General features: G+C 40.7%; 1 pseudogene; it reads right to left on the reverse strand.

Annotated features, from left to right (window-relative positions):
- Nucleotides 1–1,559: 1,559 nt before the first annotated feature.
- On the reverse strand, nt 1,560–47,055 carry LOC121466799 (annotated as a pseudogene).
- Between the last annotated feature and the right edge of the window lie 25,034 nt (nt 47,056–72,089).

A 72,089-nucleotide genomic window follows, 5' to 3' on the forward strand; every position in this document is an offset into this window, starting at 1 on the left:
AAGCTCGATTCAAGTTACAAGCAGATAAGTCTGAGTTCCTCAAAATGGAGATAGAGTACCTGGGTCATGTAGAAACCCAGAAGTGGCTTAGGCCAAACCCAAGGAAGGTCGAAGCCATAAAACACTTTCCATTAACAAAAACAGGCAAGGAAATACAATCATTTTTGGTATTGATTACATATTTCAAGAAATTTATAAGGAATTTTGCTAGGGTTACAAAACCCTTGACAAAAAGAATAAAAGGGAAGCGAGAAATTGTTCTCGATAACGAATATATTCGGGCATTTGAACACTGCAAGACCCTATAATGTAATGACCCCCTCTTAAGATACCCAGATTTTGCAAAGCCATTTATATTGACCACGGATGCAAGCAATTTCGGCATCGGTGCAGTGTTGTCACAAGGGGCAATGGGGAGTGACAGATCTATAGCATTTGGCGGCAGAACCTTAAACCACGCAGAAGTCAAATATTCCACGGTGGAGAAAGAAATGTTGGCTACAGTTTGGGGTATAAAACTCATCCGACCATGCATGTTCGGTCATAAATTCACAATAGTCACTGTTCACCGTCCACTAAACTGATTAATGGGCTTTAAGAAGCCCAATTCCAAGTTGGTTAGGTGGAAACTGCATCTATTGGAATATGATTATGAAGTGGTTTAATGGAAGGGTTCGCAGTTGAATTCTAATCAGGCTACGTGTGCTGATGCTGACAATACAGAAGTAGGTTTCCAAGAGAGAATTCAAGTGTCAGAAAAGCCACTGAATGATTTCAATATTCAACTAATATTCGAGATTGGCTCGAAAGCAAATAAGTCGGTTATATCACCCTTAACAAACCAGACTAGAAAATTTCTAAGGAGAACAAATTGTAAAAATTTTGAAGGAACTATTAAAGCCACATAGAATGTTTGCGATTTATGCCCCTTATGGAATCTTTAAAGAAATAGAAAAATCTTTTGAAGCATATTTTATGAAGAGTGGATTATAGAAACTAGTGAGGCTCCTAACGTTCATGCAGGAAATCACAGACATTGACGAGCAGAGGAAGGAAATAAAGAAGTGTCATATTTCAAGAATTCACAGAGGAATAGATGGGACATTTTGGGAAATGAGGGGTGTAATCTATTTTCCTTATATGAAAATCAAGATTACCAAGAAACAAATGCGAGTCATGTCAGACAATAAAGTATGACAGGCACCCACCTAAAGTAGTATTTCAAAAGATAGAGACACCCATGAAATCGTTGAATTTTGTACAAACTGACTTATACACTGAGTACTTGGGGGGGCGGCGGAATTCTGCCCGTAGAATTTGCTGGTATAAAATGGCGACTCGCTCGTTTTTTTTATCTTCCCCTTTTATTTCATATCACGATCACAATAATGAACTTCACTTTTAGCCTTCGTAATTAGGACTAACTAACTCTACATAAATCTAAAGCGGAGGTGGAGACTGTTAACAGACCGAGAGCGAGATGAGAATTCATCTGGACATAACTAATCTCGACTGTATTAAGTCACGCTTCAACTTTGTCAAGAAGAGTGGAGAGCTCATCAAACGTATATTTCCAACTTGACGTCGACTTGTAGAAAAATGAAGTGAAGCTTTTCACTCCACGCTCCCACAATCCTCCCATATGTGGAGCTCCGGGTGGAATGAAACGCCACAAAAGTCCTTGATGGCTATAGGCATCAGTCACAGACACCTTGATCGCTTGCATAAAATCAAGAGAAAGTAGAGTCACTGCCCCCACAAAGGTTTTGCCATTATCCGAATGAACCCGTTGAGGACAACCTCTTCTCGCTACGAATCGGGCAAATGCCGCGAGGAACTTCTCGGTTGTGAGGTCGGAAGTGGGCTTTAAATGGATCGCCTTTGTAGAGAAACACACAAACACGCAAACATATCCCTTGGTAATGAGGCATGCTCTGCCTGTATAGTTTTTTGATTTCAAATGGGCCTGCATAATCAATGCCAGTATATGTAAATGGCCTGGAAAAGGAAAATCGATCGGTCGGAAGATCTCCCATTAATTGCGTCTGAATTCTCTTCTTGTACATGAGCACGGTTTTTACCAGATTCTTGATTTTAGGAATCCAATACTTCGATCGAATGAGGCGTACCACTAGTTGGTTGCCGCTATGCAGGGAAATCTGGTGTGAAAAAAGGACGAGCAGACGAGAAAGCCTACAGTTATATGGCAGTATAATAGGATGGCGCTCGTCATACTGAAGAGCTTTTGAAGCAGTAATGCGACCACATGCCCTAAACAGGCCGTGCTGGTCTAGGATTGGAGACAAGTTGGCTATCGGGCTGGACACTGGAATTGGAATTTAAGCTCTTGGGTATATTCCTCACGCTGAGCATATAGAATAAGGGCTCTTTCAGCTTCTCGGACCTCCGTCTTTGTAGGCCGGTCAGCTGGGCCCCTCGGCATCTTCCGGCAGCGTTGACTGAACCATAACAAGTACGCAAGGACCCGCAGAGACTTGTCCAACTTGGAAAGTCGTTCCAGAAAATCGTCGGATAGGGCCTTTTCGAAATTGATCTTCACAGCACGTTTCTCTAAGTCTGTAACTGGAGTCACAAGTCCCTGTGTTGGCCATTTGCCATTTGGCTGTTATAACCAGTCCGGTCCTTGCCACCAGAGTTGGCTATGAACCAGCTCCCAAGACCAATGCTCAACGCTCGACACCTGAGTAACCTTGGTCACTTGGTCGGCTACAAACGTGGTCCAGTGTCATGCCGGTTTGTTCAACCATCCGAGGACGATGGTGAAATCAGGCAAGCAGGAAATGTCGGAATTGGAAATTGGCATATTCGGAATCGATCATTTCTGACAACAACAATGCCCTACACAGCTCGAGCAGTTGAAGGGACACCGTTTTAACATGTGCGACTCGGGTTCTGGCGGTAAGCAGATGTGTCATAATATTATGTCCTATTTCAATCCACAAGTATATTACGACCCCATATGCCTTCTGCGACGCATCACCAAGCCCATGATGCTCTACCTTCACCTCGGGCTGGAAACCAACCGACCTAGGAATACGGATTTGCTTGAGCTCGGAAAAGCTGCGCAAAAACTCTTGCCATCTTTGATTCATTTCTGTGGGGATATTTTCATCCCAGCCTAACTCTTGCAACCAAATTTCTTGCATAAAGATTTTTGAGCGCACAATAAACGGGGACAGCCATCCCGCTGGGTCAAACAGTTTCGCGATTTGGGAAAGAACCTCTCTCTTCGTATAAGTAGATTCAATCGAAACTAGTGGTGGAACAAAATAGAACTCGTCCCAGGTCGCATTCCACCGAACACCAAATGCTTTGGCAGTGCTTTCGGAATTGATATCGCGAAAGTCGTAGTGGAGTAGGTGCTCGTTAGGGATATGTTATTCTGATTAGCTGTCCACTTTCTCAACGGGAGCCCGGCGAGGTTAAAAAAGTGGCAAAACTTGCTGATAGCAAGTCGAGCCTCTTGTATGCTATTGGCCCCTGCAAGTACGTCGGGTACGTACACATAATATGCCGTACATAATAATGCCGAATAATATTGGTCGCTTTAGGGAAATCCGTTTCTCCGTCTGCCAACTGTTGGAGTACGTGTAGTGCAGGAAACGGTGCACAGTTGACACCAAAGGTGACGGTTTTTAGCACGAAATCGCTTACTTCTACTTCTATATTCCGGAATAAAATTCTTTGGAACGGCCTATGCTTGGGATCGACCCAGATTTGAAGGTACATTTTTGTAATGTCTGCACTGAACACGTACTGCAAATAACGTCACTTCAAGATCTAAATGGTTAAATCAGATTCTACAATCCTGGACCAGCATGGACTGGACCAGCATGAAGAATATCGTTTAAGCTTGTCACATTTGCTGAAGTGCTAGAAGTATTGAATACCTCGCGAAGTTAGTGGTGGTGCTCTCGGGTTTGATCACAGCGTGGTGTGGAAGATAATAGATTGGAGTATCGTAAGACGGGGGAACTTCTCTCTCTCCCAGATCCAAATACTCTTGAATGACTGTGTCATATTGATCTTTTAGTGGCTAGGCAATGGATCGCGAGTGCCCCAATTTGAATCCCAAATTTTCGGGTTCGCGAAACGGTAAAGTTACCACGCATCTCCCGCTTGCGTCCCTAATGGTGGTTTGGAGAAAATTGCTCTCGCAATAGGAATCGGATCATTTACCCTCTTTGTTGGTATATCCTCCACCTCCCAAAACTTAGTGAGAAGTTTTTCTAAGACCCTGTAACTCGTTTCGGTTATCTGGGTCGTGAAAGCTGCTACCCGCTTTTGGCATGATGCGTTGGACACCGGGCCGGCAAGCACCCTGCCGAAAATAGTTTCCTGACCTAGAAGAGAGCCACAAATTTTTGTGCGCATGCCGCTCAGCAACATGGACGGTAAAGTGTCGGCTCCGATCCGAACATCTAAAAATGTTGGATCTGTCAGGGGAATGGCCGGTAAATCAACCAGCGCATCTCGTAGAATAGGGTACGATAGAAGCATTCCAGCCAGTTCAGGCAAAACGTAAGCTGTGGTTTCTAGCTGAAGGCCTGGCTTATTGGGGGCTCGAATAGAAAAATGGCAGAGCCTGGTCGCCTGAGCGGAAACGGTCTGATTTAAGCCCGAAACTGGAGCTTGGATAAGGCGGATTGGCAGCTTAATCAGATTGAACAGGCGTTCCGAAATAAACGTTGCCTCAGAACCCGAGTCTATTAGAGCACGTTCCCAAGTGGCATATCTCAATAATGGCCGTGCCTATCATAACCGCTCTAGCACCGGTTGCGAAATAGTTCTGCACACTGGGCGGATTTTCTAGACCGTGGTGGCCCCCTGTACCGCTGAAATTTTTTGGGCTTGCAGAAGAACTAATTGCGAAAGTTGACCCACGGGAAATGGGTTTGCTGCTTTTTTTTATGTAGATTGTTCGCGCATACACAGGTATCTGGAGAAAACGCTGGCATAAGCGCACTGGATGACTTTCTTTTGAGCACAGATCGTAATTCTTTGGTTTAGTGACCACCTTGGTTTCGAAGGAGTTGAGCTTCCTAGGAACGGGTTGACTCTTAGCGTTAGAGTGTTTACTGTGGCTGGGTTTCAATCACCTCAATCGCCTCTAGCTTTCGGTATCGTTCGCTAAGAAACGTGTTCATTTTATCCCAGGTCGGAGTGTCGGACTTGGATGAAAGGGACTGCTCCCATAAGAAGAGGGTCAGGTTTGGCAATCTACTGGTGCTCAAGAATACCAGGAGACAGTCCCAGTTCTCTGTGGAAATGTTGGAATGAGCCACCGCTATCAAATACCCTTGGATTGTGCTCTGTAGGGGTTTCAGAGCCTGGCCAGATTCGAGATTTACGGAACCCAAATTAAAAAGAAGTTTGAGTTAGCTATTTACTAGCAGTCTCTTATCTTCGAAACGGTCTCGAAGCGCTTTCCATGCTGAATCGAAAACCTCATTTGTAAGAAGAGATTTGGCTACGATTGCCTTAGCCTCATCGCTAGTTTTAGCGTTGAGATGGAATAGTTTTTCCACCGATGTCAACCTAGGATTGTTGACATAAACTGCTGTAAAAAGATCCCTAAATGTTGGCCATTTCAAATAGTCTACTCGGAATAATATGTCATCTGGAATTCTATTTGTCGCATTGTGTTTCGTTTTATGATTATAAATATTAAGAATTAATTCAAACTTAGTATACCTATTTTTGATGTCTGTATCACTTCCTATTATTCTTAGTTTTTCGTTTGCTGTTTTATGAAACTTTTCTATATCTGATATACCGTTTTTACTTGTAGTAACTTGAATTTGGACTCCTTCTGAATTTAACACATTGGTGCAAGAATTGCTGAATTCCTGGCATATAAAAATCTATAACAAAAGTTTCTATTATATTTTGTATTTCTGAAGTAGTTTCGAAAGATAAGCTTGTGTTCCTATGTTCTGTTCTTGCAACGTTACAAATTTCACATTCGTTAACTATGTTCTGTATTAATATTTGATAGTCTAGGAAATACTATTCTTCTCTGAACCAATTAGCATTTTTTTTTTAATTTCTGGGTGTAAAAGATATTTATGCCATTTAAATATATTTTCTTTAAGTACCGCATATGTAAGGAAATCTTCTAACTTCTTGGTGCATCTTACTACTTTTGTTAAAGGGTTTGGATAGATTATTTCTACATAAGCTTGTTGGAAAACAAAAAAATTCGAAATCATCGTGAAAGTATATTGCGCTCTTTTTTGTGAATAGATATTCTTTTATGATATCCTTTGCGAAGGTATGTAACATTTCTTCGTAAGTGATTTTGATTTTTAAATTATGAAACTAATGTTTTACATCCCTGATCTCTTCGTTTTCCTTTAAAAATTCAATTTGCCGAGAAAGAAACTAATGGTCTTTTTGTTACTGAAATTTAATTTTAAATATCTTCATGTCCACTATGTACTGTTGCATCTACCCTGTTAGCAGTTTCTCCTAACATGTTTTCCTCGAAAATATCTTCAAACATATTTTGTTCTATTTTAACCCTTGATCATCTGCTACATAATTTTTTTTGCTGTTAAATATTTTATTTGATAATCTAATTCATTTAATTTAATTTTTCATCTTTGTAATTTCATGTTTGGTTCTTAAATGTTACTCAGCCAAACTAAGGGTTTGTGATCACTTAAGATTTGGAAAGGTCTGGCAAACAATTATGATCTGAAATGTTTTGTAGTCCATACGATAGCTAAAAGTTCTTTTTCTATTGTAAAGTAATTTACTTCGTGTTTGTTCAATGTTCTTATTTGGACGTTGATGCACTGTGGTCAGTACAAACAAGTGTAAGCAGTGCTTGTTACGCAACAAATTAAATCACCAAAATGATTTAAATTATTTAACACAAATTAATCACAATGCACTGAATTCACATTTGTCCCAATGTAATTTTAAATTCTCGTCGGGTAGCTTTTCAAAAGCTTTCCTTAGTGATAAGATATATTCCTCCAATGACGTGAAAAAAAGAACTATATCATCTAAATAAACTAAACAATCTTTATAAATTAGTTCCTTTAATAACTTGTTCATGCATCTTTGGAAAGTAGAGGGAGAATTTTTGAGTTGGCATTCGTGTATATTCGTAATGGCCATTTTTTGTTGAGAATACTGTTTTAGCGTTTGATTCGGGATCCATTTAAATTTTATGGAATCCTTTTGCTAAATCATTTGTTGTGAAATACTGACACCTTCCCAATTTGCCTTATATTTCGTCCATCCTGGGTATTGAAAATGTATCTTTAATGGATATCTCATTCAAACTTTGGTAGTCTATTACTCTCTATATATCATTTTTCGCGAGGCATCAGCTTTCTTAGGAACCCTCCAGATGGGTAAACAGTAAGGAGATTTCGATTTACGAATTATTCCCTGTTCCATCATTTCATTCATTTGTTTGTTTTTTTTGTCGAATGTGTGGGGATATTTATAAGGTTTCTTATAATATATATAGCTGTTTGCGTAGTTTAGTTAAAAAATTTCCTTTGGCTCCGAAGAAACCGATGGCCACTTATTTTGTCCGCTTTACAGTATTTCAGGCTCGAAAAGCCATATGTCCAGCCGATTGTTTCCCATCACTTTTGTGGCTCCATAGGCATCTTTAAGTTTTGAAGGGATCCATCGCCATTGATCAGCACGAATGTTGTCCAGGGCTTCTTTGATTCTGTGCATCACAAATTGTTGAAAGTTGCGAGGATTCATAACCAGCCATGGTAGCACAGTCCTTGACTGTGGTCTGACGCTGCATGCGAGGGACCGAAAGTGAATTTAAAGGTGTCACTTTGCTTTTGGCAGCCACGAGCATTACGTCCAGCCTGTTCTCTTGGGATACTCGCCGATAGCATACAGCAGAACAAGCGTATTCGCTAGCGTCGACGAAGATGTCGAGATCGACTTAGCTCACTTCGGACAACGCTGGGGAATAACATCCTGTAATATTTATTCCTGCAACTTGATGCAGCAACAGCTTTCACTGGTGCCAATCTTCCAATAATGATTCTGGTAGCTCTTGATCAAAGTTGATATTTGCTGATATTTTCTGCTAACGGCAACAGATTTGCGCTCCTAGCTGAAATTCAACTAGAACTGGTTCAAGAGACCCAACTCCCCACCAGCTTACATTAGGGAGAAAAGCTCGAACGCCCTGGTCAACAATATTGTTGCGCTGGTCGGGGTCGGACATTTTCATGTTATGTCCAAATACGTTTAGGTATTTTCACGTACCAGCTAAGGCAGCAACGTATTGCAGGTTGTATTAAAATGAATCGAGCCCGATATAATCCCTTATGAAGTTATCGATGCCCTTAAAAAAAACGGATTTTCTGCAAAGAACCTTAGTAAGATCATTAACAAGAACAAAAAGCCACAACCACTCTTCAAGGTAGAGCTGGAACCAGGCAGAAATCTTGAAGAAAAATGAAGTTCATCCTATCTATAACCTGCAATACCCATTGCACCGAAGAATTACGGTGGAAGAGCCACATTAAGGGAATGGCCCAGTGCACAAACTGTCAGGAGTATGGACACACCAGGACATACTGCACTCTCCGATCAGTCTGTGTAGTTTGTGGAGGCTTTCACAATTCCGCAAGCTGCCCTGCCAACAAGGAAGACCCCCAAAAGAAGAAATGTGGTAACTGCGGAGGAAATCAGAGGGCTAACTACAGAGGCTGTGTGCTCTGCAAGGAGTTGAACAACCACGCGTAATCAAAATCCTCAAAACTTTTACACGTACTCAAAAACGACGCCGTATGTTTTTTTCGGCACGACTGCAAGATCCACATTTGGTCAGCTTAATACCCAGAAGGGCTTCTCATACGGCGATGACCTTCGATCAGGAACAGAAAACCCACTCCAGTTTAATCTAGGAAACTTTCTGCAGGTCCCAGGACAGTCACAAAGCACAAAGCACAGTGGAATCATTGATGGTTACCATGCAATTTTTATGTCCTCCATGAAAACGACCATGCAAACACTGGTTCAAAATCAGAACATGGTGTTACAGTTACTTGCAGCTAAGCAGTCCAAATAACTGATGGCAAACCTAGGAATAACCATGTGGAACGCCAATGGCGTCTCCCGGCACAAAATTGAAAGAAAACACAGGTCATATAAATCATATCGACATTATGTTACTGGTAGAGACGCACCTCACAAGCAAATACAACTTCTAAATAAGAAGTTACACCTTCTCCCTCACAGATCACCCAGATGGTAAAGCCCACGGCGTGCAACAAACTACTTGCAGGCCACGTCTATCATAGTGCAGCCTGGTAAATCTTTCTATAGCCGCCGTATACCGCCCGCCTCGCTTTACAATCTCTGAAGGACAATTCATGGATTTTACAACTTACTTGGAGATCGCTTCATAGCTGCACGAGACTATAATGCTAAACATACGCACTGGGGATCACGACTCGTGACTCCCAAAAGAAGGCTATTGTATAACGCAATCATAAAACTAAGCAACAAATTGGACTCACCTAAACAGACGACTAACCTGGACACATCGAATGCAAGAAACTACATTTAAAACTAAAAGCCAAAAGCTTCCACTCGATCGCCCCTGCTTCTGGACTACAAAGTCCTGCTGTACAATTCCACTCTCAAGCCCATCTGGACATATGGCTCCCAGCTATTCCAGCAGCAATATAGACATCATACAGCGCGCACAATCAAAAATCCTGAGAACTATCACTGGGGCACCATGGTGTTTTCGCAACCAAAACATCCACAGAGACCTTGGCATTCTTATTTATTTATTTATTCGCCAATGGATTAATCCTTATCTGGGCTATCAGCTAACTTAACTCTACAACTAAATATTAATTAAAAAATATTCCCTAAGCAATTGCCTAAGTACATCTTTCTTGGGTCCCCACCCCAGTCAAATACTGGCTGGCAAGAAGTTAAACAGTCTTAAAGCTCTTAAAATTGGCTCATTCCGCGCATAATTGGTCATCGCAGCGCTTTCGTTAAGTGGGACGACGGTACGGAGACTCTTGGCTGGGGCGTTAAATTTAATTGAGTTTAATAGGAAGGGACTATCAAGAAAGATCAGGCAAGGTTTCCAAATAAAGGAAGCATATTCCACCCTTGAACGCAAAAATGCTGAGAAGACTGTCAGTCTTGAGTATGGGACCCTAAATAGTAGAGTGTTTCTTTTGACAAATCCGAACATTGCATATGCCTTTGGCAGAATACGGTTTATATGACTGTCAAAGCGGACCCCAAGATCCATAATCTCGGTAAGTGCAGAGAGTGAGTGGTTATTAATAACATATGGCGAAAGAATATTAAAGATACATTTACTATAGCGAGCAACGTAACATTTATTTAGGTTGAGAGGCAAATTGTTCTGAATACACCATAAGCTGATTTTGTTCAAGTCAGGTTGTAAAAAATTACTGTAATTTATGGAATTCACTGGCATGTTAATTTTAAGGTCATCCGCATTAAGAAGATACTTGGCAGATTAAATGCAGAATTTAATATCATTAATGAAAATAATAAAAATTAGAGGACCAAGAGATCTACCTTGAGGAAGACCAGAAGTTGCTTCATAGGACTTAGAAACAAACCCGCAGACTTCAACATGATAAAGCCGGATTGCTATATCCGATGAGATCCAATTTAGAAAAGAACAATGAATACCAAGCTTTAAAAGTTTTGCATGCAAGGCAGAGTGAGGAACCTTGTCAAACGCATTGGCGAAATCAGTATAAACTGTGTCCAGTTGCGAATGGAACTCAAAGGTTTTTATGCAATATTTCGAGAAAATAGCTAAATTCGAGATCGTTGAACGACCAGGTATGAACCGGTGCTGATTAGGGTCAATATAAGTTATTCTCTCGAATAGCTTTGCAAATTTGCTTATTTGCAATAGACCTCAGACATGCTTCCGCCCTTATGAACCGGTAAAATTTTCCATCTAGAAATAAATTTACCTTGAGATAGCAAAGAAGAGAAGATCATCTTAATGGTGTTAAAAAAGACAATGGTAGCATTTTTTAAAATGGAGGAACTTCATCAATGTCCGGCTTAGTGGAGTCGTCAAAATGAGATATACATAGCTTCGGAAAGGTCCTCATCATTTATTTCAAGGGAACCAATAATAAAAATTCCTGGAAAACATTTAGAATTTGCTGGTCGTTCCAGTCACAAGCAGGCTTAAAATTAGCCGAGAAAAAGGAAGCAAATAAGTATGCAATATTCGTCCCAGAGTAAGCGGTAGCATTGTCATATGACATAGTTGAGGGCATGGAAGAAGAAGATTTCTTTGAATTAATAAAGCGCCAGAACACTTTAAGCTATTTTCAATATCGGAAATGTATTGATTATATCGAAATTTATTAAGAAACTCCCGCTTATAATGTCTATATCAATCACCATCTACTGAATTACCCCATCTAACGAATTTTTTGTAGAACTTGTTTTTTAAGTTTTTATATTTCTGGAGACCTTTAGTATACCAAGGAAGCCTATAGGAACCCTGTACCTGTCAAGAGTATTTTTTAAAGCGACAAGGAAGTTAGTATAGTTGGACTCAATGCAAGCATTTGATAGCAAAGAATACAATACATAAACATCACAAATAGAATTAATAAATTCAGCAAAGCTTACCGAGGAATGAACAATAGAATTGATGAATATTAATTCATTAAAAATATAATTTATTTGTGTGAGGCCCACACTATAACAATCATCAATGACAATAATTTGATATGACTAGTGTACATTGCCAGGCACCATAGCATGGAATTGCGGATCACATGACCATACAACAGATCCCAAATTGAAATCTCCGGTCACAACGAGACCAACAGAGTCATATATGCTAGCATGCAAGATGATAAAGCGTAAAGTCACTTCCAGGGAGAGTATAAGAAGCAACTATTACAGTCTTCCCAGACGATCCAGGTATCTCGACAGCCGACTGGTCCAGAAGAGAGTCCTCGTTTAAAAGTACAACTGTCCAGCAGCAGAAAATACGGCGGACAGCTACGATGACACCTCCACCTCTATCGCACTGCATTCTGCTACATACCTCTTCCTTGCGATAGACAGGAATGTGGTTGGATGTGCTTATGAGACGGACTGAGTTTTGGTTCTCATTCCAGATATGTTTTAAAAGTACATTTTAATTCTTTTGTCTGATGAATTCTCTGAAACCGTTACCATAGCTTCATAACGGAAGCCATGAAGTGGTATACTGAAATCCACAGGCACCCTTTGCGTCGCAGTTCCTAAAAAGCCTTTCAGAGCCGTACGCCATTCAGTTCAAATACATATTGGAAGGGGGAAATTACCATTACAAAGGTTATAGTTACAATCCATTCGCATAATCGTAGACGACCTACTTGCAGATACTGTCAGAGTCGGTGAGTGCCCTTGGGAGCGCGATGCAGAAAGCTCATCATCAAAGAGAGGCAATACGAGAGAAACTTGTGGAGAGAGCAATCGTCCGTAATAAAGTAAGATTTTACAATCTCCCGTTGGCAACCATGAGGAAGTGAGCGAAAGTCCAACAACACCGCTAAGCCATCCAAGCGTCGACCGACGAGCCGTTGCAGCGCTAATGACGTAAGTGCCAATGACGTCGATTATTGGGTTTTTTTTATGGAAGATTGGCAGGAGTAGATGTACGTAATGGTTCTCCTCCCAATATGTCCACAATGGTAGACTCCAAGTGCTCTCTATTCAAGTCAATGAATCGGCTCAACTTCACTGATTATGGTCAGCTTGAGCGGTGAATGGAGGCAGTCTGATAATACTGCTCCGGGAGTCCAAGCTTAAAGCTGATGAATTTCAGAAAGCTTAGATCTACATCTGTTTTTGTTAATGAATGACATGATGTGCTGTCAGATTTTTTTTTAACTTGTCAGAAGCAAACTTGCACAGCGCCTCTGGCTTTGTGTTCAAAAATGTGCAAAAATCATTTGCTGGGCAATATTTCAAGATGATCACAAGCGAACGCCGAACCAATAACACACTTCTTGTTATTACAATTCTTCTTGTTCTTCTTGGAGACAACCTTAGAGCTTTCTAGGGGAGGGTTATGGTCTGACACGACGGGATTGATATGATGGGAAGTTGATGAAGCCGAAGGTTTGTTGGCAACTTTTTCCTTCTTTAGCTTTTTGGTGTTAACATTAGTCGGGACCTCCACAAATTCGGGAAAAGCGATTTGAAACTTTGTATTTAAATACAAGTTTAGGCTTTTAGGTTCACGCGGTTCCTCCATGATCCCGTCTGTTTTTGAGTGCGAATTATTGCCCACTACGCAGCTATCACATTACCATAATAGATTCGGCATGTTGGTTAGCAATTGTTTTGCATCTTCAGGCAAATCAATACACGAAGTGTGGAAAGTGCGATGACAAACCGATGAACATCGAACCGCCTCAAAACCGCGAAGCTGCACAGTCGTAACGGCAACACTGCGCTGAGTCATAACGAAATAAAAAAACGCGTCTGTTTGAAACGAATGCTGATCATAGACTATTCTTAGTTATTTCAGTAAAAGATGAAACAGACAAACAAAAAGCGACCACAAAAATCATCTCGCAAAAGGCTAGACTCGGGTTTCCAGCAGAACCCGCCTACAACGCAACGACCTGCCAACCCAGCAATAATTTTCAGGGCCCCATAAGAAAGTCATACGACTCTTAGTAAGTTTATTTCCATAAAATTTGATACACTTATTGTTTGTATCCGAAAAGAAAATATTCAACAAAGCAATTAAAAAAAATATATTTATATATGTTTGGCAGAATATTTTTAAGCCGATTGTATGGAAAGACAGTAGGGTCGAAAAATCGACTTGACACCTGAACTGCAGTATCGGCTAGGACATCTCTTTTAAGTTTGGCGAATCTGCAAACAAACTTAAATAATTCGTTTTGGGGATCCCAATACATACCCAAAACCTTTCTGAAGCGCCGAACTGGACTGGCTTTTGGTTTTCGGCGATTCCATCTTTGTTCAGCTACATAAAGAAGGCTGCTGAATTTGACGCCCAGTTTCAAATCTGAATTCCACCTCATACTTGGCTGGATAAGTTGATTTCCATTTGCTCGTCCCTCAAGCTGTCGATAAAGTCAATAAAGCCAATGGGAATTGACGCTGATTGATTTCGGCATTCTTGTCGCGCACATAGTGGGCTACGAATGGTGCACAGCTGATACCGAAGCTCATAGCACGCATACCGTAAATGTTTAACTTATTTCGGATTACATCATACCACAGAAACCACTAGGCATGCATGACCTCTAGGATGTCTTTTATTTTTCATGTTCGATATATTTTTCAGCATACCTTCCTAAAACTTTCATAATAACCCAATATTTTCTAGAAAAAATTTCATTCGTAAGTTTTGGTGTTATTGGTGCACTATTGTGAGTAAAAATGTCAGTGACATTACGAAGTGATAAATAAAATATTTTCATTATCGGGCTACCTAGTCTTCGAATCACTATAGCAAAGTTACCCTCAAGTCGGAGGGAACCGTTTTATTTTATAATATTTGGCAAGTCAAGCGAACTCTCAGTGAAAGTGCAAATGTGTAGGGAGTGCTTAATATTTTGGGAAAAAGCAAGATTCCCACAAGGGCATTTCCTAACTGCGTGAAGGAACTTATTAGAGAGCTGAAAAAATAATTTAAAAAGAAAATGTCCTCATTACGAATGTTGATCCTGTGAAACATATCGGCGCTATCGCTACTTACTGCGACTTTACCGACTCTGAACGCTAATAGCACGTTGATAAGTGGTAAGCTATGAATATCAGTACCTGGTTCGATTTTCATCCCTTTTAGCCTACTCGTCATACAGTTGAATAGCGTATCAGTTAGCAAGAAAATTTTGGATTTGATCATCGATTTTCCTGTATAAATCTGGTTCATTGTTATTTTCTTTTTTTTCTTTCTCATGCATTCTAGGCGGCAGCTGTGCGACTGTCGGGATGGTCTTGTATCCCATTGCGCCGGATTTGTTTTGGCATGTCTGGCCTAGGATTTGAACGGCTCGCTAGTCTTCGCTCGGCAGAAGTTTAATCGATGTTGAATTGCGCTTTCAATGCATCGTATCTGCCATTTGCAATCGCAAAGGTGCAAAGATACCTGGCATTTTGAGTTTGCCGATCCCTGGATGCTCCATCCTAACAAGCATTTGAAAGCTATAGGCTCATTCCACTTCCCTTCGCGGATCTTGCGAGGGACATCAATTCTCCAGTTGTTTGTTCCAAAAAACAACATTGGCTGCGAGGACTACAAATTCAAGGTCAAACCGTTTAGATAGTTAAATTTACTGCGCAACTCGTCTGCGTCGACAGTTTGTCTTAGGCAATGCGATGTTCGCAACTGTTTGAACGTTATGAGCCAGTAGAATTCATTTGCACCGGCGCCAGAGGATGTGCTTTCCAATCTTGTGGTCTCTCCAGTCCACTGCAATCAAATCGGTGATGGTGTGCCTTAAATCCCAAGCTCGTCGATTTTAGTCACAGATAACCGTTCATCCAAGAAGGCGAAAATGTCTATCCTTTTGCCTGCGGGATGAAGCGTTACGAATACGACGCGAAAGAACTGGTTGCCTTCGACATCGCCTTGATAGCTGATTTCGTGTCATTGATTTCCCGTAGCGTTGGCTGCATCGGGGACATTGTCAGAGTGAAGTGGTGCTTTCACGTACACCCGATCACTCCTTAATTCTTTGGTCGATAATTATTTCGATGATTTCTCAGGCATAAAAAAAAGACTTACAGGCTTTAATGACTTGCCACCTCTGCTCCATATCGCTGAATCTAAATTGATCGCATTGTGTTACTCAGTGATTATTCGCTTCGCATGATGATTCGCGTTTGATGATTGATTATAGTTAGCATCTGTTGCAAAGCTACTGTGGGTGTTAACAGCAAAATTGAGCCACGACTGTTGATGCTGCCTGTGCTATTTAGTAAAGCCAGTCACTTAATGCCTTGATAGAAGGTACTAACTCGTCGCGAGAGTGAAAGACCCAGTTAAGCTTATGATTATTTGGGAGTTTAGCTTGTAACGAACCTGTTTTTTTTTTCTTCGCTCGCTACGAATGTCGTGCGGCTAGCTCAGATTTAAGTGTTCGTCCCACCAAATTTATATAAACGCGACCGCATTTTTCATCAGTGATAACGCACAGAAAGATTGGGAACATACAATGATCTTTTATTCGTCGTCTTGACCCTCGGCCGGGGTTTTGTATTGACAATGTGGAAATATTCTCCGCCGTCGGCTCCTTCCCACGTTGAACGTCTCGCTGGGTTGTGATGTGATGAGTGGTGTCTCCCTCGATGATTTCGCTCGCTATGCTTTCTGTTGCCTTTGGCTCGGCGGGATTAAAGGCTTACGGATGCGTCACCGTTCCCAGACTAGGGTGAACAGGCACTGTGCTCTCAAGGCGTACGCCTTTCGCAGCCGCAGCCTCCTGTCCCTTGCTCTATTCGGCCGGTCGCACCGGACGTCGGCTCAGTTTCTACCTGGCGGCTCAGGCGTACGCCGGAAGCTGCCAACGCAATCCCTGGGTCAAACGCAAGGTTCTAGACGAACGCCTCCACCCTACCCTCTCTACAGACTTCAGAATTCGAGGTTTTTGTATTCTTCGTCCTGGGTGTCCTCGTTGTCCTTGCTCTGCCTCCGGATGTCTCGATTGGCTCCGCTCTTTGTTGGCGTAGCGCTCACAATTCGGTAAGCTGCCGTTCTGGGACTCTAGCGGTGAACTGCTGTGCGAGACACTAGCTGAACAAACGCGCGTCCTTCCGGGCTAGTCGCACCTGGACCTTGTACAATTCATGCAGTACTATCAGGCGTACGCCCGAGTTCGTCAATGCAGTCCTCTTAGGCAGGCAGCTAGTTCAAGACCACTTTCCTTCTGAGCCCACAGTTCTTCGTCGAAGAACTCTATTTGTTCAACTCTGTCGGACACGCCGGGTGGGATGCCAAGCTCAAATCGCGACAGAAGTTGTGACAAAGCGCCTGGACTTAGCCGTGTGATGCCGTTAGGACCTCAGCCACCAGTGTGTCAATTCGGAGACTAAGTCCCGAACGTCTCGACGTAGCGATCTTAATTCCTTGATGACTCCGCACGGCTTTACTTGGTTCTTCACGTTGTATCACTGGTTACTGGTTCACTTGATGACTGTTACTTGTTGATTTGGTAGAAATCGACTCTTCCTGCGCAAGGCCGGCTTATATAGGCCTCTATTTGCCGCTAGTTATCGGCGTCTCCCTGCCTCTTGGTCCAAAGTCCACGGTTTTACCGGTCGATCAGGGTCCGAAGTCCGGTGCCGTCCCGTTACTTCCTTCTGAACACGCTTACTCTGCTTGCTTTTTAACTTGTGGGGAGTTATTCAACTCCTCACATTCTCCCGCCCCAGACGTTTCCCCCGTAGACTTTGAGTTCCCGCCCAGACGTTTCCCCATAGACTTTTGAATTACCTCCAAGATGTTTCCTCCGTAGACTTTTGAATTCCCGCCCCAGATGTTTCCCCCGTTGACTTTCTCGTTTTCCGTGCTTTGTTCTCTTCGTTGGATGGACACTCCACGTCGTGCCGATCGGTCTCCACCTGTTATCGGTGTTATCGCAGTGTGACTCTCCGTTGTATGGTTACTCCCCGCCAAGCCGATCGGTCTTCAGTTGCTATCGGTTCCGTGACCTAGCGTGGTGTTGCCTCCCGATGATATCGATGTTCCACAGTGTAGCTCCATATGCCGATATATCCAGTATTTTCTGCCCACCGATCGACACTATCGTACAGTGCCAATCGGCCGCTTTAAATCGAAGTGCCCCCATCCCTTGTTTATAATGACTTCGCACAATGATATGGTAAGCGCAATTTCCTATCGATTTATTGTTTACTTATTGTCTCTTTCCTTCAAAGCTTGGCCCAGGATTGCAGAGTTGACCTTTCCTGCCCTTGGGGCCGGGGTCAATGACCCTGCTAGGTTCATCACTCTCTTGCATCGTTCTGCATTAATTGACAAGTGGTTTGTTTCCCTGCGAACCCGGTTTTCATGTATATCTCTCATTTAAGATTGCCGGATCTGCTGTAGTGCATTTTAGGTGTCTGTGTTTTTTTTTTTTTTTTTTTTTTAATTGTGGCCGTTTATGTGTGTTCGCGTCATTTTCGTGTTTTTCCGGCTTGGCATGCTACCTCACCTCTTTCACCACTGGTCGTGGTCTTCCGCGATTCCTACAGATTTTGGCGACGCTACGGATTGCTGTTGGCCTGCGGTCTTTTCGGTTTCTTGTCCTGTGGATCACCTTAATCTACGCGGCGTATCAACGGACGACTCTGGCTTTATGCACGACGCAAAATCTGTTTGCTTTGTTATCTGGGTCACTGTGCATCCTTATGTCCTGCGTTCTATAAAGACGCTGGTACCTGCCCGACGCTATAGTCCGCTCTTCTTGTCGTTGCATGCTCGTGTTATCCTGCGGTCTATATAGACTCTGCCATTGCCAAACGCTATAGTCCGCACCGAGGCTCTCGAGCCTACGTGAGAAAACACGGGAAGCACCCTGTTGACGTACTTGAGTTTACCGCTAACATAATCTCCGTCCACTTCTCGTCCCAAACTCTGTTTCTGTCCAGCAAACTGAGCTATCATGGTTTTAACAGTTCGGTTTGCTCTCTCCGTCGGATTTTCCTGCGGTGTATATGGCGCTGTGAATTATTGCTAATGCCCATATCGCTGAGGAATTTCTTGGCAAACTGTACTCCATTGTCTGTTATTACCACCTTTGGGGCTCCGAACCTAGCGATGATTCTTTCTCGGAACGCCTTTTGAAGTGTTTCTGTCGTTGCTTTTCGCAGTGGCATCAACTCTGTCCACTTCGAAAATCTATCTATCAGCACTAGCAGCATCTGGTTCCCATGCTTTGATCTTGGCAATGGTCCGACTAAGTCTGCGCATACTGTTGCCCATGGTTCTTCGGGTATCTGCGTCAGCATCTTCCCAGCTGCCTGCATCTGGTTAGGTCTGAGCTAATCTGGTTTGAGCTTCCGGATCGCCCACACGATTGCCAGGCATTCTTTTTCGCTGGTCGAATAGTTCTTTTCCGCGCCATTCAGGGTCCGGCTTGAATATGAAAGGACCTTCTCGTCGCTTTCTGTTTCCTGCGTCAGAACTGCCCCTATACCATAATCGCTTGCGTCTGTCTGTAGAACGAATGGTTTATCGAAATCCGGGCATGCCAGCACAGGATCGGCCACTAGCCTTGCCTTTACCTCATCGAATGCCTGCTAGTGATCTGTAGTCCATGTCCATTTCGTGCCTTTCCACAAGAAATCATTTAATGGTTTCACTATTCGAGCAAAATCGGGCACGAACCGCCTGTACCAGGATGCTATGCCTAAGTATTGGCGCAGTTCCCGGATGGTTGTATGTGGTTCCAACTCGGCTATGGCTGCTACCTTTTATCAGTGCCGATTCCATGATTTGTAACGCGGTGTCCCTTGTAAACCAGTTCGCTTCTAAAGAAATAATATTCTTCCGGATTTATCCTGAGGTTTGCCTGCTTTAGGCGTCGGAAAACTTCATCTTTCAAATCTAGACTGCTTATTTATCTCGCCTTCCTCAACTGGTCCAATATGTTATTTATCCTTGGCATTGGATAAGCATCTTTGATGGATTTGGCATTGATCTGTCTAAAGTCGACACAAAGCCTCCACTGACCTGTCTTTTTCTACACCATGACAATCGGGGAGCTGTACGGACTTCTCGAGTGTTCTAGGCATCCCTTCGCCAGTAACTCGTCGACTTTCGCATTGATTTCCCCTTGAACCCTTGAATTTTTCGGGCAAACAGAGATAGTTTGATTGGTTTGTCGACCTTCATGGTGATTCGGTGCTCGGCAATGTTGGATGTTCCACTCATTGTTCGAAATTCCGCGAGCTCCTGCTCTAGGAATTTTTCAACATCGCATTCCTCAGAGGTGGTTTGCACAATTTTTCCTCTAACCACCCGTTGTGCCTTCTCCTTTCTGAGATCACCATTGTATGTCCGGCACACCTTATTTCGGCGCCGACTCCTGTGAGGAAATTCCATCCTAGCACCAGCGAGTCTACCATTTCTCGTACGATCAGCAGGCTCATGGGCAATCGCTTATTGTCAAATTCGATCTCCACCTCGAGCTGTGTTCTTATCCCGCTGTATCTGCCATCTGCCAACCAAACTTGCCATCTCGTCCTTGTAATCCATTTATCTCGCTGTTGCTTCGGTGTCGATTGTGACTTTGTGTGCGTTGCGGATAACTGCTGCTCTTTTTCGATTAATTTGCCAGTTAGTTTGGAGAGACAACACCTTGCGACCCCTGCTCGCCTCTCTGCGGCTGGGATCGCTGGCCATATCCCGATCTCTGGCAGCACTCTACACTTATAACGGCAACCTTGCCGCAATTCCAGCAGAAAAGTAGCCGCTGGTTTTGGCATCTTCGTGCCCAATGTCAGTGAACGCCACACCCTCTTCATGCTTCGTGTGGGTTCACGACGTGTGTCTGTGACCTGTGGCCTACATAACGTGCTCTGGTGGTTATATTTGTTTGGAGTCCATTGGATTGGTCCGTCGATGGTCGCTTGGTGTCCGACTTTTTCTTCGCACCTTCTACACGTAACCTGTTGTGGTGCTGTTGCTTTGCTTCGCGAGAATTTGTTTTCTTGTATGAATGCCTCTCGCTATTTCTCGAGTTCTTATACTCATCCGCAAGGACCATTAGAGATTCTAGATCGTCTATCTTGTACGTTCTCAGGGAAATCTTCAGATCAGGCGTGCAGTTTTCTTTTATTAGCTCGCCAGTTTCATTTGGAGAGTCTCATCAAGGTCCGCATTTGGACCATATAATCCTTGAATGACTCTCCGAAACCCTGTTTCCTTTGTTTGACCTGATCTGCGAACTTTGAGAAAAATCCCCTTGGCAGGAAATAATTTTGGAAACTGTCGCTGAACTCTCCCAATGTCCTCCAGTGTTGATTGCTCGAAATAAACCACTTAAGGGCCTTGCCTTGCAGCAATTCTGGCATGGCTCGGGGAATGAGGTTCAGGTTCAAACCGTATGTATTTGCTGACCGCCGTCGGCTCCTTCCCACGTTGAACAGTTTCTACCTGACGGTTCAGGCGTACGCCGGAAGCCGCCAACGCAGTCCCTGGGTCAAACGTCAGGTTCTAGACGAACGCTTCCACCCTACCCTCTCTGCAGACTTCAGAATTCGAGGTTTTTGTATTCTTCGTCCTGGGTGTCCTCGTTGTCCTTGCTCTGCCTCCGGATGTCTCGATTGGCTCCGCTCTTTGTTGGCGTAGCGTTCACAATTCGATAAACTGCCGTTCTAGCACTCTAGCGGTGAACTGCTGTGCTCTTAACGCATACGCATTTCGAGACACTAGCTGAACAAACGCGCGTCCTTCCGGGCTAGTCGCACCAGGACCTTGTACAATTCCTGCAGGACGATCAGGCGTACGCCGGAGTTCGTCAATGCAGTCCTTGTAGGCAGACAGCTAGTTCAAGACCACTTTCCTTCTGAGTCCACGGTTCTTCGTCGAAGGACTCTATTTGTTCAACTCTGTCGGACACGCCGAGTGGGATGCCAAGCTCAAATCGCGACAGAAGTTGTGACAAAGCGCCTGGACTTAGCCGTGTGATGCCGTTAGGACCTAAGCCACCAGTGTGTCAATTCGGAGACTTTAGCTCTAGGTCCCGAACGTCTCGACGTAGCGATCTTAATTCCTTGATGACTCCGCACGGCTTTACTTGGTTCTTCACGTTGTATCACTGGTTACTGGTTCACTTGATGACTGTTACTTGTTGACTTGGTAGAAATCAACTGATCCTTCTTCCTGCGTTCGGCCGGCTTATATAGGCCTCTGTATACCGCTAGTTAACGGCGTCTCCTTGCCTCTTGGTCCAAAGTCCACGGTTTAACCGTTCGACCTTTCGCCCTCTGCGCACGGCATTAATATCAGGGTCCGAAGTCCGGTGCCCTCCCGTTACTTCCTTCTGCACACGGCCCTTCGCTGATCTCTTTTATTGCTGCCCCTTTTGGACTTTCCCTGCCCTTGTCTGGTGCTCAGGGCACCAATCTCTCTCGCCGCACTACCGTTACTACGGGCGAATTCGCCGCGTAACTGGTAACTGGTTGGCCACTGGTTGCATGCGCTTGCTCTGCTTGCTTTTTAACTGGTGGGGAGTTATTCAACTCCTCACAATCTATCAACTCTTTAACCAACGTAGGGCTGTTCAGATGTGCGTTAAGCTTGCATGCTTACATAGTGGCAGCACAAACTCTATAATGGCTTCCAAGTTTTTCTTAGGTGGCGGTAACTTCCTTGCTCTTTCGATCGATATTTTCAGCGTGCTCATCACTTCTGGGACTAGGTCAGGCAACTTAAGCTTATCCCTTACCATCTCGCGTCCCTTTTCCTTCAGGCTTTTTTGCAGGTGAAGCATGTTTTCAACATTGGAGAATCGTGCCGCTGAGGTGCTGTGCTCAAACGTACTGATTAACTTTGGCCACTCCTCAGGTTCACCGCTGATTATGGGTATATCTTGTTTTGCAGCGATCTGAGAACTTGAAAGTGACGATCAGTAAGGCATGCGATCCCAATTTCACAATTGTATGTGTAATTAAAATTCCGACGATTTTAAGAATGATGCCGTCGAAACTTAATATTGAGGTTTAAGAGCAGCCCAACCACAAAATTTAACCACGGCCAGATCGCAGGAAACTAGACTCTTCAATTTTATGTATATTTAACTTAAATACTGCCTCCGAATCAATGAGATTGCCTTGCCAATTGTAATATCGCGTCGCTTCTTGCGATGGCCTTCTATAAAAAATTTGTATCGATTTAAGTCAATGACTTCATACGATATAACATAAAAACAAAGGTAATATTTGTCAAATATATTTTCTGTTAGAATGGTATTATTATCAATTGGCTGTATTCAGCCAAGTGGAAGTTTTAGTGTTCAACAGTTTCTCAGAACTTATTTAAGTTAAATTATAGTGTTTTAATAATTTTGGGTTAAATATAAGCGATATCATACAGCCATACGAACTTTCAAATAATTGAGCTGTAATCATCATAGCTCCAATGTTTTTAGACATATACGCAAATCAATCATAATTTTAATGTTTTAAAGAATATTTCATTTTTGCAACATCTGCAAGGCTATATTAACTTCGGCTTGCCAAAGTTTGCTTCCTTTCTTATATTTTATATACTAACATAAAATTTAATTTATGTTGCGCGCAGTTTATAAGCTAATGTCATACATTTATCCAAGTCTTATTTATTTTCGCAAACCTTGATCAGCTTCCATAGTAAAAATTGTTCAGAGCTTTGAAAATATCCCTTATTTTCTATTTAACTATCAAAATCTAATATCTTTATGTATACCTTTGCTCAAGTATTCAGACAACTATATACTGCAGCTGACATTTAAAAGTTAAATAGGTTACATATAATTAATCTTTTTGTTGTTATATAATTACATAATATTTAATTTATATTTCGCGCGGTGTATAAGCTATTGACAACAATTTTTCCAAGTTTTATTTACTTACGCATAGTTACGCTTACGCTCCATAGCTGTGAAAATATGCCTTTTTTATGCAAATCTAAATTATTTATGTATACTTTCCTTATGGTAATAGTTCTCAACAATCATACAACTGTATACTACAGCTGTCATTTAAAAATTAAATTGGTTACATATATGTGGGGTGTGTCTGCTTTAAGGAGCAAGCATGATATACGTTTCGCTAGACAACAACCATGAAGCTGTACGAGAACTACGAAATTGGGAGAAAGACGAAAGACTACAAATGAAGATTAAAGACGAACGAGCAAAAAGTTGTCTTTATGCAGATGACGAGAAGACAGGGAGTTCAATTCGAGACTTTGACGAGGGGGTTCTAAGACGAGAAGACGAGAGATCTAACTCAAATTCAAATAATTTTACAAACAATAATAAAAATCCCACATTTGGTGGCTCAACCGGGATAAGTGAAAAGTAAAAAGCTGAAAGCTAAAAAAAAAAACCATGTGTGCTACAATCTGTGTTAAATTCTAAAACTTTATTTCGTCGCTGTAATTTTACTTTTTTGGACAAACATAAGCCGTTTAAATAAACATAAGCCGTTTAAAATTCATAGGTGAAAATTTGCGCAGTAGCAAAAAAGAAAACATTGTTGCTCTGCACACATATGTATTTGAAAGAGCGGGAGATCGAAACAACCGCCAAAGACTTCGGGACTTTTCCGGATTCGATATTGATGAGACTTAAGAAAATTATCAGGCGAAAGTAAGCTATATACAGCAACATCTGAGCGAACGGGATTTAGCATCGATCTGCAATGTTTTAAACATAACCTACAACGTTGCTGACGTAGGACTTCATATATTTTGCAATATGTTGCAAAATGGTCTTCTCGCACACATCCAAATCGACTCATCAGACGAAGATGTCGATGTGTTTGAGAGCGGAAGAAGTACAAAAATCCACATGGCTGAGGAAGAAAACAGAATTCAAAATGCGCAAATTTCAGCGAATAGTGCGAACCAAGAACCAAAAACTTTTTGCAAAAAAGTCGCAACACCGCATCTAGCTTCCGCGATTTGGAAGACTCAATTCGTTTTTTCGATAGTACTAACTCAATATCCATTGAATCGTGGTTAACTGAGCTCGAAGAACAGGCCGAGATCATGTGCTGGAATGTGGTGCAAAAGTTAATATTTGCGAAAAAATCTTTGAAAGGAACTGCCAAACTCTTTGTAAGAGTGAGAGAGGTCTATGCACTTGGAATGCTCTTAAAACATCACTCTTAAATGAGTTTTAAACTGTAGTGGGCGGCAAACAAATACACGAACAGCTAAGCAAAAGTAAACGCGATTAAGAAGAGTGTAGTTTCGCTTACCTGCACCGAATGAAGGAGTTGGCCATTCATGGTGAAATTAGTGATTCAGTTTTAATACAGTACGTAATCGATGGCATAGAAAATCATCCAATTGAAAATAACACTTCTATACGGTGCCAGAAATTTGAGTGAGTTCAAAGAGAAGTTAAAATGTTACGTCACAAAAAACGAAAGAGAAAAACAAAAACGTAGTAAGGAAATGTTTCACAGCAAGAAATGTGCAACAGTGAATAAGAACTTAAAAAAAGAAGTTACCTTTTATAATTGTGGTGAAAAATTAAACGTTTTAACTGCAAAACCAAAGAACGATGTAGAAAATGCTTTAAGTGTAACCAGTACGGACATATTTCTAACAATTGTGACCAAAATGAAAAAGCTGAGAACAGTAAAGTGAACACGCATAGAGTGCAGTCGAAGAGCAGTTTCACGAGCAAAGAAATTACTATAGCTAACAAAAAGTGCGTGGCTCTCTTCGACACCAGTAGCAAGTTCAGTCTAGTCCGCGAAGACTTGTATGTTCAAATTCGAAGACCGAAGTGAGTGAGTGAGCACGAAGTGAGCACGAAACAAGTAAAATAAATCCTATTGGACATTTCAAAGAAACCATTCAAATTGACAAGGAATCGTTCCTTTTAGATTTTTATGTGGTTCCAATCGGTTGCATGGACTTCAAATTGATTGTTGGTGAGGAACTTTGCTTACATGCTGAGAACATTTTCAATCGTGACGGTTTGCAAGTGCGTAAAATGCCTAGTGACAACGAACAAAAAAGCGATTTCGTAAACGTAATGCTTATTGATATGGGTGAAAACAATAGTGAATTTAATATTAATGAGCAGGCCAGTTCGTAAAATAATTACCAACTACAAGCCGCTTCACACAAAATAAACTAAACTAAAATAATATAAATAAATGTGATTAATTCTAAAGGGCGAAACGCCAATTTTTACTAGACCAAGACGATTGCCGTTTGCTGAGGCGCAGAAGAATGGCTACAAAATGGAATCATTGAAGAGTCTTACTCCGAGTTCAGAAGCCCCGTAGTAATGGTAAAAAAAATTGGGACGGCTTTCCACGACTCTGCGTTGATTTTCCAAGGGATCTATAAGGAAATCGTTAAAGTCCATTTTTCTCTACCTCTTATTGATGATCAACTAGACCGTCTACAAGATGCAAAGATTTTCCACACAATCGACTTAAATAACGGATTTTCATGTACCTGTCTCAGAGTCAAGCCGAAAATTTACGTCCTTTGTCACTCAAAGTGGACAATATCAGTTCCTAAAGCTATCTCGCAGTTCGGCAGCTATCTCGCAAAGGCATTGCTTTGCCATACATCGATGACGTCATCATACCGGTTTTGAACGAAGAAAACGCAGTACTTAATCTGAAGAAGGTCATTGGCACCTGTGCCGAGCTGAATCTTAAAAAATGTCATTTTCTAAAATCGCGAATATAACTCCTTGGCCATATCATTGAAAACCAAAAGATTTATCCAACACCAGAGAAGATTGAGGCTGTGTCCAAATTTAAATCTCCGCAAGCTTTGAAGCAGCTGAAGTTTTTTGGGACTTACAGGCTATCTTCGGAACTTTATTCGAGATTATGCCATTATTTCTAATCTCCTCAAAGACCTGACTTAGAGTAATACCAAATTTTTGTAGGGGTCCGAAAGAAAAAAACATCAACAATCAGAAACTCGAGACTGAAGTACACACCGATGCTTCCATTGATGTATTTGGGGCAATCCTTTTGCATAAATCCTTAGACAACGTTCAGATGCATCCAGTACATTTCATGAGCAAGAAAACCACTGAAGCTCAAAGAAAATGTACCAGTTACGAACTTGAGAATCTTGCAGTCATCAAAGCTCTCACCAAGTTAAAGTTTACTTGCTAGGTATCAACTTTAAAATATTACCCGACTGCTACGCTTTCACGAAAACTTTGGACAAACAAAACCTTTGCACAAAAGTAGCTCACTGGGTCCTATTTCTACAAGAGTATGACATCGGACCCTCTGAGCCGTTAGCCAGTCGTGACAATTGTTGACCAAAGTTTATCGTTAGGTATTTTAAAGGCGAAGGAGCAAGATGAACATCTCAGAGCGATACTTGATATTCTTCACAAGTTAGTCAGTGACACTGAGTTAGTTGTGGTACCAAGAGACAAATCTAACAAGAGCTCTTAAGCAGGGTTTTTTGCGTCGAGGAAAGTTAAGGATCTGATCAGCACAGAGTACTACATTCCATGTCTTGAGGAAAAAATTCAGAAGGTCATAAATTGCTTCATTCCATCTATTCTGAGCAATCGCAAAAAAGGTATACAGGAAGGACTACTTTCATATCGACTGTTTATGTCCGTTAGACTCAACCAACAAGGATAACAAGCATATCCTAGCAGTAATTGATTCCTTTACCAAGTTCTGCTGTTTGTACCCGACTTCCACGCGTGAACGGGCAAGTGGAAAGATTGAACGCCACTATAATTTCAGTCCTCTCGAAATTAAACATGGGTCGTCGATGCAAAGTGGTACAAGAACGTTAACAAAGTACAGCAGGCGATAAACTCTTCGTTTTCTAGATCCATTGCCACAACGCCGTTCGAGATTCTAGTAGGTTCCAAAATGCGTACAAAGGAAGACATCCAAGACTTGATAAACAAGGAGGCGATTTCAGCGTTTAACGACGAGCGAAGTGATTTGAGAGTTAAAGCTAAAACTCAAATCTCGAAGGTACAAGATGAAAACGAAAATAACTTGCGCGGCAAGCAAGCTAATAAGTACGATGTTGGTGACATTGTTGCTATTAAAAGAGGGTATTATAATTTTGCTCAGAAGTTTGTAACGCAGTGAAGAAGACGTTTCCTACCCCATAATGAATATAATTAAATGTTTGCAACTCCGATTAAATAAAAAAATATAATTTTATTTTATTCAACTTGTGGTTTACAGAGTTTTAAACTTATTAGTGAAGAAAACCGACCGATTACTTTGAGGTCTCAAAATGAACTTAACTTGCTGATCTGATTTTGTTGATGATCAAGCCTCGGTCTCGAGCTTTTCGGGATTTGAGTGAGTTGTGAAATTGTTCTGAGAACTTTCAGTTTCTTTTGAGTGAAACTTTAATTACTCTTGGATTCAAGTGTCTTGACTCTTGGATACAAGTGCGCTCTTAGATTTTACGACTTTGAAATGTCTTTGGATTGAAATAGGAGTTTATGTGTTTTTGAAATAGGAGTTTATGTGTCTGCGAGCCGAACTTTGATTATCTTTGAACGTGTGAACGTGACAATTGGGGTCAGTTGTTTAGTGAACATTTTTGGGTGATAACATGTTTGGGGACTTTCCGTTGGCCTTCGATTTTGGGCTCTTGTTACAAGGGTGAATAATTGTAGGGTAGTGTAGGGTATATTGTAGATACATAAAGTAATGGGTATATTCAGAGTGTTATGGGACTGTGTATGTGTTGCTTAAATATATGCAGAGTCTCATAGGAATATGGACATGTCACTATATATATTCTTGATCAGAATCATTAGGGGATCCGATATAGCCATGGCCGTCTGTCCGTCTGTCTGTCTGTGTCAATACCGTTTGCGAGCTCAGTTTAAAAGCTAGCAATCTGAAACTTTTACAGTCGTCCTAAAACATGTATAAGCAGATCGAATTCGAAAAGCAATCGCAAGTTGTAGATTATCTGTTTTTTCTATTTTTATATGACATTTTTGCAGTATAAAAGCTATTCACATGAAACTATGCATATCTAATACAAGTTTTTGCTAATCAGACAACTATATACTACAGTTGCCATTTAAAAATTAAATAGGTTACATAAAGGTAAATTTTAATTGTATTGTTAAGGTGTGTGAATATTTTGATCTTGAATTGCGTGGCACTGCTAATATGGTTGGGGAGGTGATTCCATGATCCAATAGCATTCATTAAAAATTGTCTTTCGGATGTCAGTGATCTAGGTCTTATGCAAGTAAGATTGTTTGCTCTTTTAGAGGAAGTAAACTGAAGTTATTCGAAAAGATACGAAGGTTCTTTTTGGAAAATAATTTTTTGCAGAAATATTAAGATTCGCATCTTTATCCATTCGTTTAGTGAGATATCGAATATTTTCTGCGAAAATTCGGATACGTGATTTCTATGTGGAAGGTTGAAATATACCTGGCTATGCTATTAAATAGAACTTTAATTTTGTTTTTACTGATAGTGCCACAGTTTGAACAAACTTCTACTCCATAAAGTAGAGCTGGAACAATGCAGGTTTTAACTATTAGTAAACGTATATGGGTGGGCAGGCAATTTTTAATTACGGATAATGACCTTATTATGCCATATGTTTTCCCTATGACCATTCCAGGTAAGAGTTATGTTGAATGTGAAACCTAAGTTTACAGCTGTATCAACGTTTTCAAGTGGCGTGTTATTTAAACTTAGTGACTGCAAATTGTTAAAAACTATCTTTCTTTTACTTATGACAAGACATTTTCATTTTGATGGGTTGATCCCAAGTCCATTGTTGCCGGCCCACTCATTTACACGTTCAAGTTCTCTGTTACAAACATCTATACATTCATTTATTCTGTTTAAAGGACGACTCACATACATTTGGACATCATCAGCATACAAGTGTACATTACATTCAGATAACGCATTGGGAAGGTCATTAACATATAAGGTAAACAATAAGGGACCAAGCACAGACCCTTGGGGTACACCACGATTAACATTTTCATATGAAGACGAAAGGCTAGACAGTACAACAGACTTTGTAGGTTCGAAGAAACAAGTTTGGTAAGTTTTAGCTATTAGTAAACGTATATGGGTGGGCAGGCAATTTTTAGTTACGAATAATGTCCTTATTATGCCATATATTTTCCCTACAGACTTTGCAATATGATCATTCCAGGTAAGAGTTCTGTTGAATGTAAAACCTAAGTTTACAGCTGCACAACGTACTCAAGTGGCGTGTTATTTATACTCAGTGGCCGCAAAATGTTAAAAATTATCTTTCTTTTACTTATGACAAGACATTTTGATTTTAATGGATTGATCCCAAGGCCATTGTTGACGGCCCACTCATTTCAAGTTCTCTGTTACAAACATCTATACTTTCATTTATTCTGTTCAAAGGACGACTCACATACATTGGGAAATCATCAGCATTCAAGTGTACATTTACATATAAGGTAAACAATAAGGGACCAAGCACAGACCCTTGGGGTACACCACGATTAACATTTTCATATAAAGACGAAATGCTAGACAGTACAACAGATTGACGACGATTTTGTAGGTACGAAGACACAAAATTGACAGAAGTTTCAAAAAATATAAACATATTACGTAGTTTTGCACAAATGACATTATGGTTTACTCTATCTAAGCCCTTTCTATAGTCCAGTAAAACTAAGAGTGTAACATTGTTTTCGTCTATTTGTTCCCTTAGGTCGTCTGCAATTATTTAAATTAGCTGAGGTACAGCTTCTGTTTTTCCTACAACCAGACTGATTATTATTGTGCATTGCATTGTCGGACATTGTTCAGACGAACACTGATAAATATTATGTCTAAGATTTAATGAGCTCTGCACATGTCATGCAGAACTGTGTAATTCGATCAAGAGCCATAGTTTACGATCTGGGACCCGACAAGGGTTCAGTTTTTCAAATACACTTGTAATCTGTAACAGCAGGCCACTTGAGCTATCTAATATTATCGCTCCCAGATGTGCCTTCACCGAGAGTTCTTGTGCGGGGGGGCAAAATAGATAACTCCCCCGCTCAGACTAAATGGATTACGTCTCTGCGTAGACCATAGCTAAGATTAGAATAAGATTTTCGCATAAGTTTCTTGTCAAGAAGTTTTAAATAAAATGAAGCAGTTTCAATACAGAACTCAAACAAAAAGGTTGTATTTATTTACTATCCTTAACATTTTGGTCGTACGAGCAACTCTACAGTTTTCCCCCACCAGTGGTAAGAGACTTAGAGGAAAGCCAGCACCTTAATTGACTCTTGTTTTCCTCTTTATGGTAAGAAACAGAGTATAAATTTAAAAGCAAAAGGAGAAATAAGAGTCCTTATTGTTTAAAGCACTTTTCAAAAATAATAAAAAAAAAATAAAAAATTTTTTGTGAAATTGTGGTCGAGAAATCGACAAGTTAAATTAAAAAAAAAATATAATAAATTGTCATCGAACAATTTTATTTTGAGGCGTTTTCGTGGCCTTACAACAACAAAAAAAGTGAATTATTAAAATCAGGCGTATTCGAGGCCACACATCGAAAATGTGCAAAAAAAAAAAAGTATATATATATAAATATATATTTAAACTATCAGTGACAAAAAACAAATATTAAAGCAAAAAAAAAACCAATATTAAGTGTTCAAAAATAAATAAATAAAAAGATTTAAAAAAAAAACTTAAAAAAATCTTTAAAAACAACAACGAAGACCCTCAAAGAGACGACAACTGAAGGAAGGCCAGCAGGATCAACAACAGGAGCGGCAACAGAGACAAGGACAACGGCAGCAGCAGCAACAACGACCATCAGCAACAACAGCCGCAACAACAAGCGCATCAGCAACAACAGCATCAGCTAAAACAACTACAACTGCGACATCGGCAGTGACGACAACAAAGACACCAGCTAAGTTAATTTTAAAAATTAATAAGTTACGAGCATTTTAATATTAAGAAAAGATAAATCCGTTCAGACGCTCTCGAGTTTTAGCAAAACTAACGAACAGCAATTTATTTTTACATATATACAAATGCTAAACTAAAGCCAAAACCATGTTGTCCGGTGAAACTATTGCCTTAATAAAAAGGCAAGTAGAAATTACAAAACTAATTCATACCCTTAGAGAGCTACCTAGTCTATCATTCGAATATTTGAAACAGTGTGAGGAATTAAGGTCCGAATGTGTTCAAAATCATTCGGTTTTGGTTCAAATTGGAGTAGTCGATCATGACTACTTCAAGAAGAACCATTATGAGAAAATTATGTTAGATCTCTCAAATATAAAAGAAAGGATAAATAGGGTTTTAAACAAAGCTGACGAAGTTGACTTAGAGGCCAGTAGTTCTAAATTAGATAGGGCAATAGTACAGGTACGAGAATACTTAAAAGAAACTTTTGAAGACATTAATCTAGATAATGTTTCAACTTTTGAGATTAGAATCCAGAAATTAGAATTTTTTGGACACAAATAGTAGATCTAAAACAAGTCGACCAAGTAGATGTCACTGATAGGGGTTATGACGAGGAGTTGAACGAGTAAGAGTGCGACATCTCGTCAATAACCAACACAATGAAAAAAATATCGAACAAATTGTGCCCGGAAAGGTTAACGTTGGAAATTATAAAATTGATGATTTGCCAGCGTTACCTAAAATTCAGGTACCCACGTTCTATGGAGATTCCAAAGACTGGGACCTGTTTTATGAGTTGTTTAATGAACTCATTCATTTAAGAGAGGATCTAAGTCCTTCTTTTAAGTTCAGTTACCTTAAGATCTCACTTAAGGGAGAAGCCAGAAATGTGGTTTCTCTCTTATTGTTGGGATCTGGGGAGAATTATGAGGCCGATTGGGAGTTATTAACCAAGCGGTACGAAAATAAAAGGAAAATTTTTTCCGATCAATTAAACCGCCTTCTGGATCTTCAAATCGTAAAGGTTGATTCAGTTAGGCAACTAAAAATATTTATTGGCACGATTAACGAGACAATACACATGATAAAATTGAAGGCACAACTTTCTGATGAAGTGGATATTATGTTTGCACACATAATAATTAGGAAGTTTAACAAAGAAGCTCTTCAACTATATGAGTGCCATGTTAAAAAAACTAAAGAGATTCAAGCGTTATCGGACGTCATTGAATTTTTAGAGCAACGGCTAAGTTCGATAAGCTCAGTTCAGGATGAAAAGCCTGTAAAAAAAATGTATAGTAGCATTATAAAAGAATTAGCTACTAATAATTGTCCCATATGTAAAATTTCGGGACATTTTATATTCCAGTGTCAGAAATTTAAGGCTTTAAATCCATCAGAAAGGATGGAAAAAGTAAAAAATGCCCATTTGTGTTTCAAATATCTGAAACCTTCATTTAATAAAAATTGCAAAGCGACATTTCATGTTCTATTTGCAAGAAAAATCACCACAGCAAAATTAGAAAAGGTTAACACTTGCAGGACATCCGAACAGGCGTTGCTTGCTACAGCACGCGTTCAAATAAAATCCTCGAATGGAGGGTTTGAAAATTTCACAGCTTTGATTGACAGTGGTTCTCAAAGCACCATAATTTCTGAAGAATCTGTGCAGATTCTAAAATTACAAAAAATTCGATCTCAAACAGAGATCAGTGGAGTATCCTCCACAGTAAAGTGCATCTCGAAGCACAAAATTCATCTTTCAATTAAATGTAATGCTTCCCAAAAAATTTTAAAAGTTGAAGCATTAGTACTCCCAAAACTTATGAGGGCTCTCCCAGCCCACAAAGTTAATGTTGACAAAACGAAATGGGAAAAATATAATTTGGCCTACCGCGACTTTAATAAGCCGGGGCGTGTAGATCTAATTATTGGAGCAGATCTATATACTGAAATTCTGCAGCGTGGAGTGGTCAAAATAAATGGCCTCCTCGGCCAAAAAACCGATTTCGGGTGGATTATCTCTGGAAGTAAAAAATCAAAGGGACAGAAGACAATTGTAGCAACCACCATAGAATTAAAAGATATCGATCGGTATTGGGAAGTAGAGGATGAAGATAAAAATGATACCGAATCTGAAATATGTGAAAACAATTTCACAAAAACTACAAAGATAGATTCAGATAGGCGATACATTGTGTCAATTCCATTTAAAGATGATGTCACCTTAGGGGATTCAAAGAAACAAGCGATGGCTCGTTTCATGAATCTGGAGAAAAAATTAAAAAGAAACGAGAAACTAAGGGCAGACTAACTTATTTCATTAATGAATATATGAATTTAGGACATATGGTCGAAGTGCAGAATGAAGGTAAGTATTTCTTACCGCACCAAGCCGTGATCAGAGATTCGAGCTTGACGACCAAATTAAGAGTAGTTTTTGACGCTTCAGCAAAAACTACTAATAACAAAAGTTTGAACGATGTGGGTTGGTCCACGAGTTCAAAATAATATTTTTGACATTATCGTTAAATGGAGATAATGGGAATATGTGGTATTCGCGGAAGTTGAAAAAATGTATCGTCAAATAAAGATTGATGATGAGGATCAGCAATACCAGAACATTTTATGGAGAAACTCTCCAGATGAAAAAATAAAAAACAGTCACATATGGTACTGCATCCGCACCATATTTAGCTACCAGAGTTCTGGTAGATATTACTGATAAATGTAAAAATATTTATTCGGATAACGGAACTAATTTCGTAGGAGCCTCAAGAAAATTAGATCAAGATTTAGTTAAAGCAATCAAGGAAAATACAATGATTGCCGCGCAGCTCGAAAAAGATAGAATTGATTGGCATTTTATCCCCCCGGCAGGACCTCACTTCGGAGGTATTTGGGAAGCTGGAGTTAAATCCATGAAATACCATCTGAAACGGGTAGTCGGGGAAAATAGTCTGACATACGAAGAAATGTCAACACTTTTATGTCAGATAGAAGCATGCTTAAATTCAAGACCATTGTATACCTATGAAAATGAAATTGATCAAAATGAAGTCCTAACACCAGGACATTTCTTGATTGGTAGACCACCGCTAGAAATAGTTGAACCAATTGAAAATGAGAGAATTGGGAATATAGACAGGTGGAAACTAATCCAGAAAATTAAAAGAGATTTCTGGGTTAAATGGAAAGAGGAGTATTTACATACTCTGCAACAGAGGCACAAGTGGAAGAGAGACAGTCCTAATATAGAAGAGGAACAAATTGTGTTATTAAAAGATGAGAATACTCATCCAGCCAGATGGCCAATAGGCAAAGTAGAAAGTAGAAGTGGAATTTATTTATATTTTATAATATGGACGCTTATTTCGAGATGATTAAAAAAGGTAAAGATTTAATCCCAAAATTGAGAGTAATTTGCGAAAGGCTTCTTAGTTTTGAGGATCAGTGTCTTTTAGTTCTCAATAACACAGAAAGGCAGATCTCAGACTTAGAAGAAATTAATAAACTTTTTATGGCTCAGGGGAAATCAAGAAATAAACGAGCTCCGTTTGGATTTATGGGATCGCTTTATCACATTTTATTTGGGATAATGGATGAAGACGACAGCACACAAATGGAGGACAATATGAAAAGCTTATTAAGCAATCAACATAATCTTAATGAGTTAAGTAGGAAACAAACTTCCTTAGTTGATTCTACGACTAATATTTTGAAAAGAACTACTGAAGAAGTTAATTTAAACTTTAAAGGAATGAATAAAAGAATTGAGAACATGACGGCGGTATTGCAGGAATCTTATTATGTGTACAAGGAGTCCATCAACTTCTTTATGATAACAAAACAATTAAGTAACATTATAGATGAATGCGAAAAGATTCAATCCGGAGTCATAAGCCTGTTAATTGACATCAATCATGGTCGACTTAATACCAATATATTGATTGGCATTTTATCCCCCCGGCAGGACCTCACTTCGGAGGTTTTTGGGAAGCTGGAGTTAAATCATGCAATACCATTTGAAACGGGTAATCGGAGAAAATAGTCTGACATACGAAAAAATGTCTACACTTTTATGTCAGATAGAATCATGCTTAAATTCAAGACCATTGTATACCTATGAAAATAAAATTGATCAAGATGAAGTCCTAACACCAGGACATTTCTTGATTGGTAGACCACCGCTAGAAATAGTTGAACCAATTGAAAATGAGAGAATTGGGAATTTAGACAGGTGGAAACTAATCCAGAAAATTAAAAGAGATTTCTGGGTTAAGTGGAAAGAGGACTGTTTACATACTCTGCAACAGAGGCACAAGTGGAAGAGAGACAGTCCTAATATAGAAGAGGGACAAATTGTGTTATTAAAAGATGAGAATACCCATCCAGCCAGATGGCCAATAGGCAAAGTAGAAAGGATCCACAAGGGCAAAGATGAAAAGGTCAGAGTGGTAGAAATAAAAATAAAAGATGGATTTGTAACTAGACCAATCACTAAAATTTGTCTTTTAGAAGGAATTAAGTCTGTGGACAAAGCTGAATCTGACCCTGAAGAAACAAAACCTAAAAGTCGAACAAGAGGTACATCAACAATATCGAAACTTTCTTTTATAATGGCTTTGTTATTATGTATATTGTGTCAATTCTCTTACGCTTCAGCTAAAGTTGATCAGCCAAAATATACAATTGAGAAAATAAACAAAACTTCGGCTATATATCTAGATCCAATGGGTGACGTAGAGATTGTAGCCTCCTCTTGGAATTTAATTATATTTTATAATATGGACGCTTATTTCGAGATGATTAAAAAAGGTAAAGATTTAATCCCAAAAATGAGAGTAATTTGCGAAAGGCTTCTTAGTTTTGAGGAGCAGTGTCTTTTAGTTCTCAATAACACAGAAAGGCAGATCTCAGACTTAGAAGAAAATAATACATTTTTTATGGCTCAGGGGAAATCAAGAAATAAACGAGCTCCGTTTGGATTTATGGGATCGCTTTATCACATTTTATTTGGGATAATGGATGAAGACGACAGGATACAAATGGAGGACAATATGAAAAACTTATTAAGCAATCAACATAATCTTAATGAGTTAAGTAGGAAACAAACTTCCTTAGTTGATTCTACGACTAATATTTTGAAAAGAACGACTGAAGAAGTTAATTTAAACTTTAAAGGAATGAATAAAAGAATTGAGAACATGACGGCGGTATTGCAGGAATCTTATTATGTGTACAAGGAGTCCATCAACTTCTTTATGATAACAAAACAATTAAGTAACATTATAGATGAATGCGAAAAGATTCAATCCGGAGTCATAAGCCTGTTAATTGACATCAATCATGGTCGACTTAATACCAATATATTGATTGGCATTTTATCCCCCGGCAGGACCTCACTTCGGAGGTTTTTGGGAAGCTGGAGTTAAATCATGCAATACCATTTGAAACGGGTAATCGGAGAAAATAGTCTGACATACGAAAAAATGTCTACACTTTTATGTCAGATAGAATCATGCTTAAATTCAAGACCATTGTATACCTATGAAAATAAAATTGATCAAGATGAAGTCCTAACACCAGGACATTTCTTGATTGGTAGACCACCGCTAGAAATAGTTGAACCAATTGAAAATGAGAGAATTGGGAATTTAGACAGGTGGAAACTAATCCAGAAAATTAAAAGAGATTTCTGGGTTAAGTGGAAAGAGGACTGTTTACATACTCTGCAACAGAGGCACAAGTGGAAGAGAGACAGTCCTAATATAGAAGAGGGACAAATTGTGTTATTAAAAGATGAGAATACCCATCCAGCCAGATGGCCAATAGGCAAAGTAGAAAGGATCCACAAGGGCAAAGATGAAAAGGTCAGAGTGGTAGAAATAAAAATAAAAGATGGATTTGTAACTAGACCAATCACTAAAATTTGTCTTTTAGAAGGAATTAAGTCTGTGGACAAAGCTGAATCTGACCCTGAAGAAACAAAACCTAAAAGTCGAACTAGAGGTACATCAACAATATCGAAACTTTCTTTTATAATGGCTTTGTTATTATGTATATTGTGTCAATTCTCTTACGCTTCAGCTAAAGTTGATCAGCCAAAATATACAATTGAGAAAATAAACAAAACTTCGGCTATATATCTAGATCCAATGGGTGACGTAGAGATTGTAGCCTCCTCTTGGAATTTAATTATATTTTATAATATGGACGCTTATTTCGAGATGATTAAAAAAGGTAAAGATTTAATCCCAAAAATGAGAGTAATTTGCGAAAGGCTTCTTAGTTTTGAGGAGCAGTGTCTTTTAGTTCTCAATAACACAGAAAGGCAGATCTCAGACTTAGAAGAAAATAATACATTTTTTATGGCTCAGGGGAAATCAAGAAATAAACGAGCTCCGTTTGGATTTATGGGATCGCTTTATCACATTTTATTTGGGATAATGGATGAAGACGACAGGATACAAATGGAGGACAATATGAAAAACTTATTAAGCAATCAACATAATCTTAATGAGTTAAGTAGGAAACAAACTTCCTTAGTTGATTCTACGACTAATATTTTGAAAAGAACGACTGAAGAAGTTAATTTAAACTTTAAAGGAATGAATAAAAGACTTGAGAACATGACGGCGGTATTGAAGGAATCTTATCATGTGTACAAGGAGTCCATCAACTTCTTCATGATTACAAAACAATTAAGTAACATTATAGATGAATGCGAAAAGATTCACTCCCGGCTAGGGGGTTATTTGTAGATAAAAAGTTAATTATCAATGCAAAAATACCTTTGTTTGGAAAACATGCTTCGGTGCTTTATAAAATTATCCCAGTACCAGTTAGGCTAGATGAACGTATGATTACAGTACATGTCTATTCTCAGTACTTAGTTTACAATTTTGAAATAGATGCTTATCACCTCATGGTAGAACCAACCATTAATAAGTGTCAAAGATGGCAATCTAATAAAAGGGTTTGTGAAGGAAGTTGGCCTTGGAGTAGTGCTAACGATAATAGTTGTGAGCTTAAGCCTCTCAAACCAAATAAGCAATCAGATTGCAAATATAAATCAGTGATTGAGAATAAATCATGTTGGGTCGAGTTAGAAAGGAAGAGCAGTTGCCTTTTTAAGGTTCAGAACCATTCTAAGGCTAGAATTCAGTGCAGCAACTCGAAAATAGAAATAGTGGATTTACCTGAGCAAGGAATATTAACGCTAAGGTCAGATTGTACTGCTCGAACTGATGACAAAATATTAGTTGCCCAACACAGTATTCAGCTAGAAGATCAGGGAACATTTTCTGTGTCTTATATTGGAGAGGTTAATGATGTACCGAAGATAGTTTGGTTAGCTCGACCTCTGCACCCCAAGCGTCGGCTGATAGATGGCTATATCTGTTTGGTCTGACCAGAGCCACGAGCCATGCCATGATAATATTTATCTGTCAGGATGACAGATTCGCCTGAATGGATGGCCTGTAAAAGAGAAAAATATATTAAATTATTGAAAAAGCTTGCAGAGTATTCTGTTTTGACTTGCTCACTTTGTACACTTTAAACCCCCAATTGGTCACGCCCAAAATCGTTTTAAGCCACACGCTTATGGCCCCATAAATTGTGTTTCTCGGGCTTAGCTACAGTTTCAGCCCGTAAGTCAGAATCATTTGTCATAATTCGAGAGACCCCGAAATAAAACAAAAAAACCAAGAAAAACACTGGTCCAAAAGTTGACCCAACAACACCTTGGGCGATCGAAGTGGCCATTAAAAGTGCCACCAACAAACAGGCAACAAAATGTTGGGGGAGTAAAAATACGGTGGGGGACCACATGGCCAGCACTCGACACGAAAATCGACTGAAAAGCAATTATTTACACTTCGGCAATAAAACTATGGAACAGAAAAAAAAGAGCACACAGGGTGGCGGTATTGTGTCAAAAATGCGTTGTGCAATTTATTACCTTTAATTTTTCTTGTCTTCCTGTCCTTTCCTCGAGCAAAAAATTGCATTTCTGCGGATTGTTTTAGTTAGCTCGATTTGACCTTAATAAATCATACTGATGAAATCAATCGATTAACACAAGAAATACAATATTTAAAGACCCACAAGTTAGAATTAAAGGAATTAGACTTCCATCATGTAACTGGACATGCTTCTTTAATTTTGGCAATTATTATAATACTTGTATTAACTGTATATTTTATAAGAAAAATAAATGTACGAAGGCAATTACAAGCCATTGCCATACCAAACGGTATAGTTAATATTAAATCAATTTAAGTTATAAATAAATTATGTTAAAGAATGTTTTGATTAAAAATAAATAAATTAAAGATTCAAATTTTGTAATCCTAAAACATAAGTCATTTCAAGCCGTGCAAGGTGTTAAATTTATAATGCAAAATAAAATGTATCGAATAAATACAGTCCACTAATTTTATATTGCAATTGAATCAATTATGAAATTACAACACATACACCACAGTTTGCCGGCCCTTGCCAGAATGTTCAGACGAACACTGATAAATATTATGTCTAAGATTTAATGAGCTCTGCACATGTCATGTAAAACTGTGTAATTCGATCAAGAGCCATAGTTTACGATCTGGGACCCGACAAGGGTTCAGTTTTTCAAATACACTTGTAATCTGTAACAGCAGGCCACTTGTGCTATCTATTATTATCGCTCCCAGATGTGCCTTCAGCGAGAGTTCTTGTGCGGGGGGGCAAAATAGATAACTCCCCCGCCCAGACTAAAAAGATTAGGTCTCTGCGTAGACCATAGCTAAGATTAGAATAAGATTTTCGCATAAGTTTCTTGTCAAGAAGTTTTAAATAAAATGAAACAGTTTGAATACAGAACTCAAACAAATAGGTTGTATTTATTTACTATCCTTAACAGACATTAATTTATAAATTTGATCAGCCATGAGATTCTCAAACACCGCTTCTATCGCTGCCGCAACAGTGAAATATAGCACATGCGGTCAGTGCAAACAAGCTTTTAGACCAATGAGCATACAATTTTGGGTCCAAACATATATTATGAAAACAAACCAATTAAAACAAATAAGGAAGCAAACTTCGGCAAGCCAAAGCTCATATACCCTTGGAGCTTTTGCAACAATTAAATTAATTAATTAATTGATAGTTCCTAGCTAAATGATATCGTTTTCCGATTTTAACAAAGCGTAATTCTGAACTGTCAAATTATTAATAAGTCGAAAAGAACTTTTAACAAGAAAGGAAGCAAACTTCATATACCCTTGCAGTTATTTCAGGAACTAAATATTATGGTGATATATGATATATAATATTGTTTCCGATTGACATAAAAATAAAAACGTAATTCTGAACTGTCAATTTATTATTAAGTCAAAAAGGATTTTTAAAAAAATTACAAAATAAAAAAGTTACATTTAAAATAATTTGTATTTATATTTTTATTGTTCGCATGGGAGCTTAATGTTATAGTCGTCCAATTTTGATAAAATTTATAACGTAATTGTGAAATCTTTAACCAGTACTATATGTCTAAGAACTAATAGAAAATTTTAAAAACAGCAAAGTTATAATTTTGTTTGTATTTTTTTTTTCCGATTGTTTCTATGGGAGCTAAATGATATAGTCGTCCGATTTTAATGAAATTTAAAGCGTAATTCTGAAATATTTAACCATTACTATATGTCGAAGAACTAAAAAAAAAAATTTGAAAACAGCAAAGTTGTAATTTTTTTTGTATTTGTTTTGAGATTGTTCCTATGGGAGCTACATTATCGTCCGATTTTGATGAAATTTAAACCGTAACTCGGAAACCATTACCATTACTATATGTCGAAGAACTAAAAATAAAATTGAAAAACAGCAAAGTTATAATTTTTTTCATTCATTTTTCCGATTGTTCTATGGGAGCTATATGGTATAGTCGTCCGATCCGGCTCGTTCCGACTTATACACTACCTGCAATAGAAAGACAACTTTTGTAAAATTTTCATGCAGATAGCTTTAAAACTGAGAGACTAGTTTGCATAGAAACGGACGGACAGACGGACAATGCTAGATCGACTCTCCTAGTGATGCTGATCAAGAATATATATACCTTATAGGGTCGGAAATGTCTCCTTCACTGCGTTGCAAACTTCTGACTGAAATTATAATACCCTTTGCAAGGGTATAAAAAAATTACAAAATAGAAAAGTTACATAAAAACATATCTATGGAAGCTTTATGTTATAGTGGTCCGATTTTGATGAAATTTAAACTGTCATTCTGAAATATTTACCCAGAAAAAAATTAAAAAACTGCAAAGTTATAATTTTTTTTCATTTATTTTTCCGAATTTTCTTATGGGAGCTATATGCTTTAGCCGTTCGGCTTGTTCCGAGTTATGTACTACCTGCAATAGAAAGTAAACTTTTAGGAAAGTTTCATTCAGATAGCTTTAAAACTAAGAGACAGATGGACGGACAGACGGAAACGGCTTTATCGACTCTCCTAGTGATGCTGATCAAGAATATATATACTTTATAGGGTCGGAAATGTCTACTTCACTGCGTTGCAAACTCCTGACTGAAATTATAATACCCTCTGCACGGGTTACTTACACCAATAAAACAACAAGTTAAGGTTTAGTTTTATCTTGATTTTGTAGGTTTATATTGTCCTGTTATTACATTATTCATTTAAATCCAAGTAAGGCTAAGTCTCGTCGCTGCGCTGCCCAAAGACTTCGCAAGAAAGACGGCTATTTATATGCTTAGGTACAGTGCCTATGCTCTCTTAAGCAGGAACGCGAGGTATATGAACATGTGGTCCGTTTATATTACAATTATGCCGACGCCAGCACTTTCGGTGCGTGGTCCAGGGCATAGCGATCGGTTCATATTTCGGCAGGGACATTTGGATTATGTAAGTAAGTACTGTTGGTACAGTGGGAACACAGTACGTGTTTATACTACAAATTCCTCCTTTTGAAAAATAACGTAATAAAATGAAGTTATTTTCTAGTCATTATGTTTAATTGTTTAAACTATAACATTTTGAAAAATTTAAAAATTTATTAATTATTTGTAATTTGTTGTTGGTTTCTATTTTTTTTTTAAATTGGAATCTGAAGGAATTGGTAATTGTTTTTTTTTGTTTATTTTTTTTATTAGTATATATTATTAGAATTTATTTGGTTCAGACCATTGCTATTTATTTAGTTAAAAATTATGAATGAAAACTCTTTAACCTATCCTTTTTGTTTTATTATTTGTATTATTTGAAATTACCATGTTAACTTTTTCTTCTATGCTTTCAACCTTGTAGGGTCCAGTATATTTAAAGTCTAGCTCATGCCCTTTTTCATTTTTCAACAAACCCTGATCTCCTATTTTTAAATCAAAATCTAAAGTTTTTTTGTCATAGCTTTTTTTCTGCATATGAGCTTCTAACATTAATCTTGCTCTGTTAAATGCTTTTTCTAGTCCAAACTTAGATTCTTTAGCATAGTCTTCTATATCTTATGGAGTTTTATCTTATCTATACTATTAAAAACTAACCCATATGGGCAATAGTCATGTGTCATAGAGGGGGTTGTATTAAAACAATATACAAAGTATTTGAGCCACACATCCCAATCTGTTTTGTAACTGAAATGTATGATCGGATGAACTCATTAAATGTTCTGTGGCTTCGCTCCACGGTACCTACAGTCTGATGATGATGTGCGGTAGAAGTTATGTTTTTGATATTCAAATTTTTGCATAATTCTTTTAATATTGTATTTTTATATTCTGTTCCTATGTTCGTAATGAACGTCTTCATTGGACCGTACTTCAAAATAAAATTTTTAAATATAGAGATTGCTACTGTATTTGCAATTTTATTCTGTGTTGGTATTGCTACACGATATTTTGTTAAATCGCAGATTAGAGTTACTGCATATTCATTTCCTTGTTCAGATTTGGGTAGTGGACCGATCGTATCCACAATAACGTTTGGCGTTTCAGTGATAGTCAATGGGGTCTTTGTGTATTTCGGCATTTTCTTATATGCTTTGATATATATCTGGTCATGTTTTTTCAATAATAATACCCTTTTATTTTAAATGGTCTAATGGTCTAGCTATGCCTGTATGACCTTGTAATGGATCGTCATGGAATGTATGCAGTATTATTTCTTTCTCTTTATCATTATTTAATAATAGGGTCACCGGCTTGAGTAGCGCTCTTAGAGTAAAATTTGTAAAATTTTATTGCCCATTTTTTTAAATGATTCCATTGAGATGGTGTCAAAGATCTTTTCGCCCTGTGCCACTTTGAGTTGGCTCATATTTAGTATACCGGCTTGCTTTTCAAGCCATTGAAATAACTGACCTAACTCGAAAATTTCATTGGTGTATATATCGCTAACAGCAATTCTTGCTATAACTTTCTTTCCATGCTTTAGTAAGCAAAGTGAATCCGTTAAGCGCAAGGTCACTACTTTTCGTACCTCATCATTTACAATGACCTCGTATACGTTGGGCTGAGAAGCATCATTTAGACTTTGCCTAGGCAAATCTATTTGTTCTTGTTCTGATCCTGTGAAGGAATTTTTCTGTTTACTTTGGTTTCTGGTAGTAACATTTTTAGAAAACGCACGATAGGTTCAATTGAAATTATTTCTTAATTTTATTAGCTGTATGACCTTGTAATGGATTTGTATTACTGGCTTGCCGAAAGCTTGACTTAAAATTTTTGTACATGTTTGCGCTGCAGCTCAGCTGAATAGATAACGCGACAAATGTAGCGAGATAAGAAAGGCGAAGAACAGTAAACATGCAAAGCTGTATAACAGCCCTGCGTGTGCACCGCACTTTTATGAGCATTTGACTAGGTGCTGGCGCTCTGCTCTAAACATACTCCCCCCCGTTGGAAGAGGCACGGTTCCAACCAAATGGGATTCGATGGGCAGAGCGGCTAGTTTGGTCCTTTTGGTAAGACCTGTAGCTGTCCGGACCGCAGCTATTCTGACGACGCCGTTCTTTTCGGGTATGACTTTATGGATGCACCCAAGCTGCCATTTCATCGGTGGAAGGTTGTCCTCCAGAAGCAATACAACTCGACCGATTTGGATGTTGGATATTTTGATCCGCCATTTGCATCGTTCTTGCAACAGGGACAAATACCCTCTGCTTCATCTTTTCCAGAAGTGCTGCTGCATTTGCGTTACTCTTTGCTTACTGCTTAACCGGACTTCGCGAAGATGAGTGACGTCAGGCTTGTGTGGCTTGAACCTTTTAGGAAATGCGCTGGCGATAGCACCTAAAAATATTCAGCGTTTTCTGAAATTGGACTAATTCATGAAGGGCTAAGATGGCTGTACCGACAACTTGGCAGAAGTGAAATTTTGCCGATTTTACAGCCGCCTCCCATAGACCACCGAAATGTGGGGCACGCGAACTTATAATCAATCCCATTCGCTAAACAGTAGGAAGTTATCGAAGCCGTTGCGGTTCGCTCAAAATTAACTCCTTCAGTTCCGCTAGCTCTCGTTTAGCGCCAACAAAGTTTGTCGCATTATCACTCGATATAGTTCGTGGACTGCCTTTGAGGCTAATGAATCTTCTCAAAGCTGCAATGAAAGAATTCGTTGTGAGACAAGGACGGCGATGTAGTACTTGTGGGGTGCTTTGTTCCGGGTCTCTGACTTGTGATAGAACGGTCCACAATAGTCCACTCCTGTGGTGTGAAATGCTGGGTTAGGCTGAACTCGATCTGCTGGCAGGCTACCCATCACGTGTTCCCAAGCCACAGGCTTCATTCGACAGCATCTGACGCATTTGTTGATGACGCTAGCAACGAACTTTCGACCTTGAATTGACCAATACTATGCCGTAAAGCAGCGAGCAACGCCTGTGGTCCTGCGTGGAAGTATTTCTCATGATAATAGACGATAATCGCCCTGGTGACCGGATGATCCTTGGGTAACAATATCGGATGCTTAGCCTCGTAATCCAAGCTCGCATTTTGAAGCCTTTCACCAACACGAAATAAACCCTTGGAGCTAAGTCTTGGCCACAGAGAAATCAGCTTGCTCTTCGGAGGACAAGGTTTGCACTGGCTAAGAACCTCATACTCCACCGCTATGTGAACCTGTTGAATGCTCCTTTGGAGCAGAACGGTTCCGAAACTGATCTCGTCAACGGTAAGATAGATGGTTGAAGGTAATGACTTGGCTCTGCAATTTGAAATGAATCGATAAATGTACGCGAAAACACGCTGCAACTTGTCGGATGAGTTGAGAAACTTGCATTTGTTAGATAAGTCAGGGCCAACGGTTCCAATTAGCGCCGTGGAACACCGTTCCGGAAGGTACTTTACTGCATCTAAAAGGTAGGGCCAGTTCGACGCTCCTTTCAGTAGAAATGAAGGTCCATTTGCCCAAATGGAGTGCTCCAGCAATTCTTTGGGGGTACATCCGCGCGATACAACATCCGCCAATCCATACCTTTCGTCATCTCCTGGATTTTCGCGATTCTATTAGACACAAATACGTTGAACTCCCTCGGAGGTTGCCGAACCCAAGCCAACACAATAGACGAGTCCCACCAGCAGTGAAAGGTGCAATCAAAACCTATGGTTTCCTTAACGTTTACGATAAGCTCAGCCAATAAGCACGCTGCTGAAATTTCTAATCTTGGTATTGTTAAAGCTTTTAAGGGAGCTACTCTAGACTTGGCTCAGAGTAGATGTGCTTCAGCGTTGCCATTGGCCTCCAACCGCAAATACAAGCACGCGCCATAAGCTGCTGTGCTAGAATCACAGAATCCGTGCATCTCGACGGAAGCCTGCGATTGCATTACGAATCGTGGAAATTTTAGGTTCTGAACGATCGACAATTGAGAGGTCAACTCCCCCCATGACGAAAGAAGGGGCTCTGGCAGTGTGTCGTCCCTATCCATGTTAGTGCTCCATAGCTTTTGCAAAAAAAATTTTTGGATTTTGTAATAATGGGTGCTATTAAACCAAGCGGATCATAAAATTTCGCAATTGTTGACAACACAATCCGTTTTGTTGCTCGTTGACTTGTGAAAATTTGTGAAAAGTTAAAGAGAAGAATATCCGAAGATGGATCCCAGACCAGCCCCAAAGCTTTGGCGATAGCTGATCCGTCGTTGAATTTAATCAATTGCTCTTTATCGCGATCAGACTCTCCTTCGAGAGCGCTTGCTTCATTCGAACACCATTTTCGGATCGGAAAGTGGCCGCGCGCGGGTAGCTCCTTTACCTGATGACGAATTTCTTTCACCTCTTCAACTGAATCGCCACCAGAGATTAGATCGTCCACATAGAAATCTCTACGAACGATTTTAGCTTCAACTGGAAATGATTCCTCTTCATCATAAAAGAGCTGATGCATTGCTCTTATAGCCAAGAAGGCAGCCGACTTGGTTCCATAAGTTACTGTGTTTAGTTTATAAACACTCAATTAAGCTGTGAAGCTCTCTCGCCAAATGATGCATTGCAAAAAGTCATCATGATACGAAACACGAACGCACGAACGCGGAACATCTTGCAGATGTCTCCACAATGAGCTACTTTAAAAAATCTAAACCAAAGCAAAATATTAAAGATTTTTTAATTGTTGGTCCTGCTAGAAGCAAGTCGTTTAGAGCTATCCCCAGATGTAGTTTTTACAGAACCATCAAAGACGACACGAAGTTTAGTGGTAGTGCTTTCAAGCTTCTGAACAGAATGGTGAGGCAAGAAAAATTGTGGTACCGCTGGATCCCTTAATGCGAGAGACGTGTGTCCTAAAGAGGTATTCCTGTAAAAATGCCGAATACTGCGCTTTCAGATTGGGGTTTTTATTTAGTTTTGATTCCAAACTTTTTAAACGACGACGGGCCAGACAGTAGGAGTCACCTAAAGATCCGAATCCTAAAGTGGATAAAAGGCGAACCGCATATTGACCATTCTCCAGCCTAATGCAATTTTCTTTGAAATGCTGCTCGCATCGTAAGTCCTCGGCCAGCATCGATAGTTTTTCTGAACTAATGTCTTGAATCTCCCAAAACCGCTTTACTACGGCACCAAGTGTGTCATCATCTGAATGATCAGCAGGATCCTTGACAGCCAAGACAGATTTCCGATTTAGCATACTTGACATCCCTCCAGAAACTATCCAACCAATCTGGGTGTTTTGAAGCGTGGGCAAGGTGCTATCCAAATTAATTTTGCCTTTAGCGATTATTTCGATGAACAGACCAGCGCCAATTAAAAGATCAATTCGTTGTGAATTGTAGAAATGCGGGTCAGCTAGCGAAATGTTTTGTGGCATCCTCCATCCTGTAGTATTTATTTTGAAATTTGGCTGGTAATCAGTGATACTAAGAGTTACAACAGCTGCGAATATCGCACGATAGCTTGCATACCGTGAATATCGACTGCCTTATTAGAGTTCATGAAAGATTCCCCTATCCCAGAAAATAGTGTATGCGATTGTCTAAGTTTCGAATTAAAATGGCTAGCTAGGCGCTAAGTTATAAAGTTTAACTGAGAAGCTGAATCTCTTATTGCTTGGCAAGGCATAAATGACCAACTATATTTTTTACGTAGATTAAAGCAGTTGGAAGCAGCACGTAATTCATTGGCATGGTATTTAAGGTTTGTGGTGGAGAGTGATTAGTGATTAGTGATTAGGTTGTCATAATGGAGATGAGCATGAAACTAGTGATGATGAAGTCGATGGTAAGGCCTAAAAGCTTATAGATGGGTCGGATGATGGAGATGAAACTGAGGTCGATGGTATGGATGACTCTGGGATAATGTGCAGTAATGAATGGTGCTTCATGCGACAATGTTTACAATGAGTTGACTTACATTGCTGCAAGCTATGGCCTTTGCGTAAACAGATGAGGCAAAGGTGCATTTTCTTTGCTTCCCTATATAGAAGATTGGGACTCAAGCTTAAAAATTGGGAGCATTTTGGCAAATAATGATCTCTAGCATCGCAAAATATGCAAATTGGATGGTTTGAGTTAGTAGCAGATGCTATCTATGCATGCTTTTTCCCACCTGATGGTGTGGCGGTTGAATTACCACAGCTTGGTCCAAGTTTTCCATCATCCGGCACCTCTTCTCCAAAAAAGACTCCATAGCATCCCAGGTAGATAGCTCAGAGATTCACAAATCATTTTCCCATTTTTCACGGGTCCTTTAATCCAGCTTGTGTGTCACGATATGAATGAGAAATCCATCCAGAATTTGTTGTGTAGTGGCCAGGGTATGGATTCCTCGAAGATGTGAATTCATCCAATAGCTGAAATCACGAAGACCCTTAGCTGATCCCTTCTCGACACCTTTTAAACCGAATATTGCCTGAACGTGTGCCTGAAAGTGTTAAACTTTATTATCAAATCGATTAATAAGTAGATTTAAAGCCTTTTTATCATTCTCATTTAAGGGCTCAAGCGATCGTATGGTTTCCAAAGCCACGCCGCCTAAAGAGGACCTGAAATATTGTAATTTTTCAATACCACTTAGCTTGTTATCATTTCCGATGACCGTGGTAAAAGTTGCAAGAAAGTCCGGCCATTCTGAGTACGATCCTTAAAAAACGAGCAATCCTCTAGATTTGGCAATCGAGGCTTCCTAAATCTGAAAGAAAGATCCGCATTGTTTGTAATATCAAAGGATCTAGAATTGGCCGCTGTGGAACCCGGCAAATGCAGTTTGCGCAGAGCTGCTAAGGGCCGATTTAGTTTCATCCTTAAATCCATTAAGACTGCGAAAAATTCAAACCGCGTATCTTTACTAATCTCCGAAAAGTCTAGTTTTTCCAGCGAAGTCTGTGCAGAATCGAATTCAATCTTCATGGAGTTCACCCATTCCAGCCGCGCGAGGACATCAGATTCATCAAACTGCTCACTAGCTCCAGCAGTTAAATAAGCTTTCATTGCATTTAACTGCCGCAAAACGGAACGCACTTTGGCTCAGTAAAACTCGGTGGCTTTGGGAGCATCATTTTGAGCCTGAATTACGTCTCCTGGGTTAACCATTTTTTAGTTGTCTGACCGGATTCAGAGGGCAGGAAAGACCATGCCTATTGCCGTGCAAATGTTAATACACCGAGCGTCGCCAACAACGGAACGAAATCTTTGACTTTGTTTTTGTTCTTTTTACCGAAATTTTTGCCAAGCAACAGCGCACTGACTTGGCAAATCAATGTATGTGACCATACACATACACGGCTATTTACACATATATGTATGCAATATACGCGTTTAACAACAACTAATTACAATTCCTTTTATGTTGAATGTTTGCAGCACAACACAGTTTTGCTTCTTTCACAGCGCGAAAATGCTCAAAAAAAGAAACGGGCGGCCGGCAGCGTGCAGTTAAAGTGTTCGTGTTTGTAACTGAGATGCAGCAAACGACAGCGAAAATAAGTTATTGTTTAAACGATATTAAACAATGTTAAAAACCGACATGCAGACTTCGATTAAACGAATATCAAGTCGGGGTCACAAAAATGTTTATGGGGAAAACATCCAAAATGCCACTCTTTAGTTTAGAAATAGTAATTAAACACACGATATTTATTATTATTAATATCGGGGTGTCCAGTGTACCGCGACCTATAAGATCTATTGTACCCCCATTCAGAGCCTACAGCTCAGATATCAACCCACTTCCTCGAATAAAGTCGAGGAGTTTTAGTGGGTTGATTCTACTATGAGCTCAGGTGTAAGAGTTCTGGTTCCTAAGATTTTACATCTTATGCTTGCTAACGCCGGACAGTCTGCAATGATGTGTCTAGAGGTTTCGTCCTCTATGTCGCAGAATCTGCAAGTTCCACTGCTGGTTATTCCCATCTTACCTAGGTGACTTTTCAGTCTACAGTGCCCGGTTAGTAATCCGGTAACGATCCTAAGTGAGTTTTTCCCCAGTTGAATAAGTTCCTTGAACCTCTTCTTGTTATAGTTATTTATTTGAGTTTTGGCTTGCCTAAGACCTGGGGTATTTCTCCAGTGTTCTTGTCTCATGGCGCCTTCCGCTTTCCTAAGGTATTCTTTTATAGTGTGCCTCCCTATGCCACAGTAGGGCTCTGGGCCTACCAGGGGCTGTTCGGCTCCTAGTTTTGCCATTTTATCGGCAAGTTCATTTCCGGATATGTCCTTATGTCCCGGAATCCATCTGAGGGCCAGCCTATTTCGACTGCCCAGTATATTTAGCTTACTCTTCACCTCTAGGACTAGCTTCGAGGTGATTTTGTTGCTATGTAAAGCAGTAATTGCTGCTCGGCTGTCCGAAAGGATCGATATGTCCTTTTCCTTGTATCCACGCTGTATGTTGAGCTCTGCACAACGTCCAATGGCACATACCTCAGCCTGGAATATGCTGGTGTATTGGCCAAGGGATTCGTGGTATTTTATGCGAGGCCCTACCACTCCAAGGCCCGTGCCTTGTTGTATCAGGGATCCATCTGTGTACCATGCAATGGTGTGTTTAGCCATCGGATGCACTTCAGACAGTGTGGTCCAATCTTTCTTATTGCCTAGGTGTGCTGTGAAGTTCTGCTCGAAGATTAGTTCGGCTGTCATTTCATCCCTAGGGTGGAGTATTAGGGGCACCTCACCTAACAAATTAGTCGCATCCCTGTTATTTAGAATGCAACCACTACCTGTGCCCTCAGTGCTTATTCTCAGGAGTGTAGCTTTGCGTTGGATATCAATCACATAGTGGAGTGGTGTTAGCTCCATCAAAACTTCTAAGGCAGCTGTAGGACAGGTTCTCATAGCCCCTGTCATGCATACGCAGGCAAGTCTTTGTAGTTTTCCTAGCTGGTTTTGCATGCTGATGAGCTTAGCTCGTTTGCCCCATGCAAGTGCTCCGTAAGTGAGGATTGGTCTCACGATCATTAAGTATAGCCATCGTATTATCTGAGGCCTGGTTCCCCAGGATTTCCCAGCAATTTTCCGACAGGTATAGAGTGCTCTGTAACACTTTTCCAATGTCTTTTGGACATGGGAAGCGACAGTCAGTTTACTATCTAAAGTGATTCCTAGATATTTAACCTCTCGGCTAGTTTCTATAGGAGTTCCTAGCAGTGAGATTTGTCTCATTCTCTGTAGTTTGTACTTCCTTGTGAAAGGAACGATGACTGTCTTAGCAGGATTTAAGTTGAGTCCAACCTCCCTGCACCAGTCTAGCGTTGTCCTTAGTCCGAGTTGGACGATGTCGCAGAGTGTCGCTTCAAATTTGCCTCTGGCGATTATCACGATGTCATCGGCGTATCCTTGACATTGAATTCCTTTTCCAGCAAGTTTGCTAAGAAGGTCATCTACTAGCAGGCTCCATAGCAGAGGGGACAGTACTCCTCCTTGCGGGCAGCCTTTGCTGGTAGCGATTGTTACTCTTTCCGAACCCAGTGTACATGTTGCTTGCCTGGATTCAAGTAGGTTGCCAATCCATTTGCTCGTAGTAGTGTCTATGTTCCTTCTGGACAGGGCAGCTCGAACTGCATCATGTGATGTGTTGTCGAAGGCTCCCTCTATGTCTAGAAAGGCACAGATAGCTATTTCTTTGCTGTCTATTGCCCCTTCTAGGGTGCGACATAGTTGATAAAGTGCAGTGTCTGTTGAACGGCCTGCTCTATATGCATGCTGTGTGTTTTGCAGCGGACAGTCTCTGAGAGCTGTTCTTCTGATGTTGTAGTCTACCAGTTTTTCCAGCGTTTTGAGACAAAACGAAGTTAAGCTGATAGGTCTGAAGGACTTTGGGCTGGTGATGTCTTTCTTCCCGATCTTGGGGATGAAGACCACCCTAGCGCTGCACCATGCACTTGGGATATACCCAAGGGCTAGGCTGCTCACCAATAGTCTTCTTAGGCGGGTTAGGAGTAGTTCCTGCCCCTGCTGTAAGAAAACTGGAGAGATCATGTCTAATCCCGGTGATTTAAATGGTTGGAAGGTTCCAATAGCCCATTTGAGTTTCTCGGGCGTAACTATAGATTTGGCTGTTGCCCAGTCACTGGCTACTGTCCTAGGGGTTCTATGTTGATCACGCCTTGCGTTTCCCATAGTGGGAGTATTCCCCGGGAAATGCGTGTCAAATAGCAATTCTAATTTCTCCCGATCCGTGGAGGTGAAGGTGTTATTCCCTTTCCTCAGGGCTAAATTACTATCCGCTGCACTTTTAGCCATTGCTTTTTGCAGTCTCGCGCCCTCGTTGACGTTACTTATTGCCTCACAGAAGTTCCTATAGTTTTTCCGTTTGGCCTTCCTGATCTCTTTGTTGTAGAGCGTCAGGCTTTGCCTGTATAGTTCCCAGTTTCTATCAGTTTTTGGTTTGTTGAAAAGCTTCCGAGTGGTTACTCGTAGTCGTTCAAGACTAGCATTCCACCATGGTGCGTCTGTTTCCCGCCTCTGTCTACCTAGAGGACAACTGTCTTCAAAGGCATTTACTATCTTATGGCCCAGGTTGTCTATCGCTCTGTCTAATTCCAAGGGATGTCTAGGGTATCCTGACGGTTCGTTGGAAAGATTGAGCTCTAGAGTTGACCTGAATTTGTCCCAGTTTGTTTTCCTGGGGTTTCTTTTAGGGCTACATCTTTTTGTTTTGAAGGCTACTTCAAACAAAATTGTCCTGTGGTCTGACATTGATTCTTCTGGTGACACATGCCAGTTCTCAATGTGGGGTTTAAAAGAATTGGTTACTAGAGTTATGTCTAGCACCTCTTCTCGTACCCTAGTAACAAATGTCGGCCTGGCGCCGACATTACAGATCTCTAGGTTATTGTTTAAAATAAATTCTAGTAATTGCTCACCTCTGTTGTTGACATCCGTGCTACCCCAGATCACGTGATGTGCGTTGGCATCACATCCTATGATGAGGGGGGATCTTGTTCGTCCGGCAGTGGTCTACTAGCCCGGGTATTCCTGGCGGTGGACAGGCCTCCTCCCCGGCAAAGTAGGCGGAGGCCACTGCTAGTTTCGGTGCAGCTTCTGTGCCGTTGATGGTTACGGCGACGCAGTCTCTGCTCATGAACTCTGAAAAGATACTATAGTTGATATCTTTCCTTATAACGATGCATGATCTGGGAGGTGATCCTCCTGGATCGCATATTACCTTAGTGTCCTTCGTGTACAGGCCTTTTATGCCATGGTGCCACCATGGCTCCTGTACAAGGGCTAGCCCGAGGTGTTGGGAGGTGAACATCCTCGCCAAGACAGCAGATGCTGCTTTGGCCCGATGGATGTTTACCTGGGCTAGCCGAGTGCTGCTTGTTGCAGCCATCACTCCGAGGTTTGATGCTCCGTGAGGTCTGGTGAAGAGAGAGAGCAAGTCTCTCCACCACCGGCTATCACGGTAACCTCGGCTTCTTCGCAGCTTTCGTCCAGGAGGAGCTCCTGGGCCAGCTCTTGGGATGACATAGGGTGTCCATCCCCTTGGTCGTCCCCAATGTCCATGCTGGTGATGGATTGTTCATCCTGTTCACCACGCTGTGACTTCGGCTCCGCATTCGGTTGTTCGAGGGTATCCTCGATAGCCTTGCATGTGCCGTCATTGGGCGTCTCTTCCGGAGCTCTCTTGGTCTTTTTCAGACCGCTCACGGTGACGTGGCCAAACCGGAAGTTGAGTTTGTGGTCACGCTCCACTATCTCATCCCTTCCGGTCTGGTCCATCCCTACGACCAGGAGTGCACCAGCTCCGTCGTTCTTCCTGGAGATGACCTTCCAGGCGTCCGTCTCGACCCGGTTTTGGAAACCAATGAAGGCCAATATTTCCTCATTGGTCCGGTCGGAGCTCCTCGGGCAGAACAACGTGGCGTTGTATGCTGCCGGGATGTCTGCTCCCGTGCGGGTCTCTAGGGGTACTCCCTTCCACGTCCGCAGCTGAGGTACGGCAATCTTGAGCCACTCAGCTGAGCCTTCATCCAGGCAGTCGATAATCAGGTAACCCACCCTGAAGTGGATTCCCCTGAACACGACGGGACCGCTCCACGCTGACGTGAGCATCTCGTCCATGACCGACTCCTGAAGCCCGGATAGTTCCTCTGCGGTCAGGCTGGCCGCCGGGAAACCCTCCGGGAGTATAGCCACCCTGATGAGGGTGGCTTTCTTGGCAGCCTCCGCGTAAGTCGGACGGGGTCCGATTACCGGCGGTGCCGAGCTAGAGGGTCTTCCTCCAGCGGTTGTCGGCTTCTGGTTTTGATGGGGCTGGGAAGGTATCTTCCTGGCCCGCACTTTTGCCTTTTCTGCCGCTGCTGCTGATGTGCTAGGCCCTTGCTCAGGGACCCGTGAGGACGTCTCACTAGCCCCCGGGCCGTGCCTAGACCTTTTGGGGGTGTCCGTCGGTGGTGTGCGGCTGGTGTTCAGCCGTTTACCAACCGGTGCTGTCCCCAATGCCGGCTGCTCCCTCGGCTCCTTTGCCTTCTTCAAGGCCTCCTCTGGTGTCATGCCCTGCATGAGGTACCTCAGGTACCACTTTACCTTTGACCCTGGCAGGCCACGCCTGTTGGGGTCGTCCAGTCCTCCGGGCTGTCCCAGGGCTGGAAGAGCGTCCTGCTTCTTCAGCTGCCTGATAGAGGTTGGCCTATCAGATGCGAGAGGTGGGCGTGCTGGCAGGGTAGATCCTGCTGGCACCCCACGCTCCCTGGCTGGGAATGTCTGGGCTGCTGGTGTAGTCCTAGGCGGGTGCGCTGCCGCCTGGGGTCTGTCGCCTTCGAGGGATCTTTCCTCAAAGTGTCTTGCGACACCGGTTGCAGGGATATCCTGCGGGATTTTTATTTCTTTACTTCTTTTCATGTGGTCCCACGAGCTGCGGAGAAGTATGAGGTCCGCCCGGGCAGAGATCCGCTGTACCCGGGTAAGGCGTACTTAGGACAGGCGGTCGCCACTTGCCTGAACCCTCCGTTTGCGACTGGGCTATTTGTTAACTCGGGCCCCCAGCCAGGCTGACTATCGGCACGGGTCGAATGACACCTTAGTCCGGCACCGAGGTGAGATGTGGGGGGATAGGATGGAGGTGGGTAGTCGTGAGGGAGGGGGTGTGTAAGGCTACGGTGTTAAGACGGCCAAACAAGCGTCTTGTCGGTATACCTCCATCGGTATACCCGCTGTTTGTCCGGGGTTGCTTATTTGCTTACGCTTATTCGCAACTAACCTTCCCAGAAGGTCGTTCGCTATCCGCAACCTGCGACCCGCCTGGTGGCCCCAGCTAAGCCTCCCTTCGAACCATCCCACTAGTTCTTGAGGACCAAGACACACGATAGGTTCAATTGAAATTATTTCTTAATTTTTTTTCGTATTTTCGTATTTGTATTACTGGCTTGCCGAAAGCTTGACTTAAAATATTTGCATTATTAAAATCGGAATACTGTAATAATTTTGGTTTCAAAAGTTGTATTTTTAGGTACTTGAAGGCTTTTTGAAATTGATCTGCCCACTCGAATTTTACATTATTTTTGCATAATCGCGTTATGTGTCATGAAAAATCTGAAAATATTTTAATAAATCTTCTGTTATAATTGCAGAATGCAACGAATCTTCTAGCGCTATCTGCGTCCGTTGGGACTGGGTTTTTTTCTATGACCTCATATTTCTTATTGTCCGGTAGAATACCTTTGTCAGTACACTTATGTCCAAGAAAGGGCACTTCCTGTCTGAAAATGTGCACTTTTCTGGGTGCAATTTAAGGTTGTGTTTTCTGCATAATTCCAAAACGTTTGTGAAGTTTTTAATCATATGTTTTTCTGAACAACCGATGACAATTAGGTCATCCATATACAAGAATACCTGGGAAGGTTTGAAACCTGAAAATGCAATTGTCATCATTCTTTGGAAAGAATTGTGCGCTATTTTTTAACCATAAGGTAATCGCGTGAAGCGATATGAGCTATTGCTTGTGGAAAAGGGCGTTATATTTCTAGACGTTTTTTCGAGTTATATTTGATGAAATCCTGAAATCATATCTGAACATGAAAAGTATTTAGCTCTACCTTATTGGCCAAGAAAATCGTCAGTTCTTGGTAGTGGAAATTTATCTAATAAATTGTTTTTGTTAATTTGGCGGTAATCAATTATTAAGCGCCATCTTTTATCGGTTGAATTGGGTAGTGACTTTTTGGGTACAATTAACAATGGACTGTTATATTGTGATACTGAAGGTTCAATAATTTTATCTTTGATTAATGTATCGACTTGTTGATATACTTCTTCCTTTTGAATGTGAGGAATTCTGTAGTTTTAAAAATAAACTGTTTCATTATCTTTCATTTTAATTTTTTATTTGTAAAAATTATTTGTTGATATTGATTCGGTTTCTATTCCGAATATGTCCATTTATTTTGTGCATAATTCATTAAGTATTGTTTTAAATTGGCAAGGGAAATTTGTGTTCTATTTATTTAAAGTATCTGTTTTGTATTGTTGTCATTTTTGTTTGTTTTTACTATTTCGCAGTCATCTAATAATTTAATTTGTAGTTCCTTTAATTGGATAATTTCGGTTTTATGTGTAGTATTTAAAATTCGAACAAATGTATTTTTTGAATCTGCAATGGAGTTTCAATGAATACTCCGTTTTGGATTTCTTAGCTTGGTATTAATACATACTTGGTTGCTGCATTTATAGCATTTTTCGGACAACTTCGGACCTTGGTCATAAAATTGTCAAATTGTATATGCTTCGGCATCAGTCATTGTTGTAAAGTTACCAGTTAGAATTGTTTTGCTCACATTTTTTAGCCATTATTGTGATGGCTTCTTTTGTGCTGAGCTTATCAGCATGTTCGGCTGATAACCCTTCAGCGATATACGATGCTTCAAGTAGCTTTCGTAAATTGTGTATTTCATTGGTACATTTTTCAGCAGTTTTTCCTTTTTGCGTTGTTTTAGTCATTTTAGCCTTTAGTATATCGGATGTTTCACAGACGGCATTGGCTTTCAGCTTTGCAATTATTGCCGTAATAGTGGTTTCATTTTGCACCTTGTATAAGGTTGAGTCTACTATTTTCAACTTAATTACTTCGATAGCCAGGTGTTCAAATGGTCTTTTTGTTAAGTCAACCAATTTGACTGCCGTTATGAATCTGCGTAGATTCAATTTTTTGCCATTGAATTCGGTTTTGGCGCTTGACATATCTTTTATGTAAGCAACGGTTTCGTCTACCATTATGGTAGGCTTGGATTCTATTATATCCAGGTCTGAATCTTCAGTATCCTCTTCCTGTGTTTTTGGCAGAGATGGTTAGATCATGTAGATTGGGCTCTTATCAATTAGTTTCTTCCTCTACCTCAGAGTCAGAGCTTTCTTGCCAGTCTGACTCAGTTGGTTCAGGGTTATTTGATTCAAGTTCTTCACTTGGAGATATTGTCAGGGGGTTATTTAAAATTGTTGGTATAGTTACATACTATTTATACCTCTCTCTGACTGTTAATAAGTTCGAACGTAACTTGATCAATAAATTTGATACCTTTGACCAGTTCGTTGTAGATATTATTTTAAATTTTCATGCACATATATTCTTGCCTCATTTAATAAGTCGACAAGTATGTTTTCTTATTGTATCTGTTGTTTTGGCCTTTTTGGTCTTAAACTCTTATAGGATTTTAAAAAAGAGTATTTTACTTTATGGATATCAGTGTCAATTCCTCCTATTCAATACTAAGGCTTTTTGTAAGCAACGAAATCTAGTGTTCTTATTTTATAATTGATTTTACGAAAACTCCTGGAATTGTAGATAATACACATCATTTTTGTGTTTTTGAGCAATGAATCATTGGTGAAAAATCGAACCTGAATAAATCAATGTAACTGTATTCGAGCTCTAATATTCTCCTCGGGGTCGTTGAGAAAGTTTGGGTCATTCCTATAGACCTTTGTAATAGCTTCTATAGTGTTAATTTTTAGTTATTTAAAAGAATAAGCAGGATATTAGGAGTTATTGGATTTGAGTGAAGTAAGTTAAATGAATATGTTAATTTTTTATTTTTTACGTAACTTTTTTTTTTTTTTAATTTGATTATATCAATAATGATCGCAATTATGATGAGCAAGTTAGGAATCTTTTGAGTAGGCACTTATTGTGCAATTTTTATATTTTTAAAAACGCATTTACTACCATTATAACTGCTATTATTATTAGCATTATTGTGATCATTTCTGTGTCAATTTTTCAGATTTGATCTTATTCACAACGTTGCCCGTTGAGTCTACCACTTTGGTATCTAATAAACCCATTTTGAATGTTTCGTCAAATGTGCTATAATTTATGCCAATCATATGTGTTGATTTTCTCGATTTATTATTAATGTGCCATGTATATTGGCTCATGACAAAAAAATGATTAAATTGTTTTTTTTACATGTTTTACAAAAATTATACTATATTATTAAAAAAAATGCATCGCAGTGCAATTAAAAAATTATGCGTCGCAGTGCAATTGGTAATAAAATAGTGTGTCATTCTTTTCTGTACTTTGTTTTCACTCACACACTACTCACTTTCCGTTTAGTTCCATATATTGTGTTGCTTAATTCCTTTGGTTTTTGTTCATATTCATCATAGTCCTTAGTATTTCAGGGCTTTTGCCACTTTAATTAAATCTTTTCAGAAAAATAGTGCTACGTCGGTGTATTAGTGCCCAGTCCAAAGGACTTGGGCCGAGGTAGTTGCGTCCTGGGTAGGCACGCTGGGTGCCGGCTCAGCTGGCCGGACGGGGTGGGTTCTTTGGAAACCACTCCCTCCCCAACATAACGAGAATAAATTTATCGTGCCCTAGGAAAAAGATAGAGATCGCTCAGTTCGTTTTGTCATTTGTCGTCGCTGCCCATAAGCTTCTCAAGTAGCTTTCTCAAGCACTTGAACGAATTTTGATCGGCAGCGTGTGGCTGTTTTACTCTGCCCCTTCATACGTCCCGTATGCCGATGAATCGCCGCCGGCCACTGCAATGCGATCCCCTATTGTCAATGTCGTCAGTTGAAAGTTACGTCATTGTTCTTGACCCGAGTTTTTCCATTTGCGCCAGCTCCCCCTTTTATAGACTTTTACCAATACATTATTGAGTACGGCTTTACATTTTAATTAATTGAAAAGATTTTTCATTTAAAAAGGTGCACATTTAATTGACAAACAAAAGAATAAATTAAGGTGGCAAATTAATTTAATTGAGAAATATTCTACGCGGTGTATACAATATTTGTATAAACGTGTAATAAAACAGTTAAGAATGAATATATATATTTAAGAAAAATATTTGGAGTTAGTTCGTAAAAATGTAATTTATGAGGATTAAATGATTAAATTGCACATGAATCTAGGTATATACGCATATTTGTAAATATATATATATATATATAATATATAATATAAGTCAAACGCAACTCACTTCCCCCTTTTTATTTATTATATTAGTGCAAATTCACTTAACATTATTATTAAAGTGTTGGATTAATTTATATAAAAAAATTATGTTAATTGGCATTTCTTGGGCAATGGAGCGATGTTGGTCATTTTTCACAAACAGAAAAAAAAGAAGTTATTCGCTTTATTGCGATACGAATTTGCGAGGAAGAGAAGAGTGAAAACGGCGCTCTAGGAGGTTTCTTCTGGTGGTTCCAATTAAAAATAAAAACATTGGTCTATTGCTTGCATTTAATTGTTTGTTTATTATTGGTGTATGTTGTTGATTGTTCAGACGAGTCTTATAGTGCCGAAATTTAAATAATAATAATGAAGTAATTGTTATTTTTGCACGGGTTGATATATTAGTGCTGGCTCCTTTCTGGCCAATTGGCGGTGACAGCTGCGATTTTCTCCAGTTCGTGTCCGTGGTCTCGACGAATCTGCACAGATCGCTTGTACATCCGGAGGAAATTTCGAAGCAACATAAGGATCAAGAGTCCAGTAATGAGGCACAAAACATTGTAGACTTTGGTTATGTCCTCCTTGTGGTCTACAATTTCGACGTTGTTCACTACGTTTGCCGTGTTGTCGGATGCCTTCGAGGTAGATCCCATGATATATAAATAGTGTTCTTCTATCGGGTCAAGATTCGATCACTCGGATAGGACGCGATTACTGTTTTTGCCAGTAGTAAACTGAGGTTGGGGCTCTTTTATACCGGTGGTATTGCTTTCGGGTCATCTAAGTATTCCCACTTATGTACAACATTTCCCCTTTTTCTGGCTTAATGGCCCACTTCTGGATTCTGCTAGGTTTCATATTAATTGCTGCGTACACCTATTGCCTGCTGTATGTTCTTATGAATTGATTATTCTGACCAATTCGTTGCTGGTTACTGTATTGGCCAATTTCGGTGTTTCGCAACCTGCTCTTCACAGTGTCTTCTGTCTCTGGTTATTGTATCTATTTCTTTCTTTTTATATTTCTTACCCCGCTCCCGTAACACGCTCGAGGGTCGTCGATGCTGATTTAGCATGGAGTGCACTCGCATACGAGGAGCGATTATAATTAGGTTGTTATTGCCCTAACGTGTGGCCTCGACCTATACCCTGGGATTTAGGAGTCTCACGCTCTATTGTCTGAGATATCCGGGCTATTGTTAACATTAATTTGCCCTCAACAAAAAATAGAAAAATTTCAGGTGACAAATATATATATATATATTTTTTTTGTTTTTATTTATTTGATAATATATGAATTTTTTTTTTGTTTTTTTTTCTTTTTACATTGACAAACGCCGTCTTGTTGGGGTCGGTTCGTAGTCGTCTTCATCTTCGGTATAAATACGATTGTCTGGAGGCAAACTTTGTCGAATTGCAAATTGGCTTTTTCGCCGGATCCGCTCATTCTTCGCGTGGATGTATTCAAACATCGCTTCGAAGTGTGGAGTCTCTAGCTGTGTCTGGCGGTAGTCCTCCTCCCATATCTGCATGTCCCGCTGTGTGGCGTCCCTCAACCGTACTAGTTCGTTGAGACGTATGTAGTCGGTCTTTATCCTCGCCATGGTTTTCTCGATTTCTCACAGCGTATCTTCTAGGGCAGTATCCGCCCAAGCGAGTCTCTCCCGCTCGTCCACCGCTATGTCTCTGCGGTCCCGAGCGTCGGCTTCTGAGGGGAGGGGTCTTCCCTCAGCCTCGCACCTTTCAAGCTGCTTCTTCACGGCCTCCCTCGTGATTTCGATTTCCTGCATAACTTTCATACTGCCGTTCATCCTCCTCTTCTTTTTATTGGTTGCTCAGGCAAAACGTTCCTTCTTCGCTGAGTAGTACAATTGCACTGATCGCTGTTGGTTTTCAACCGGTTTCAAACAGCGAAAAGGTCTTTGGCATGATATACTCCAATACTTTTTCAAACCAAATTTCCTAATTCGTACAGCGACCCTCCCTTGCGTCCAAGTATGAGACACCGTACCCGATTGGGCCCTAGCTTTGCATTATACCCTTCCATTCGGATACTCTGCTTGTAGTTTTTTCGGTATACCACCTGACCTACTGCAAATTCAATTTCCTTACTGCGTGTATTATACGTTCTTTCAGCTTTTTCGTGTGCCCGGGCTAACCCTTGCTTAACTACACTGCGTATGAGTTCCATCTTATCCGCCAAGCATAGAGCTTGATCTGTTGCTGATAGGCCGCCGATACGTCTCAAGATCGGATACGCACTTGCGTGTGTGACCATGTTGGTCCCAAACATTGCATAATATGGTTCCAGTCCCAAAGCTTCGTGATAGCGTAGTGTACACGAGATTCGACTCAGTTGTGTGTCCCAATGCCGCTGGTCTTTGTCCGTAGCTAACCTGAGCATTTGTAGCACGGATCGGCTTACTCGTTCTGCTGCATTTGCTTGTGGCGAATAGAAGCCCGTTCGAACGTGTCGGATTCCATATTGGCTGACTAAATCGGCAAATGTTGACGACACAAATTCACTGCAAATTCAATTTCCTTACTGCGGGTATAAAAGGTTCTTTCAGCTTTTTCGTGTGCCCGAGCTAATCCTTGCTTAACTACACTGTGTACTAGTTCCATCTTATCCGCCAAGAATAGAGCCTGATCTGTTGCTGATAGGCCGCCGATACGTCTCTTGATCGGATACGCACTTGTCTGTGTGACCATGTTGATCCCAAACATTGCATAATATGGTTCCAGTCCCAAAGCTTCGTGATAGCCACTTCGTAGTGTACACGAGATTCGACTCAGGTGTGTGTCCCAATGCCGCTGGTCTTTGTCCGTAGCTAACCTGAGCATTTGTAGCACGGATCGGTTTACTCCTCCTGCTGCATTTGCTTATGGCGAATAAAAACCCGTTTGAACGTGTCGGATTCCATATTGGCTGACTAATTCGGCAAATGTTGACGACACAAATTGCTTACCGTTATCGGAGTGAATGTATTCTGGCACTGCAAATTGATGAAAAATGTTTCTTTCGAGAAAGGTTACTACGGCTGTTGCGGTTGCTTTTCGCATTGCCTCTAGCCAGATGAATTTGGTGAAATGGTCCAGACACCTAAAGATCACGGTGTTACCGGATTTGGTCCGGGGATACGGTCCCATGAAATCAATGTAAAGTCTTTGCCCTGGCCGTTCAGTTATTTGTTGTTTTCCCATTAGCGGTCTGCTGGATTTGTTCGTTGTTCTGCTGACTCTGCAAATTTCACAATTCTTAACAGTTCTTTGTACATCAACCGTCATTGCGGGCCAGTAATATATCTGCCTTAGTCGAGCCAAAGTTTTGTGTATACCGCCATGACCTGAGCCTGATGAACTAGGTCTTGCCGAAGTTCCTCTGGAACTCAGCACGGTCCTCTTTAATTATTTCGCCAGTTCGGAATCCTAGCCTCTTATACACATGTCCTTCGGACGTTTGGGTATCAGGAGTCTTTTTTGCGTGTTTTTCAACAGCTTGAACTAATTTTTTGTATTCTTTTGACTGAAAGGCTGCTAATTGTAAGTCCCGATGTTACCTCATCCATACAAGTATGTACCCTTGAAAGCGCAGCTGGAACCACATTTGGTGACCCACGGTGTTCGATTTCAAAATCAAAGGCCTGGTATTTCAAACTACACCTTACTAGCCTGCCAGATAAATCTTTGTAGTCCATGAGCCACTTTAAACTGGCATAATCTGTTATGACCTTTAATGGCATACCTTTAACGTATGGACTGAACTTTCTGATTCTCAGTATTGCCGAGTAACATTCAAGTTCAGTGATGCTTTGGGCTTTGTCCCTCACCCTCTTTATCTGTCTGGAACAACACCCCTCCGACTCCGGTCATCGATGCATTGCACTGAATCCTAAAAGGTTTTGAAAAATCCGGTGTTGTTAATACAGGTGCTGATACCAGGCTAGTCTTCAGTGCATCAATGGATATTTTGCTTTCTTCATCCCTTTCTTCATCGCTTTTGAGACTTTCATGAAGCGGTGCTGCAGTTTGTGGGTAGTCTGCTTAGCGGATACTTGCTGGGGGTCGGTTTTTATTCAACCCTAGCCTACTACATATCCCAGGTATTTAGCTTGGCAGAACTTACTTTCTCCCACATTAATTATTAATTTTGCTCTCCTCAAGCAATCAATGCCGCAACATTTCCAAATGTTCTTCAAAAGTTGAAGAACAGACCAGTAAATCAACAAGATACACGAAGAAAAATTCTCGTAATGCTGCTGGAATAACTTTGTCCATCAGTCTGCACATTCGCTGTTGAGCATTACATAGGCCGAACGGAACGACGGTAAATTGGTATAAAGGTCGACCGGGCACTGTGAAAACTATTATTGAACTAATTCTTTGTATTCTTTTGGCTGGAAGGCTGCCGATTGTAATTCGATGTTTACCTCTGCCGCATTCCTAAGTCCCGATGTTACTTCATCCATATGAACCCTTGAAAGCGCATCTGGAACCACATTTTGTGACCCTTTTCGATGTTCGATTTCAAAATAAAAGGCCTATCGTTTTAAACTCCACCTTGCTAGTCTGCGCGATAAATCTTTCTGAGCCACTTTAAACTAGCATGATCTGTTATGACCTTGAATGGCATTCCTTCAACGTATGAGCGGAACTTTCTGATGCTCAATATTGCCGACAAACATTCAAGTTCAGTGATGCTGTAGTTCCTTTCGGCTTTGTCCAGCTTCGAGGACATGTATGTGATAGGATGTTCGCCACCCTCTTCATCTGTCTGGAACAACACCCCTCCGACTCCGGTCCTCGATGCATCGCACTGAATCGTGAAAGGTTTTGAAAAATCCGGTGTTGTTAATACAGGAGCTGATACCAGGCTCGTCTTCAGTGCCTCAAGGCTTTAATGCCTCCTTCATCGAGCTTATATTTCCTGACTCGGTCCCTTTTGAGACTTTCATGAAGGGGTGCTGCGGTTTGAGCGTGGTTTTGTATAGAACGCCGGTACCACCGTGTCAATCCCAAAAATCTCCTCATCTGCTTAGCGGATGTTGGCTGTGGGAATACTTGAATAGCCTTTATTTTTGCTGGATCGGTTTTTCTGCAATCCCCACCTACTACATATCCCACATTACATTAGCTTGGCTGTAACAGAACTTACTTTTTGCCACATTTACTGTTAATTTTGCTCTCCTCAAGCAATCACTGAGCTGCCGCATCATTTCCAAATTTTCTTCAAAAGTTGGAGAACAGACCAGTAAATCATCCAGATACACGAAGACGAATTCTCTTAATGCTGCTGGAACTTACTTTTTGCCACATTGATTGTTAATTTTGCTCTCCTTAAGCAATCACTGACCTGCCGCAACATTTCCAAATGTTCTTCAAAAGTTGGAGAACAGACCACTAAATCATCCAGATACACGAAGACGAATTCTCTTAATGCTGCTGGAATAACTCCATCAATCTGCACATTCGTTGGGCAGCATTACATAGACCGAACGGAATGACGGTAAATTGGTACAAAGGTCGTCCTGGCACTGTGAAAGCTCTACTTTTAACTTCCAGTGGTATTTGCCAAAATGCATCTTTCAGGTCGATAGCGGAAATATAGAACGTTTCTTGTAGACGACTTACTAGACCCTCTAACTGTGGTAACGGGTATGCGTCCTTTACAGTCCGGGCATTAACTTTGCGGGCGTCTAAGCAAAGGCGATTTTTGGGCCCCTTTTGCACTAAGCAACTCCAACTTCTATTACTTTCCTCTATTACCCCTAATTTTATCATTCGGTCGAGTTCGGCAAATACCAGTTTCTGTTTTGCTGGTGAGATGGGATAATGCCTCTGCTTGATAGGTGAATTTTCCTGTGTATTTTCTATGACATGTTCTTCTAACTCGGTTTTCCCTAAGCCCATATCTGTACAGGATGGAAAGGTGTTGACTTCCTTTTTAAGGGTGCTTTCCTGTTGCTCGGTAAGTTTGTGTGGGCACTATTAAAAATTCCAATTCTCTTGTTTCGCCTTCCCATTCCACTGGCAGACTGATCATGCCTGTAACTTGAGTTTTCCCCCCACTGTCTCGTTAACCTCTGCATCTTATGCTGCCTCCGTTGTAAAAACAGCTCCGCTCCTTTGCCTATGCAGTTGGAACTCGCCCCTGTATCCAATAAGGCAGTAATCTCCTCGCCGTCTACATTCGTCTTGGCAAAAAGGCGGTTGTCATTTTTCAGGGTGATGATAGACGCAACTAATTTTCTTCCTAAAGTTCCCGTGCAGTCTTCCGGGTGTGGTGTAGGTGTCGAAGTTTCTTATTCTTCCTGTTACCCCTTCCGTCTTCTTCCTATTGTGACGTATTAAAGATACGGGAGCGAGCCTCCTCGTACTCTGCCTTACGCTGTTACCATGAGACGATATTTGTGCGTGGCTTGAGGTCGCCTTCTTTATTGTCACGGGGTGTCGTTTTTCTGACCGGTCGTCCCCGACTCTCCGATTAGACCTTTCCGTAAAAAAGAAGAGTGAGTAGAGTGATAAGATTCGTTTTTACCACAATAGTGACACTGCGTTGCATGAAACCGGGCTTGGCACCCTGTTCCGTCTACAATTTTACGGTGACGATAAAAGTCCGCCGGCTTATTGCACGTATAGCAGAGGTATGTATGAAACGGGGACGTGCATTCTCCTTCGGGTTCTGTTTGCATTGACTCCAATAACCTGATTGTGATTCACTTAATTCTGCTACTTTTGTTTGTAGATTAATTACCTGGCTATTTAATTCCGTAAACTGGGTTGCGACTGTTGCCCTTAACTCGTTGCCTTGCATGATCAGCGCAGACATCATTCGCTCCAGCCTGCTTTCTGACTCCGACTGCCGCGACCGTGCTCCTGTATTAGGAAACACGCTGGACCTTCCTTGTGGCGGTCCAAAGTAGTAGTTTTCACCCCCTACAGCTCCTGACGACTCCTCCATGGTGGAACTGTGGAAATCTGCCAGGCTTCCTTAATTATCTATCTTGCTGCCAAAGCTGACCGACTGTTCCTGTGCCTATGTATCGCTAGTTGTCACGGTTTTCCTTGCTCTCCAGGTCTGTCTTTGGCCCGTGCCGAAGTAATTCAATAATAAATAAATAATAATCAACCTTGATAGTGACACACGCCCGGCACACTTTCTTGTTAAATAAAAAATATAAAATATAACAATTAAAAATAATTGAAGAAAATCTTCAAATTACCAATTTGAATGACGACGATAAAAACACTTGAGCCAAGACGCGACTCAAAAAGACCGGACAAATATATGTGTGTGTTCGTTCACTTTTTATGCTGCTTGATTGTTTTTGCATACAACAGCAGTTTTATTTGACAATTATATTATGAAAGAATACATAAATTTTTAAATCGGGTTCGCTGGCATTGAAAGTTGTTTAGGGGTCAAGAAACCGTTCGAAGTTTAGCCCCCAAGAAGTTATAAAAAAGGTCCCTAAATAAGTGAATTTTATGATAGGATTCAACTGGTCTCCACCGAAGACACCAGTTCCATTCATGTCCCTCTGACCTCTTCCTAGGACAACAGCCTCCACCGGAGTGCTGATTCCCCATAGGAGAAACTGTCCGAAACCCCCTCCCTCCCAGTCGTCGGAAACAGGTAGACTTGTACACAGACAGACGATAGAAATTGCCTCCCTGTTGCCTCTCACTCTGGACTCGAAATTCTCGAGCGACCTGGTTCATGCATAGAACAACAGGATAGCGGCGGCCAGAGAGATAGATTCAGTCATCCCGTCCTTGTATTGGTGGAATCCGTACAGACTCGAACCTCTCGGGCGACCTGGTTCTTGCTTGGTTCAAACGGATAGCGTCGGTTTGTACGGATCTGGTCTGTTCGCCCCCTCCCCCCTCTTGGTCAATTGGTTTCCTCTGGACTCGAACCTCTCGAGCGACCTGGTCCTTGCCTGATTCAAGCGGATAGCGTCGGCCAAAGAAAACCCATCAAAATCAAATTTGTTCCATAAAAAGGTTATGTCGGTCTTGCATGTGATTTGATAATATTATATAAGGACTATAAAATATTCATAAAACGCATTAAATTTTTCTATTAAAAAAGCAAAGACAAATGATTTTACTAGACAATGAAAAGAGTCATAAAGTCGCACGGCTATTCTGAGACAAAGTTCCGACTGAGAGGCCTTCTCAATTTAGACTGTCGCTGAAGTTGGGGACTTTATATGTGCAGAAAAAAAATTAAATTAAGTATACCTGCGAAGAGGAATTTTAGGTGTGGCCACAAACTATTTTTGAGCAATAGTTTGAAAATTGAAAATTATGCCTGGCATGTAATTTTTTTCAGATATGCCCTTCATCCGGTATTCCGATTTGAAAATCATTACCTTTAATACGTAAAACAAAGAAAAATTGTCAGATGTTGAAAGTCCTAGTTCTAAGGATGCGAAGAATCCATCGTTGGGCGCCAATTCTGTTACGTCGCTGTATTAGTGCCCAGTCCAAAGGACTTGGGCCGAGGGAGTTGCGTCCTGGGTAGGCTCGCTGGGTGCCGGCTCAGCTCGCCGTGCGGGGTGGGTTCTTTGGAAACCACTCCCTCTCCAACATAACGAGAATAAATTTATCGTGCCCTAGGAAAAAGATAGAGATCGTTCAGTTCGTTTTGTCATTTGTCGTCGCTGCCCACAAGCTTCTCAAGTAGCTTTCTCAAGCGCTTGACCGAATTTCGATCGGCAGCGTGTGGCTGTTTTACCCTGCCCCTTCATACGTCCCGATGGCCGATGGATCCCTGCCGGCCACTGCAATGCGATCCCCAATTGCCAATGTCGTCAGTTGAAAGTTACGTCATTGTTCTTGACCCGAGTTTTTCCATTAGCGCCAGCTCCCCCTTTTATAGACGTTTACCAAGACATTATTGAGTTCTGCTTCACATTGTAATTTATTGAATAGATATTTCATTTAAAAAGGTGCACATTTAATTGAAAAATAAAAGAGTTAATTAAGGTGCCAAATTAATTAAATTGAGAAATTTTCTACGCGGTGGATATAATATTTGTATTAACGTGTAATAAAACTTTTAAAAATGAATATATATTTAAGAATAATATTTGGAGTTAATTCATAAAAATTTAATGTATGATGATTATATATATATATATATCTATATGATTGAAATTGCACATGGATCTAGGTATATACGCATATGTGTAAATATATATATGTAGGGTGTGTCTGCTTTAAGGAGCAAGCATGCCATACGTTTACCCTAGACAACAACCTTTAAGCTGAACGAGAACTAGGAACGATGTGCGATCCAAAAGTAAAGACGAAAGATGTGAAGACTACAACTGAAAATTAAAGACGAACGACGAGGATAAGCAAAAAGCGAGAGTTGGCTTTATGCAGAAGACGAGAAGACGGGGAGTTGAGTTCGAGCCTTTGACGAGAGTGGTGCCAAGACGATAACCAAGGACGTGAAGACGAGAGATCTTGTTCAATTTAAATTTTGCTAAAGTGTATTTCTATTTCTAATACTTAACAATTAATCAATAAACAATAATAAACTAAAATCCCACATATATATATATATTTTATAAAAGTTTGCTTGACAGTAAGTCAAACGCAACTCACTTACCCCTTTATATTTCCATCGACAAGAGGGTGATGATAGACGCAACTAATTTTCTTTTAAGTTGCCGTGCAGTCTCCCGGGTGTGGCGTAGTTGTCGAAGTTTCTTATTCTTCCGGTTACCCCATCCGTCTTCTTCCTCTTGTGCCGTATTAAAGATCCGCGAGCCTCCTCGTACCCTGCCTTACGCTGATACCATGTCTTATGAGACAATATTTGTGCGTGGCTTGAGGTCGCCTCTTTTATTGTCACGGGGTGTCGTTTTTCTGACCGGTCGTCCCCGACTCTCCGATTAGACCTTTCCGTAAAAAAGAAGAGTGAGTAGAGTGATAAGAGTCGTTTTTACCACAATAGTGACACTGCGTTGCATGAAACCGGGCTTGGCACCCTGTTCCGTCTACAATTTTACGGTGACGATAAAAGTCCGCCGGCTTATTGCACGTATAGCAGAGGTAGGTATGAAACGAGGACGTGCATTCTCCCCCGGGTTCTGTTCCCATTGACTCCAAGGTTTTCTTGTCAAAGTTTTGGCGAAATGGATTTCCTCTTGCTGGCTTTACCATTCCAGCACCCTTCGGTGACCGGTTGTTCTGAAAAGCGTCTACTTGGTAGTCATCGGCCTCGTATGCTTCTTCCGATGCGTTTATGATCTCGTTTACGTGCCGCAGGCGCGACCTCTGGTCCTTCAACCATTTTTCGAAACGTATTCCTTCCCTCTTAAGCTTGGCTAATGTAGATATGCTTGACGCCAACAAAAAGGCTCCCATTTGAGAATTTAGGCTCTTCTTCAATACCTCCACAAGGTTGGATTCTGGTATCTTATTTCTTAGTTTAAACTGCAAACTGTGCATCGCAGAAATATAATCCTCGAAACTCTCGTTATATCCCTGTCGTCTTTCCATTAATTCTTTTATGGTGATATAGTCGTTCTCAGATGTCGAAAAGGCTCTGGTCGTTGCTCGGGTTAACCACAAATAATGGTCGTCTGTTTTGTCTTTGAGCATTTGCCAATACCATTTGCTGGCGGATCCAGTGAGTAAACAGTGAAATTCTCGGAATACCTGTTCATCTGTATACCCAAACAATGCTTTCATGCGATCTACTCGGAAGAGAAAACTTTCTATTGACATCCCTCGGCTGGTCCCATCAAATTTAGGATTCCACTTGTCCAATTTAACGTAACGGTTCTCTGTTGGTCTGTGCTCAGGGCCCGATATTTCTGTTGCAGTTCCGTCTGCCAAAGTCATTCTGATTATGTTGGTCCTGGCGGCAGTGCTGACCCCGGAACTCCTGTTTCGGTGTTAAGTTGACTCTCTCCGCGGCTCGAAGGTGCCGGCCGTGAAGTGCTGTTTTGTGCAGGCATGTCTCCGGTTGATGGTAAATTACCTGATTGTGATTCACTTATTTCTGCTACTTTTGTTTGTAGATTAATTATCTGGGTATTTAATTCGGTAATCTGGGTTGCGACTGTTGCCCTTAACTCGTTGCCTTGCATGATCAGCGCAGACATCATTCGCTCCAGCCTGCTTTCTGACCCCGACTGCCGCGACCGTGCTCCTGTATTAGGCAACACGCTGAACCTTCCTTGTGGCGGTTCGTTTTCACCCCCTACAGCTCCTGACGACTTCTCCATGGTGGAACTGTGGTAATCTGCCAGGCTTCCATAATTATCTAGCTTGCTGCCAAAGCTGACAGACTGTTCCTGTGCCAATTTATCGCTAGTTGTCACGGGTTTCCTTGCTTTCCAGGCCTGTCTTGCGGCTAAGGTTGAAGCCCTTGCAGTCCTAGTAGGCAGTATTGTTAACGTTATCTTCTTCCTCTTCCCTGTCAATTCTGACCTATCTTATTATTTTAAGGTTTTGGCACGTGCCGAAGTAATTCAATAATAAATAAATAATAATCAACCTTGATAGTGGCACACGCCCGTCACACTTTCTTGTTAAATAAAAAAAAATATAACAACTAAAAATAATTGAGGAAAATCTTCAAATTATCAATTTGAATGACGTTTGGACAAATATATGTGTGTGTTCGTTCACTTTTTATGCTGCTTGATTGTTTTTGCATACAACAGCAGTTTTATTTGACAATTACATTATGAAAAGAATACATACATTTTTAAATCGGGTTCGCTTGCATTGAAAGTTGTTTATGGGTCAAGAATCCGTTCGAAGTTAAGCCACCAAGAAGTTATAAAAAAGGTCCCTAAATAAGTGAATTTTATGATAGGATTCAACGGGTCTCCACCGAAGACACCAGTTCCATTCATGTCCCTCTGACCTCTTCCTAGGACTACACAGCCTCCACCGGAGTGCTGATTCCCCGTAGAAGGAACTGTCCGAAACCCCTTCCCTCCCAGTCGTCGGAAACAGGTAGACTTGCACACAGACAGACGAATAGAGCTTTATTTCAGACAGACGAAAGAAATTGCCTCCCTGTTTCCTCTCACTCTGGACTCGA

Source organism: Drosophila elegans, unplaced genomic scaffold (genome assembly GCF_018152505.1).
Source record: "Drosophila elegans isolate 14027-0461.03 unplaced genomic scaffold, ASM1815250v1 contig_155, whole genome shotgun sequence".
Taxonomy (NCBI): Eukaryota; Metazoa; Arthropoda; class Insecta; order Diptera; family Drosophilidae; genus Drosophila; species Drosophila elegans.